This window comes from Lutra lutra, chromosome 1 (genome assembly GCF_902655055.1).
Source record: "Lutra lutra chromosome 1, mLutLut1.2, whole genome shotgun sequence".
Taxonomy (NCBI): domain Eukaryota; kingdom Metazoa; phylum Chordata; class Mammalia; order Carnivora; family Mustelidae; genus Lutra; species Lutra lutra.
In genome coordinates, this window is record NC_062278.1 from 75098509 (window position 1) to 75170597 (window position 72089).

At 33.8% G+C, this 72089-nt stretch overlaps 1 long non-coding RNA gene across 1 annotated transcript; it reads left to right on the plus strand.

The window, feature by feature from the left end:
- The first annotated feature begins 4369 nt into the window (after nt 1-4369).
- On the plus strand, nt 4370-22453 carry LOC125079128 (uncharacterized). Its single transcript, XR_007121053.1, has 3 exons — nt 4370-4473; nt 18822-19009; nt 22418-22453. It is a non-coding gene; the product is annotated as an uncharacterized LOC125079128 (long non-coding RNA).
- Nucleotides 22454-72089: the final 49636 nt, after the last annotated feature.

Here is a 72089-nt window from a genome sequence, read left to right on the forward strand (position 1 = left end):
GAGTGGCTTGATCTCATGACCCGGAAATCATCATGATCTGAGCTAAAATCAAGAGTCTGAGACTTAACCGACTGATCCACCCAGGGGTCCCTTGATACATGTATATATACATGTAGGAGATATATGTGGAGATTCATATATATAAGGAGATATGAGTTAATGTATTTCAAGCCTTTGGTATAGCAACTTGCGCATGATAGGCACTCAAATAAATGAAAGCTCTTATTATTTATTATTGATTATAGATAGTTAAAGGAATAAGTAATGGTCAAAATGAACATTTGTATGCTACCTTGAAACACAATGTTATCCCATAGACCAATATTTAGAATAACAAATTTTAAAAAGTGCTTATTTTTGTAAAAGGCCTATTTAAACCATTTTGTTTATTTAATTACCCTGAAGCCCATGAGGTTATAAAAAGAATTTTCCCAACACTTTTTGAGGTCTTTAGTCTGATATCTAGGATGCTTTAAATTCATGTGCAGATTTGTCATTAAAATACTCTCATGAGGCTTTTGATGAATTAGAAGACTTTGCCTATTTCATCATAGTTAAACTTCCCTAATAGAAGATGGAAGTTCTCTAAGGCTGATGCAGTGTCCTATTTATTTTCTATACAGCACACAAAACACCATTCCTTTCAATGAACTCAATTTTCTCAGTATACCTCTTTCTGGGAGAATCTTGTTGAATTGACACTGAATATTGGAGAGCATTAGTTTATTATGTGGGCTATCTTAGGTAGTTAAAGAAAATATATCAATATATCTCAACAAAGGTAAAAGCAAAAAAATTTCAAATAAAGGGTGCTGAAAGATCTTCTCATTCTAAAACAACACAGTTTCCAGAAGGTCTCTGTTTAAATTAAAATTTATTTTCCATTAATATATATTAATATATTATCCTAGTGAGGAGTACACAGGGCAGTTTGGTGATAATGGGGCATAAGGGGGATATAAATGCATTTAGAGCATGATATATAGTCTAAGAAGGGCTTATTTTAGTAATTCAAGCTGATAGATCCAACTGGAAACTCTCATTTCCAGTTCTATGTGTCTTATATGTCTCCTGATGGTGGTGGAAAGTTGGAGTCATACTCATCCCTGGAGCACCAGGGTCCAGGCTGGGCAGTGGGCATAGTCTCTGGAACTTCAAGCTATAGACAGATGCTGGGGAAGGAGCAACACTTATAGAAGTAGCCTCTTGTGAGAGTTTTTAATTCATAGAAAGATAAATACAATAAAGAGAGATTTCTAAAGTTGAAGAAACCAAAGAAAGACCAGCCACATAGAGATATCAAAAGCTTCAGAATCCAAGAAAGCTGGTGTAGAGGAGGATGGGAGCTATGAGCTGAAGCAATTCTCTTGAGTTGAGCTATTTGCCAAGTTGGATTTTTGTTGTTGTTCGGTTCGCTGTTTTTCTTACGTTTACTTATTTGTTTAAGGCAGAACTACACTTCCTATTGGAGATAAGGGTTGAGAGCCTACTTCTTTAACATTCAATACATGTTCACTGAAAAGATCACTACCTGCCAGGCAATTTTTTAGGTGGCAGAGACACAATGGCAGCTCTATTCAGAACTGGTTCTTGCTCTCATAAAGTTCTCCAGTGAGTAAAAGGTATAAGTCATCATATGAATATGTAGTTGCATACAAATTAGCTGCTAATCATGAAAAGAAATGTGTTCTATTTCAGTAGAGAATAGGGTAACTGGATCCACTGTGGTGGTGAAGATGGTATGGAGGTAAAAATCAGGGGAAGCTTTCCCAAGGAAGTGGTTTTTTGTTTGTCTGTTTGTTTGTTTTTGTTTTTGCGGAGATTCCATAAATGTGTGAGCAAGCAGCAGCATTCCAAACAACGGGAATTCATGAGCACAAAGACTGGATAGAGCAGTGCAGCAGGACTCAGTAAGTGGAAGATGGTCAGGAAGGCTAGATCATGGAGACTAAGGGGAGGGGAGTACCTGGAGACCATGCAGGAGGGTACTGGCCATCAAAGGGATCTGGATCCATATCCTAAGCTTATTAGATAATCATTGGAATTATTTAAGAAAGAGTGAACGATCAGTTGTGTAATTTACAAGCATCTGTTTGGCAACTCTGTGGTGACTCAAGGAAGATTCTTGGTAGGCTATCATCGTTCTTTGGCTATAAAATGATAGTGACTTGGATTAAAGTGAAAGCATTTGCAGCAGGATCCATGGTTGAATTGGGGAGATACTTAAGAGGTTTAACTGTCATGCTTCTATACTGGATAGAGTTGGGTGTGAGAGGAAGGGAGGTGTTAGAGTTGACTTGTGCATGGGATGCTGCCCTGGGAATTGAACAGATAATGATGCCCTTGTAAGTCTGATGGAGAAGATCACAGCACCATTTGATGTGTTGAAATACCAAGAGGAGGTGTCTAGGAGGCAGGTGTGGCTTTGAGATACTAATCTGTGAGTCTTCTCTCCATGGATGTCAACTGAAACCATAGGCTTGAATGAGATTTCTTAGAAAATATAGTTAGGAGAAAAGAGGCCTAAGCATAAGCTTGAAGAATCCCCATATTTAATAACTTAGCAGAAGGAGATACACTGGGAAGATACGCAGAAAAGAGAAAGACAAGCAGAGTGTGGCTCGACCAAAGACAAGAGAAAGGTATTTCTGATAAAGAGAATATTAACAGAATAAAACCATGCTAAAAAGTTAGGTGAAGACAAGGATTTATTTGGGTATTATGGCCATGATTAACCTTAGGGAACTCTTAGTGAGAGATGTTTTGGTGAAGGTAAAGGCCAGCTTTCTAACAGTGTTGGAGTCAGAGGGGGTCAGAAACAATGTCAGACACAAGTCTGGTTGCAGAATGTTAAGGTACTACTAGTAGTGGGATATAGGTCACAGGGAAATTGTTAAAAATTAAGCTGGCAGATGTTGAGCACATTCAAACCTGATCAGAGAAGATATGTGTGAGAGAAATCACTAGAATAAAAAGACGTTATAATTGAGAATGGAGAGTTGCTTACTATTATCTTGGAAAATCATTTAGAAGCAGAAGTAGATTACTGAGACACTAGTGAAGAGTTGCTTGGGCCTCTTTATTTGTGGTATATGCAGCTTTTTGAAAATTTTAAATTTATTTCTTTTCTCATTTTAAATTAATAGGCGTTAATTCCTAACTTTCTATTTAGAATTTTGTATGATTTTTCTTAAAGAGGACCTCTCCTAATTTTGTATCAGTCAGCAAGTAGCCTCCTTCCACCCCATTTTGCAACTCAATTTTGGTCAACTTTATTATGTTTTCTAACAAAATGCACTAAAGTAGAACTTTACAGTCTAAAGGGGTTTCCTCTGCTGTGGTTTCTAGAATTCATTTTCCTCATTATAATGCTCTGTTATTCTTGCTTGGGTTACCTTCCCTTTAAGTAGAACTAAGTACAGTATTTTACAAGAATCCTCCGGAGAACAATTTTCCTGGAGGTTTTCTTTAACATACAAGGACAATTCTGTGAGCTCAGCTAGAGCTTTGAAAGTTAAAGAGTTGAGGCCCCAGTTCACTAGTTTCGGAAGCAAGGCATCCATTCACTGTCATGATTTGCTAGCACCTAAGCAGCAGGAGGGATGGAAAGAGAAAGCAGACTGGATGGGTTCATCAGGCAGGGAGGAGAAACCTGTAAGCTCTATCCAAAATGTTGGCTGATATTGTCAAAGTGAAAATGGAAGGAGAGAGATCTGCTGTGTCATGTACCCTCACAATTTGACTTATAAATTTAGATTTATAGTCTTAGACTGAGGAATGAGCTCAGTGGTCTGGGAAGTCATGTCCTTTAGTCCTTTATCCTAGAGAAAACATATGCTTCTGAACATGTCAGGCACAGCAGAGGAATATTGCTACAGTAACCAGGTGACTTTCAGGATTGCGACAGTTTTTTTGTGCAAGGCAGCAGCCAGGAATGGCCCAGGAAAGCTACATCTACCGACCTCTCTAAAACTACCCTTTATCCATGCTTTGTCCATCTGGGGCCTTACCTAATCTTTACCATGTCCAGTGAAGAAGAAAGAAGAAATGAGTAGAATATTTTCATGGGAACTTCACTTTGGAATGTTACAGTACTTGAAAACGATCTAAGGCTCCACGTAAAAATGTATTTGAATTTTAAGTGATTTTTGAAATCATTTAAAGACAAAATGTATATTTTATGACAAAAATATATTTTATGATGTGTGTTTCAAATGGACAAGGCTCTATAGTTATCTAGTAATCGATCGATAAATCACTCTATCGATCATCTGTCACCTCTATCATGATGAAGATGGCTGTCAGTGTAAGCACTTGGGTGAGTTGCTTCTTGACCTTCACTTTTCTGTTTCTACCCGTCTAGGTTACATTCCCTTTCTGTGCTGCCAGAGGACTCTGTCTTCTCTTTGTGCTTCCAGTGTCTACAGTATCTGTCCCACAGGAACTGCTCACTAACATCCACCAAATAAATGGGTACATTTTGAACTCTTATTTTTATATGTAAGGAACAATACCATATGAAAAGGTCCCATTCTATTTTTCCCAGCTTTATTGAAGTACAATTGACAAAATTGTACTTATCTAAAGTATACACCATGATGATTTGATACATCATGAAATGATTGCCACAGTCAGGTTAATTAACACATCCATTGCCTCACATAGTTACTTGTTTATGTGTGTGTGGTGAGAATGGTTTAGATCAACTCTCTTGGCACATTTCAAGTATACAATACATATTATTAACTACAGCTGTGATATCCATTGGGTCCCCAGAACTATACGTATTATGGCAAAAGGCTTATACTCTTTAACCTTCATCTCCCCATTCTGCCCCACTTCCTGACCTCTGGCAACTACCATCCTATTCTCAGTTTCTGTTAGTTAAAATTTTTTGTTTGTTTTTAGATTCTGCACATAAGTAAGATCATATAGTATTTGTCTTGTCTGTTTGGCTCATTGCCTTTACCTTAATTTTCTTCACATTCAACCATGTTTTCACAAATGGTAGGATTTCCTCCTTTCTCATGACTGAATGATATTATATATATTTGTATATACAGGACATCATTTTTATCCTTTCATCTGCTGATGAACACTTTGCTTGTTTCCATGTCTTGAGTATTGTGAATAATGCTGCAGTGATGATGGGGGTGCAGAGATCTTTTTGAAATAGTGGTTTCATTTCCTTTGGTTATATACCCAGAAATAGTATAGCTGGATCACATGGTTGTTCTATTTTTAATTTTTTGAGTGACCTCCATACTGTTTACCAACAAGACTATACCAATTTACATTCCCACCAACAGTGTAGAGGGGTTCCTTTTTTCTCCACATCCTTACCAACTCTCGTTATCTTTTGTCTTGTTAATGGTAGTCTTTCTATCAAGTGTGAGTTGATATCTTATTGTGGTTTTGATTTCCATTTCCCTGATGATTAGAGCTGTTGAGCATCTTTTCATTACTTGTTGACCATTTGGATGTCTTCTTTGGAAAGATGTCTTTTTAGTTCCTTTATCCATTTTTAAATCAGATACTTACTGTTATTGTATTATATGAGTTCATCATATATTTTGGATGTTAACCCTTTTATTAAATATATGGTTTGCAAATCTTTTCTCATGTTCCACAGGTTACCTTTTCTATGACATATTTTTTATTTATCATTAAACAATGCTTTTAAATGATTTAATTCTAAAATTACTGACTATATATTTTTTTCTTTTGAAATGAAATGAGCTCTTTTTTCTCCCTGTAAGATATATCTATACCATGGAATCTTAAAACCCTCTGCAAGCATGAACATAGATGCTCTCAATTTTAAAGTTTAGTATAATTTATTTCTTTAGTTAAATACCTGTTGTGACAAATAGCAGATATATTAATAAGGAATCTTTTGAGTCTTTAACACAAATCAACTTAAAGGAAAAAAAAAGAGGGCTTTTTAATTTTTTGTAATTAAAATTCTAGGAGTAAATCAGTCTCCGGACACACTTGGATCCAGGGTCCCCTGACCTCCTTTCTCTTCCCTTTCTCCCTCTTGCTCCTCTCACCCCATCCATTGATTCTGCTGCCCTTTGTACGTTAGCTTTACTTCTCATAAAGATTGTTTCCATCAGGGATATAATAACATGCAGTATTATTTGGAATTATAATATTGCGATCATGTATTATGATATATTTAATATAATTACAATTAACATATGATATTAATTATATAATAATATATACTTTGATATGTTAATATTGATATTAATAACTAACATGCTAATTTGTATATTAATAGCATAACATAATTATAACATAATGTTATATATATTATATAATTAATGTGTAGAAATGTAATTAAGATCATTATATATTTATTCTATGAGATTTCCTACATAAGTCAACATTGTATTATGAGCATAATTTAATTAATGTAACCTTATGAGAATTTCTTCATGCCATTAAATTTCTGTGAAAAATTTTTAATTAGATCTATTTAATAAACTAGCTTACAAATGCAATGCTTTTGCAAAAATCTTCCTTTATTATTGGAGAAACATAATTTTTAAATTTAAATATGCTAACTCCTTTTTGGTTTATGCTTGATATAGGCAGGTTTTGTGGGGTTTTTGTCTTTTTTTTTTATGAGTAAATTTAAGAAGAATGTAGAGGCTGAAGAATAATAATATCCTATTCTTTGTATATGAAAATGGCAGTCCTGACCTGCCATTAGTTGGGGCACTTATGCCCATGATAGATTTTTCCGGATCCATCTGCTTTTCCTTCCAGGCACCCCAGGCTTCTCAGGACGAAAGGCATAATCGGCGGTCTCAGAACAGAGCAACGCTAATGAGGATGACCCTGACCTCATGAGAATAGTGTTCTGACCCCCTGACCCAAACAGAAATAGAAAATCTTGAGTAGTACATTTAAGAGTAACTTTGGGATTAGTTCTATGAGTATAAAGATAAATGAGAAAATAAATTCTACTCACAAGGAGAGACACTTGGATAATTGTATGGTATTTGAAACATAAAACTTAAACTGAAAACTATTACCCTAGTAAATTGAATTACATTATCATTCCTTTTAACTAACATCAGAATTACCTCTCCTTTAATATTTCCTTAGTTAATAAGAACCAAATCTTATTATAATAATTAAGGCTACTAAAAAGTCTTTAAGCCTTTTTCTTTTTAAGAGAGACATTTATTATTCATTTATTAGGTCTATTTGAAACATTTGGTGAAAGTGTGTTAGTTTTAGAAATTTCAATTGAAATATATTGATTATTGAGATATATATAGGTTGTAATTAAATATTGCCAAATATTTCTTTCCCACTAAATATTATGAAGACTCTTTAATCGATAATTAAACACCTACTATGCATCTTATCTCTATTAATAATGTCATTCTGAATTATTCTCTTGAATCTGTTTTACTAAAATCCTTGCATATGAATTCATTAATATTTTAATTACCTGATGGTAAATTTATATCAGAAACTTAAAATGTACTATCTCTAGATACAAATTATATGAAAATATACAGAATGAAATTATTGTTTATCTTTTTTTGCTTTGGTAAGAGATAGGGTTAATTTTCATATAAATTATAGTCATTTAGAGGCAATATGTTTATTAGTGATTGAAGTAAGAAACACAACTGTGAAATGGTCTGAGAAAAGCAAAATTCTTATTTTCCTCTTTTAAAAGAGTAAAACAATTGCCCCCATGAGGACTGGTTGTACCATTTCACTATTTGTCCAATTACTTTTTTTTTTTTAATGGCAGCTTCAACTCTGAATTACCCAACAATGTATGAAAGCAAGGCACTTCTTGACCGTAGGCGTCAATTTTCACATAGGACATAAAACCAGAGTCCTGTTATTTTCTGGAAGAGTGGAGTCACTAGCTCCACTGTCCTAGCCAAATTTCAATTTGGGTAATTGCATTCTGCTTCCTTCAAAGTTCCCGGGTTGGTTCCGTTAGATAAGGAACTCCACACCATGCCTGAACAGTTACAGAATGTGGCAGTGCTCTGGGAAATGGTTACCGGGTTTGCTCCTTAGATAGGTGAATGACACTGCAACACACACACACACACACACACACACACATATGCAGATGCGTTTACACACTCACAAGTACTAATACATGAGTGGTGAAGTGAAAACTCATGTGAAAGGCATGCTTTTGCACACATCCACATTTTCATAGGCCAGATTCCATTCTATCACCAAAAACATGGAACTAGGTAAGGTCTCCATCAGTACACACACAAAAATTCCAGTTATTGAAGAAGGCAATGATGGTTTAATTTTTAGGAGTCCATTATGTTATAACTAAAGCATACCACATAAAAAATAAAACAGTAACTTACTAGAGAAGAAGAAATTATATGTTGGAGGCCCCATCTTATGGCTCTAAGGATAGCCCAACTGATAAAAACATTACTGTGCCTTCCTTTAAGAAAGCTTCAACGCGTGTGTAGCAATTTTTTAAGGAGATTTCCAGTAACCTATAACTATCCCAAGTTACTATTCACAATAAGAAGAGCAGAATTTTAGAAGTCTCCCTAAAGAGAGTAATAGCAGGATTTAGTTCCTAGTGGATTACAGCCCACATTATGAAACTACTGCACATTTGGCACAATTATGCACCACTGGCAGCCTTTTCTCAAAGGAAGCCTCATGTTAAATGAACACTTAGAATCATTTTGGAACTCATGCATCTTGCAGCTAACACTGTGCTAAGTTAAGCATCTAACACCATGCCCATCTGGTAGAGAGAGAATATCAGGGCTGCAATATCATCAGTCCTTTCCCCTTAAAAGCTTTGATTTCATTAAAGGTGGCCTCTCGAAGTGCTTTAGAAAATGAGCTACTCTGTGAAATGTGCTGAATAGGACAGAGGGGCATTGAGTACATAAATTACTGTCTTACCCATTGTCGTTTTTAAGGTTTCACAGGATCATGCAGGTTGGCTGTTTTTCTGCTTTGTTTTCCTATGAAGCCTGTCTAGCAGATATTCCGTGGGAGCCGAAGGGTTGAGGAATATGCATTTGCAGCGAGATGTTCTGGCCATTACTCTCTGGTGTGTGATTGGGATCGGAGATTTCAGAAGAGAATTTGGAGACCTCAGAAACAAAATACAGGCTTCCATTCCCTTCCAGAACTAAGCATTTGGAAAACTGAGTTTCAAAGAATGAATATAAGTTTATTTCCTACTGTCTCTACTCTCACTACAAAATCGTGTTTTAAGAACTCTGACACAAATGTTTTACAAAAATACGTAATCACCCAGCCACAAACCACATATTCTAGCCCCATCCACCTTGCAATCATACCTATTTGGAACACGGTACAAAACATAAACCAAGCATTAACACGTCTTCGAAGACAACCAATCAGGCGAAATTGAAATTGACTTGTACTTACCACAAAGCCTCCAGAGCTACTGCTCAGAGATGATTTATTTAATTTATTTTATTGAAATGATTTATTTTTGCTTAATTCACAATTCCCTGAACTTAATGATCCAGCTTCAAAGTCAAAATTAAGAATAGCAACTGCAGGTGGGCTGCCATAACCTAGTCTATGAATATTAGTGGAAAATGATAGCATTCAAAATTTCAAAAGCTACAGCAGCCTTTCATTTGCATGGTTTATTTTGTCTAGAGTAGATTCCAGGGGGATAAAGTAAAATAAGCTTGGCCATCATCCTTTTTTTCTTATGTCCATGTGCTAATTTCCAAAATACAAAGTTGGAATGGTCAAACATGTCTATGTAAGTTTTACTCCACGTTTCTCTTCGTATCTCTATTTGGCTTTGGCTTGTTAGTTCATCTCTCAGTTTATTTAACCATTCAATAAAAATGGTAATCATTGTTCATAGAAACAGATCATGGAAAAAGTTGATGTTTCAACAGATTTTAAACTTATAATTATATAAGAATTTTTTATTTCTATTGAATAAAATAAAGTTAATGATCTTAACTGAGCAAGGCTGTATTTAAAATATTAGGAGACTGTATTTTAGAAATATTTCATTTGAATTAAAGTAGATTTTTAAATGTTGATAATTTCATGTTGAATTTTCATTCTTTCTGGGGATGAGCTTACCCAGATTGCACAATCCTCAAGAGTTCTAAATAGCTTATATTATACTCCACAAAATATGTCAGTTTCATTTATTTCCTATTCTTTTAGTAGAACCTGGAAGAATACAAATTAAAACAAAACAAAACTAAACAAAAAAATGGACACTACACTTGTTTGTTTTTATCTTATATTCACGTATTAATTTTCAAAATACACACTTATAAACAGATTTTAATATATATTGTATCTATACTTTATGTTGTACTTGTCATTTTTATTTCAAATCTTTTTTGTGTTTGGATTACTGATTCTATTTTTTGGGCCTCATGAATTCTTCATTTCACCTTTTTCCAAATGAAAACACATATTTATATTATTATAATTTCAAAATATAAGTGAATGCTCACTGTATACATTTTAAATATTAAGAAGCTGATTAATAAATAAATAAAAGTTCCTTTTAACCCTCTTTACCCTCATTAAATAGTCATCACTCAAGAGACCGTCAACACACAACTCCTGGACTTCAGAATTCTGTGAACCAGGGACTGGTCTGGGTCTCTTCTTTCTTCTTTCACACCTTTTGAATAAGAGTGCTTCCACTCGCTACCTTATGCTTGTCCCGCCATTGTATGTTGGGTGTTTTGGGAGCTGATAACCTATCTCCTTAGTTCACAGTTTTTTGTGGGTTTTTTTTGTTTTGTTTTTTTAAGATTTTATTTATTTATTTAACAGAGAGAGACAGCGAGAGAGGGAACACAAGCAGGGGGAGTGGGAGAGGGAGAAGCAAGCTTCTCACGGAGCAAGGAGCCCAATGCAGGACTCCATCCCAGGACCCTGGGATCATGACCTGAGGCAAAGGCAGATGCCTAATGACTGAGCCACCCATTCTCTTCAGGTTGTATAAATCTTTTGTGTTTTACAGTTTGTTTTTTTAATTAAGACCTATTCTCAAGGAGCTTATACTTAAGAATCACACACTGAGGAGCCTCCTGTGCAAGTGCGCATAACTTACATTTGAACCTGTACCTGAAACCATGATGGGATGAGATCCGGGGGACCTTAGAGAGGAGGTAAATTATTTTACATGTGGGATGAGTGTGGGTTTTGTATCCAAAGGGAAAACTGTTTCAGGATGTATTTTATAAAATCAGACACTGCAATATTTCTGGCCCTACAAATTTTTCCAGACCTTGTCATCCCTCAGTGAAGAATTACAGTCGATTTCCCATATCTTTGAAACTAGATGGAACTTTGTGGCTATTCTGATTTAATAAAATGTGGTGGAAATGATGCTACATGACTTTCGATTCTATCTCATAAAGTAATATGGCTTCCACCTGGCTCTCTGCCTTTTGGGACACTCACCCTTTGAACCCAAACACAATATCCCAGACCACATCAAAACATCATGTATAGGTGTTCTGCCTGGTAGCCTCAGCCCAAATCCCAATTGACAGACAGCAACAGTTGCCAGACATGTAAGTGAATACGCCTTAAGATGATTCCAGTTCCCAGCAACCAGGCCATTTCTGCAGATGCAAAACAGAGGAGAGAAGTATGCCACACTAAGTACTGCATAAGTTATAGACAAACTTTTTAGCAAAATAAATTTGTTTAAGTCATTGATTTGGGGTGGGGGGCTGTTGGTTTTTCCATACAGATGAAGATAGCCAGAATAGATCACAAACTATTTTAGATAGCTGATTAGAAATGTATGAAAATAAATCTGAGCTAATCTGGCATGCCTTCATCTAGAAGACTCAGAATTATTTATGTATTACCTAAGCCTTACTAAACCTAGTTTTGGGGGTATCAGACTACTGTCTTAAGACCTTTTATCAGTGCCGTAGGACCAGAGAAGACCAGACCTGGGCTTATGTGTGAATGTACTTAGGGGTAAAGTTTCCCACTCTGTATGTATATGTACAGAAGGACGTGTATATTCTCACTTTAATTACAATATAAAGAGACCAGTGCTGGGGCAGGAAATCAAAACTCAAGGAGTGACTGAATGAGTGAGTGAGTTTGTAAAGGGAAAACTTTCTTCTTCCCTTTAGTGTAAGGGCTACTCTTGCCTAAATCGAAACACAAAGATGCCTGGAGCCCTACTGTGGTGATAGTTTTGGGAGGGAACTGCCCCCACTCATGGTAAAGCTGAGTTTTGTCTTCTAGCAGTGGGGGTGAGATGCCTCTGGCTTATTGAAGTCAGAACCATTCCAGGGAGAGCACATGGACTGGTGTAGTATTGCTTTCTGTTTTGAATTTCCCTTCCGGTGTTTCTAAACATTCAACAAAGTTTCATGAGAAATTGTTTCCTGATCTTTGCTCTCCTGAGCCTATACAAACAAGGAAAAAGACCTGTTCTATACTTGCAGGAAGTAGATAAACCGATATTAGTGTTTGATACCAGAGGAAAGACAGCAATACTAGTCTCTAGGGAAAAGTGGTACATAGTAGAGCAGCCATCTGGTGAAGTTCATCAGAAGCAAAAGAAGCATTTTGGTTGCATGATGCAGAGATTGGAACTAACTAATTGCAAAGTTCCATAATCAAGTCTGATTAGGCAGCACTCCAGGAAATTCTTGTAGAAAGCTAATTTATGTCAATAAAGCTGCTGAGAAGACTTTTGATACTATTGTGGATTTTAACAGTTAAATACACCACATACTAGATGTTTGACCATCTGTAAAAACATCTCTCTCTCTGCCTCTGTTTTCTGCTAAGAATAGTGATGTCTAGCTCATGGAATTAATGAGGTAGTTAAATGAACTACTGTAGATGCACTACAGTTGAGGACTTCTCTAACCAATCATTAAAATAAATCCCACAATTAACTTAAAGTAAATGTAACAAAATCATGAAGCACTCAGAAGAAAATAAGGATCTTTTTTTCTAATCTTAGGTTTGGGGAGGATTGTCTAAACATAATACTAGCAAGAGAAAAAATTAATTCGATTTACACCAAATTAAAAAAAAAGCCTCTTGACATTAAAAATTAAAAGGGAGGGACACCTGGGTGGCTCAGCGGGTTAAAGCCTCTGCCTTCAGCTCAGGTCATGATCCCAGGGTCCTGGGATAGAGCCCCACATCGGGCTCTCTGCTCAGCAGGGAGCCTGCTTCCCCCCCCCTCTGCCTGTCTCTCTGCCTACTTGTGATCTCTGTCTGTCAAATAAATAAAAAAAAAATTAAAAGGGAAAATGAAAATAGGAAATACATCAACAAAGAGGATAAGAGCTGAAGATTGATAATTTACTTAAAATTAACATAAATATTCCAGAAAGTATAATAGTATGTTCAAACTCACTGGTAAAGAAATGAATTTCAAAATGCTCCCATGGAGATTATTCTATTATCAAATCTCAGCTGAATAGAGTAGGATCATAGTGGAGCTTTCTTATGTTGATGGAAGGTGGGATAAATTGGTGAAAACATTCCAGACTCCAGAATTGTTCTAGAATCTAGAGAATAATTTGACAACATGTAAGAAAAACTGCAAAATGGTACTGTGGTTGATCCCACATTCCACTTATAAGAAGATATTCTGAGGAAATAGAAACACATAAAAAGATCTACATATGATTCTCTTACAATGCTTAAATAAATAATACATAATACATATAACTATAGTATAATAGTTCAAATACTCTGAGTATAATAATGACGTTACTAATACTGTATGACACTGGCATTACAAACTCTCAGAGCGATAAGACAGACTGATAGTAACATGTTCTTCAGAGAAAGAATAAGTGACAAAAAGAGGAAAATATAAAACGATTCCAAAAGATGCGTGAGGAAAATATTGGAATAAAATGTAGCAAGATAAATATGATGAATTTTTAGATAATTTTTGTTTTTTCCTTTAATTTTTTTTATGTTACAATTTCTTTTCAAAGAATTTACATTACTTCAAATTAGGAAAAGTATTTGAATATTAGAGTTCATAAAAATGTTGTAATAAAACACAGAAGATAACATTTTAGAATTTTCTAAACACTTTGTTTTACAGATTAAATTGCTATTAAAGTATATTAAAACTTGTTCTGCTGGAATGACTGTAGGTCTTGTATGTTCTAAGTATCCCTAGTAAAATTACAATTGAAAAGTTTCAACTCTTGAATAAGGAGGGGAATGAGAAACCTGGGCTTCCAGTTATGGAGTAAATTACAGGGATGAAAGGTACAGTTTAGGAAACAGAGTTGATTTAGTAACAGCATTGTTTGGGCTACACTTGTTGTAAGCATGGCATAATATATAGAGTTCTCCATCACTATGTTGCACACCCAAAACTAATGTAACATTGTGTATCAACTTTTCTTCAGTTAAAAAAATATATATATATTCAGTTGATAAATTCCCATTGGTAATAAGAGAGCTGACTTTTAGTATCAAAGTGTATCTGAAAACTGCTGAACTAAAATGTTACCTGATAGAAGAGTCAGAATTAAGGACATTAATTTTGTTTCAGTTGCTTAGACAGCCATTTCCTTTCACTATATGCTCAGATGGTAACTCATTTAGAATCTGTGTCTTGGGATATCTGGACTCCCCAACCTCCCCCACCTTCCATAGCAGGGGATCAGACAGAGTAAAAGTGACTAAAATGGCAATATATATGATAGGCAAATTTAACTCTAGCTTAAAAAATTATAACCTGGCAGAATATTGACATTTACCTACAATTCAATATTAAATACCAGTAATTTGAAGGGTGACATCAGCAAGATGGCAGACTAAGAGAACCCAATGTTCATTGTTCCAACAAAAACAACAATGAGTACACAACGACATGCCAAAGAAAATAACTCTGGGAGAGCTCTGGAGTACAGCAGGAGAGCTGGAGGAACACTATGGAGCACTTCTGGGTATAAATCCTAAGGAAACAAAATTTTAGGATCTTGAAAAGATTTCTGTACTTCCATGTTCATTTCAGCATTATTCACAATAGCCAAGATATGAAACAACCTAAATGTCTGACAATGAATGAAGAAAGAAAGAAAATGTGGTGTACACATACACACACAGGAATATTACTCATTCTGAAAAAAGAAGGAAATCCTGTCATTTATAACAATGTGAATGAATGTGGAGAGCAATAATATAATGTTAATATATTATACTAGATATTAATGTATATAATATAATAATAAGTATGATAAGCCCAATTTAGAAAGGTAAATACTGCATGATCTGAGTTATATGTAGAATCTAAAATAGGTGACTCCTGTAAGGAGAGAGAAGAATGGTAGTGTCCAAGAGCTGGGAGGGAGGGGTAAATGCAGAAATGTTGGTCAAGAGGTACAAAGTTGCAGTTATGCAAAATGAGTAAGTACTGGAGATCTAATGTACAATAAGATGACTGAAGGTAACAATACTCTATCTTATACTTAGAATTTGCTAATAAAGTAAATTTTAAGTGCTCCTAGCAAACCAAAAACGTGGTAAGTATCTGAAGTGATGGATATGTTAATCAGCTTGAGTGTGGTGATTATTTCACAATATATACATATATCAAATCATCAAATTATATGCCTTAAATATATATTAATTGTCAAGGAAAAATATCAAATAGCAATATATTGAATTTTACATATATAAAATAGAATGTTTAACATTTACATATATGTACACATTTATGCATGTGGAAAATCAACTTCCAAAAATACATTTTAAATGAAATTATTTAAAATATGTATATTTTAAATGTCCAAAATGTTCTTTAAGTATGCATTTGGTTTAAAATGTTCCAAATTTTTTTACATCTCATGGTTGTCAAATAAAAACTTGAATGAAAAATTTGAAGGTTGGGGCACCTGGGTGGCTCAGGGGGTTAAAGCCTCTGCCTTCGGCTCAGGTCATGATCCCAGTGTCCTGGGATCGAGCCCCACGTCGGGTTCTCTGCTCGATGGGGAGCCTGTTTCCTCCTCTCTCTCTGCCTGCCTCTCTGCCTACTTGAGATCTCTGTCTGTCAAATAAATAAAAATAAAATCTTAAAAAAAAATTTGAAGGTTGAGAGTAAATTTAATCCTCAGATCAATTTCCTAGTTGTTCAAAATGTTTTGATGCCGATCCAGCTGTGTTTGAGGGACAAAGCAAGCCACTACTCCTCCATCTTAATTTCCTCAATGGATTTCACCTCTTGGTTGGGGATGAACTAAAAAAAAATTAAAGGGGAACATGTTAGAACCATAATGTGGACTTGAGCACCTCAAAGTACACTTTTTTTTTCTTTTCTTTTCTTTTCTTTTTTTTTTTTTTAGACTTCTTTATTTTAGAGAGGGAGAGTTGGGGGAAGGAGCAGAGGGAGTGGAAAAGGAGAGAATCTCAAGCAGACAATGTGAGGCTCCATCCCATGACCCTGAGATCATGACCTGAACTGAAACCAAGAGTCAGATGCTTAACTGACTGAGCCACATAAGTGCCCCTAAAGTACATTTTCTAATTGCAGATATATTCTTACTTATGCATCCAAGATACACATGTCTACACACAAGAATATAACTTTTAACTCCTCACTTATGAGAATTTTTGTGAGCTAGCCAAGGTATTATAGAAAATATACATAAACACATTTGTAAGTGAATATTGCAACTTTTATGTTTTAGATGTAATGAAATATTGTTATTGTAGATTACATTAACTAGAATTTTTATCCAGATAAGGTCTTAACATCACTGGCATCTTTAGAAGCCTAAAAGCCAATAACTTGTCCCTTACCCAAGTTTATCAGAAAAGGAAAGCTAAGGCCAGTTATAGACCTTTATTACTTATATAGCTAATATTGGAGAATGTGGTTTATATTGGCAGGCAAGTGAGATATTGACTATCATTTTCAGTAATAAGCATATTTACCCATCTAAAGATAGGATTAGTCTCAGGGTGACCTTGCCTGTGTAAAATTCCTGCCTTGGAAGACCAGAGCTAAATTTATGCTCACCGTGGGCAACTTCCTCAACGTGCTTGACACTGGTATATTTAAGGGCTTTAATCTATTTTACTATACCTACTGCTACTAATGAGTAATTAAAAATTCTAGATAGGCAAATTAGTGTGCTTGCAGATATTTTGTCTACTTGATGAAAGATTTTAGTAGTATGTGCTTCAAATTAACAGAATATCAATAAATGATCCATATGCATTGGTTATGGCTAATCAGAAACAAATCTGATCTCTAAGTGCACTTCATTTTGACAGTTTATATATGGAGAATAAGAGTATTTCAACAGAGGCTGGAAAATACATGCGGGGTGTTTACAAAGGAGAGTCCGTGATTGTGAGGTGTTACATTTCTGATATGGGCAATCCACTTTCTCTGTGTGTTGATTTTACTACCATAGTGATCGAAAACACTACTACAGAGAGGGAAGGAGAAAAACTGAAACGTGTGTTTAAAAAGGCAATTTTTGTGGTTAAAGAAAATAGTAGGTGAAAAGGTGATGAAAATAGAAGTATGATTGAAACTAGAGAAAATGTCGAGAGAGATTTACAAGGTTTTTTAGACAATTTTGAGGGATTCTAGATCTTGTATCTATTGCATAGTATATATTGACCTCCTAGATCCCATGACCTCTGCTTGCTAAGGGAATTTCTTTTTCATCCTCCCCATTTACTGGACCTTGAGTTCATCCACATTGATTTAACACACCATCATCTAAAGAATGTGATAAGTTGGTGTTTCTATCTGTCAAGGGACCAAGGAGATGAAAACGAAGCTTCACCAAAAGGTGTAATTTTAGGTTGTTTGATACCCCTGCATTTTTCTTAATTATTTCTGACATTTTATCTATTTCACCATGAGCTTCCTTGGAGGTTACAGATTAAAAAAAATGTTCTTCATGACCCAGAAGAAAAAATACATCTTCTCTTAATAAATCCCACCTGAAATCATATAGGGGAAGGAAAGAAGGAGTAACAGTTCACATTTATCACTTGTGCTCTTTCATTTGCTAAACTCTTTTTGGAACCTGAAAGACAGTTTCTTTTCAGCATGAAGGGGATTCCAGATAAAATGTGAGTCTCAGAGAAAAAAGCAAATATTTTTGGACAAACTATATAAGGAGCTGTCCAGGGAAATTGCAATGTGAAAACTGCAGGCTCTGTCTGTCCTTATCCTAAGTTCTCTGAGGATAAAACAGCATTTTAAATCATTGTTTCTCTAGCATTTGGCATTTATCATATAGTAGGTATTCAGTGAGTAGACTTGAAATATTTTGAGTTTTATATGGCATTTTATTTTTAGTTAAGATAGCATGAATCTTTCAGAAAAGTAATATGCTAAACCAGAACAACAAGCATAAATCAATGACAACCAGAGAGGTGTCTCTATTGCACACCACAATTAGGACCTAGAAAGTTAGTGTTTGTGGTATATGATAGAGGATGTTTTTGAATCCATGGTTTAAAACTTCGAAGCACACCAAAAATATTGAGTCAAAGGCAAAAATGCACTCTTTGTAAATGGTCTATTTTTCTTGGCTTAAGAAGTTAGGGGAGATGGCAGAACTTCAAAGATGCACCAGTGAGCTTTGCTTCCTGGTTATTTGTACCTTTGCGTTGTCCCCTTTATGTTGAATCTAGGCAAGCTCTGTATAATAGAATGCAGTGGAAATGACTGCAACTTTTTAAAATCTTAAAAAAGTTTTAAATTTTTATTTAAATTTCAAATGACTGTAACTTTTAAGGTCAAGTCCTAAGTAGCATAGTAACTTCCTTCTTCACTTTCTCAGAAGAAGCACCCTTGGGGTAGCCAGGCACCATGCAAGTAACCTGCCAATCCTGAGCCCACCATACTGTGAATGAGTCCAAGCTAGCCACATGGAAAAGTCTCTGGAGAGATAGAGATGCCAGTCTGCTTCACATCATTTTAGCCTTCTCAGCTAAGGCACCAGCCTTGTAGATGAAGTAAACCAAATAGGTAGTTACGCTTAAACTTTGAATCGATTGTGAAATCTGTTGGGAATTGGAGTGGGGGGAAGGAATATTAAAGGAATAGCTTAAAGGAAGTTCAATTGCTATGAATCAGAATACACTCATAGTATATTCTTCAGATAGAAAAATCTAAAGAGGTACACTAGATCAGAAAGTTTCCAAAGGCAGAGATATTCATAAATTTAGGTATAAATCAAGAAGCTTCTATAATTCTATTATTTTCTATTTCCACAAGGCATTTTCAGATTTCAATTTATTGTATTTTCAATAAGCTCTCCTTGTACAGGTTTCTGTTAAGAGTAGATATATGTTATTGAAGACATATATATTTTTTCTGATATATGTTCAGAAATGCAGATCAACTGACATATAAAGCTTCTCCTGCTCTGACAGATTACAGGAAGCCAGGAGACCAAAATAATATCATATGTATGAGCAAATATTTTACTAATTACTTCTTTATTTATAGGTCAAGACTAAACATGATGACAAGTAGTCTCAGCAACAGATATGATATTAAACAAGAACCAAAAGAAAGAAAATAATTTATTGGAGAATACATTTTTCCGACTGATTGTTTTTATTAATTGGTTCATTCAAACATGTATTTATTCAACTTTAATCAAGTACCCATTATCTGTTAAGGATGGTACAAAGTGTAGAAGATATAACTGGAAAGAGGACAGGGAAAAGTCCTCTGTCCCCAAGGAGACTACAACTAAGCTCTAAAGCTGGTGAATAAGGGCAAGTAAACAGACAAATGGGAAGCCAACATAAATCTTCAAGATGTCAAATACTGAGGCACATTAGAAATTCTAGGTAATCCTCACATACCTGTTGATAATAGAATCCTGGAAAAAAAATATTCCATATCATTTGAGTTGTGAAGGCAATTCATTATTAAAAATAGACACTGACGTGCATGTATGAATGGTTAGATTTTTCTCTTTCTCTTTGTGTGTGTCTGTATTTAGGCCAGTAGTCGTATTATATTTGTTCCATTTTCTTGTTCTTTGACCATGCCAGCAATTTGGTAAGGGGCAGTAATATTGGTAATCAAAGTATTAAGACTTCATTCTGCACATTTTCTTTTGATTTATTTTCTGATTTTAACTTTCTCTTCAGATATGTTTAAGCTATTAATTAACCTTCCATTGAGTTCCTAATATCATTCACTGTGTTTTTTAGTTCCAAAATGTCTGTTTGGTTATTATTTATAGTTTTCATTTCCGGACAACATTATAAATTTTCTTGTGTATCTTCTCAAACATATAAATATAGATATGCTGCTGTATGCATCGCATTACTCTGCTATCTTAACACACTCTGATTGTATTTCAACTGACTCTTGTTTCTACTGGTTCTCTTTCATTTGTTTCCTTTTAATGTACAGTTAATTTTGATTGAGGGTCAATTATTCATATGAAACGTCATTGTAATATCTGAGGTTTCTAGATAGAATTCACACCTGCTCCTGGTGAGCAGCCAGGACTTTTGCAATCCAAGCTAATCTAATTGTACTCTGGGTTTTCGATATTTTAAAGCTAGGCTTTGGTGCTTGCTAGGGATAGTCTACTTCCAGTTTCCCCTTCATCCCGAGATAATAGCCTTTCAGGGCCTGTCTTCAGAGAGTGCTCATGAAGATATTTACCAAAACATACTCTTTAGGCAGACACTGGCATCCAGAAGTGATCCTCCTGGTTTAGAGGCTGATGGAAGTTTTGTTCTGTTTTGCTCAATGGAAGCTTCTAGTACAAAAGTGATAACCTTCCCAATGCAGTGCCATCAGTCTGGGGATCCTTCTTCCACTGACTTGCGGCCTTGTGAGCCCTTGTTGCCTTTTTAGTTTTCTGATGTACTGAAGCATGTTTGAAAAAATGTTTTAATCTGGTTTTTCTGGTTGTTTTCCGTGGGAGGGTTGGCTCAAGTTGCTTATTTTGACAAGATTTAGAAGATTTCTTATTTCTTTGCATTCTTCTAAAAATTCGAAGGAAAAATAGAAAATAAGTTAATTCTTATTCAGAAAGTTCGTATGTTCTTTTTCAGGAGGAGATTAAGGTATTCCTTTGCACAAAGAAATTTTTAGTTGTTTTTACTTAATTGTTCACAGGCTTTATGCCCAGATCCTCCGGACACAGATCAAGATTGGCAGAACTTTCATGTTCAATACTCCGCTCTTTCTTACATGTGAATTATTAGTTAAGAACAGAGTAAGATCATTTGCAAAACTCTTCATTAACAGATTTTATTTTAAAATGAAAGTTCAGGGTTTTTTGGGGGGGCTTGTTTTTTTTTTGTTGTTGTTGTTGTTTGTTTATTAATACACAATAGAAACTAACTTTGGTTGGCAAAGTCTTGGGTGGTTCTGAGGATCTCAAAAAGGGTACCTCATGGATAGATTCCTCAGAGGAACAATGATCCAAACATTTTTATACATTGGGTCTCTCTCATCAAAACCCTTGTTTTGCCTTGGAGTCCTATCAACAAGGAAAAGTACTGCAATGTTTTTTATGTAACCATTTACTGTGACTTCGTTCTTTTCCTAGTGCTGTTACTGTTGCCTCACTTATGGCCTGGCTGTAACAACATTGCAGGGTCAATCACATACTTTTCATATTACACAGAATTTAAATAAGTTGTTTCCCTGGAGTCAGAAGAATATGAGTAATATTGAACTTTTTTTGGAGGGAAAAAATGGGTTTAAAAAGAGTTTGAATCATGTTCCTAAGGTCATGGGATCAGTACATGGCAGACCGGTATTTCCACTTGGACTTAAATCCTTCCCACCACATTATCTCTTTACATTTGGGGACAGCTTGTTTTCATGAAATTCAAAAGGAAAAGTTATGATAAAAAATAGGATCTCTCTGTTCACCTTAAAAGATTAAAAGAATGATATAAAATTGAAAGCAATCTTGCTGCTGTGTTCATTTTGTCACCTCATCTTCAGAACTGTGATCTGTATTGGGTTGTATCTACCTTACAGGAATGACAATAGGTTTTTAAAAATGGACACAAAAGAAAATAGTATAAAAATATGTGTATACCAGAGTACAACTATTAAATCATATTACGGGACATCAAGAGAATGAGATTTACTACTGGTGGGGCATAATGTTAACCATTCATTAGTTAAAGCAAGTCATTAAAGCTCATTAATAAAGACATACTTTTTTCAAATGTGTACAGATCTCTTTAGGGAAGCTTCTAGATTAAAAATAAATTTTACTATTTTAGCTGAGAGCAGGCCTTTCTAAAGTCATAGAAATTATATCGCTAATTAGTAGTGTTAGTTACCAGTAATGCTAGCAATCCCTTAAGGACAAGCTAATGTTTTTTAGCCAAGCTTCTAAGAATTTGAATATCCTTGACTGGTTACTTTCTTTGTGCTTAGCTCCTGAACATTCTTCAAAGTCACCAAATCTCATAGGTAAGTATTCTTTTTACTTCATACGGCTTTTTTCCTCTATAATGATATAAATTTGGTAACCAATAATTGAGCCAATAATTTCACAATTTATGCGTCACCTTATTTGGCAGCTCATTTATGAACTGATGCTTGAAATTCTCTACCTAATCTAGATCACAAGCATAGTAACTGGTCTTTTTAAAACGTTCTCCATGAAATGCTGCATACAGTAATTTTCTAAACAGTTCCAAAGTCAGATGTTCTTATTTGTCATATAGTATCATAAATGATAATTAATCTTACCATTTTTATTCATATTTTAAAGTGTCTCATCCTAATAAACTATTATAGTATATAAAAATTATTCTTTTAACATTATAGCATAACAAGAATCTATTGGATAGTTTTGCACATTAAATCTGTTTTCAAAAATCTGCAAGTACAAATTATACAATGTCAGCATACAATTAGATGTAAGTGCTTTTTCCACTAATAAAAATTTTAAAAATACTTAGACTGTTAAGAATGTAAAGCTAAACTATTAACTGTAGAGTTATTTGATAATAATATGTTGATTTGCAAATTACTAATAAGGCTTTTGTGAAATAAAATAACTACTGGGACTGGGGGCTAAGTGTTCTGAAAAGATGACATGGTTCTAGAATGTTCTCCTGGCAGCCTTGGTGCATTTTGTGAGTCAGGTAAGGGATGGAAGGCAGTACAGGCTGTGGATCACAGAGAAGGAGGGAAGCAAAAGTATACCACAATCTTTGACACCAGTCAGGAAGGAATACAACCTGCAGGTATGAGGGTAAAGGTCAGGGACTTCACATGCTGAAGTAGCCCTAGAAGTCTCAGTTTCTAAATGTTATCTAAACACTTATATTTGATTATTATGTTGTAAAGTACGTTACTTCCAATAAATTCTTTATTATATCTTTAGCATGTCTTGCTAGGAGTGCTCTTTTTCTGTATTTAGAAGATAGTGATTTTGCTGTCTGGCAATATTACATGAGACTAATTACGTGGAAATTACATTTTAGTGTTTCATTTTCCTGAGATAGTTATTATATTGTGTTATTACACTTGTGTTATTTCTTAATCCTCACAGCTACTCCTCAAGGAATGGATTATTATTCTCCTTATAAAGGCTCATATATGGGGAGGGGCAGCTCCCTGGGACAATGTGTTAGTAGAGACATTTTATAGACCCAGATTTGTTTTGACTAAAATCTTTTTTGCAGTTCATCATGATGCAAAAAATACTTTATTTCCCCAAAGCTGAGAATACTTTCAAGCAATGGGCTTTTTTCTACACCTAAAGATTGTATAACCAGTCATCACTATAAAGTGAATATACCCTCAGTTTTGTTTGTTTTCCTCCAGAGGTGATTATTTGCTTCCTCTATTTTATTTTTAATCTCTTATTTATGATGCATTTGCAAAATGTCTGAGGGGGTGAGCAGTTGCACGTGAGTGGAGTTGAATATCTTATAGGAGATCAAATCTTTAAGTTTAATCTCAATAACATTCTGTTCTGATCTTAGTGCTGCTATTTTGCACCCAAAATTATTACACATATTTTTGACTATCATCATGGGATGGTTGAGTTTGGACAGCCCTAGGAAGAAAAAACGGGCTGCCACATTTCTTTTTTTCAGTATTTTTTATGGTGCTTCATGCTTCTCTTTCTCCTCCCAGTCTAATTCATCCATGGCACATTTTTCCCCCCAGCTTCGTTATCATTTTTTAAAATGTGTTATCATTTTTTTAATGTGTTAACTATGAAGTAGTCATACTTCAAAAATATGTTTTGTTTAAGATTCTCAAGTCTGAAACTATAACACCAAAATATCAAGGGATAGATTTTAGATGACTTTCTTGGTGATCCCCTTAAACACATCATATAAATGGTTGTCTAATCTACTAAACTACAAATATTTCAAGCAAAAGAGTTTAAGTGTATTTGTTTTTGTATAAATCAGTGTGTGTGTGTATGTGTTTGCTCATATGCACATGTACACACAGAAAACTACTTTCATGCATTACTATGTTTACACATATGCTTGCAGGTGCTTATAAATGTCTCAAATAAAAATATTAACTGTCTTGTCTATTACAAGACAAGTGCTAATTTGAAACAAATTAGGAAGACTTTGAGAAAACATTTAGGTATTTTACCCTTTCATGACACAAAGCAAATAATAGATTAAGGCAGATACATATCAAATTTATAGGAAAATATCAGAAGTTGAATAACCATAGATCTTTCAGCAAGTTGCACACTAATTTAAGATTAAGAATTCAAAAAGCAAACCCAGGTTTTACTCAGGCATCATTGTCACCCTATTATACCCAGTGTTAGTCTCACCAACTAAATTAAAGATAATTAAATTTTTTAGTGTAGCAATCTGTTAATAGCACTCATGAGTAAAAAATTACACAAACTGACAAAAGTCAATGCTTTCTTTTGTTATTTCAAAGTTATTCACCAACAGGAGGTTAAAAAAAAAAAACATGCAAATGGGAAAGCTATACCAACTAACTAATATATTTAAGCGAAATCTATTTACCTTTTATCCAGTTTGAATAGATGCTTTTTAATTATTGCTAATTGTTCAAGATGCCTTTGCATGCCCCAGAAGATTTAGTCTGAATAAATTTAATTCCTTTAAAATCCCCTTCACTTACAGGCAAATACAGTAAGAAGCCCCATAGGTATGGCAGTAACATAGTCATAAAGGCAGAAGCATTTAAATGAGCAGAGTAAGGAAGTCTTCCCCAAAAGAGGCAGAAAAGCTATATGGCCGGAGATTCAAGAACCAAACATGAAACACACAGCTGAAACATTTAAGATGACTGTGAAACAGGTCTATGTTTGCTCGTGAAAGAATGCGCTAGGGCAGACTAAAGCATATGAATGGTTCTTTCACAGGTCACAGCGTCCATTCAGCCCATGGACATTGTTAGGACCCGACAGAAATAGATGGGCCTAATTAATATTCTGAACATACCTGGGAGAACATTCTTAAGGAAATCATCCTCTGGTGGTTTGGAAATTTTTAAAAAAGAAAGAAAGAAAACTTAACAGTAAGCATTAAAAATTGGATCTAGATAACAGTCAATTGCTCTCAAAGTTTAATGCCGCCTACAAATAGGAGCCTTGTTTGTGTACATTTCTCAGTGGAAATGGCTGTGCCTTGTGAAATAAAGTTGAAGAGCCGGTTTGAATTTGTTAGTTATTATATTCTTGCCATTTTAATCAAACAATGTAAAAATCAGCTGTGGAAAACTTGTCATAGTGGACTTGCAAATTCACATCACAAAGGAATAGTCTAGCAATTCATAAAGTTGGTATTTTTTCATGTAAAATGCATAGAGTGAAAATGAAATATCAGGAAAAAAAAACTATTTTAATGAAAAAGTGTGTACTTATTCACTGGGGAAACAACCACCTGCAAAGAATGTTTAAAGTATTTCAAAATGTTTTCTACATAAATTATTAATTTAAATATTATTTTTCATATATGATTAAATCTAAATTTATCATATACACCTATGATATAATAAGCTATAAGCTTTTCATTATGTAAATTGTGAGCATTTTACATTTTGAATATCATTTATGCAAAATTAACTGTAATTGTACTTTTAAAATTTGCTGCTGCAAATAGGACTCTAAAACCATAATTAGTTTAGAAATATCATAACAATATGGTAGAGGACAAATTTTATGAGCTACTCCTGCATTTTCTGAGTATATATAAAACATATATCATATGTATATTTATATATAAGTGCATAGATGCATACATAACACACACATACATATATCTATATACACATTTTAAAGAAAGAACAGAGAATCACGTTATAAAATATTTGATAAAACAAGTTTGGAGAATTGAGTAAAGTACCTATCCTGTTCAAATACATGCATTTAACAAAGTAATTCACTCTAAAATGAGAGTCAAGTGTTTAGTGCCCAAACCCAATACAGTACATATAAAACAAAATCCCTATTGAAATGAATGGAGCCATTCATTTCCGAGACACAAAAAGCTGTACTTTCTTTGTCTTGCTACTTTAAAGCCCCTTGATAGCATTTTTCCTTTTTATGGTGCTTTAGGTATAGATGTTTGTCTGCTTAAAAAATCATGAAAAAACCACAAGTAGCAAACACCTAAATATGTAGCAGATGTATAAGTGCTCCTTGGGATAAATGGATTATGGACAATTAACTGTCATCACATCCCTGTCTCCGTTTCCACTCGCTCCTATAGTATACACCTGTGGCTTATTAGGAATATAACCAAAGTGGTAGCACAAATTCCAGGTTCAAAGGTAACCTAGGAAATCAGCTTCCTTACCTTCTTGAGTGTTTCTTATGAATAGAACAATAAGCAATGTAGAAACAAAAAAACTCAAACAAATTAAACCAACTATAAAAAAAACGGATTATGAAGAAAATCAAAGAAATCTGAACACTGATGTGATTTGATGACATTAAAAATTATGTTTTTCAGTTGTGAAAATCACATTGTGGTTTTGGGGAGGTTTTTTGAAGTATTTGTAGGTAAGATGATGTGTTGTCTAAAACTCCTTCAAAATCATTGGAATGATGAACAGAAACTGGCTGATATGTGATTTTAAACTATGTTCAAGAATTCTTTGATACTCCTCCTTTCAAGCTGTGGAGCTTGATTCCTCTCTCCTCCAGTGTTGGTTGTATACAGTGACCTACTTCTAACAAGTAGAATAATGCAGAGTAGCAGTGTGTGATTTCCAAAACTAAATCGTACAAGTCATTATGGCTTCCTCTTTGTAGTTCCTCATGTATCTCTTGGGGCGTGGGGAAATCAGTGGCCATGTCACAAGAACAATCCAGCAGTCCTACATGGTGAGGAAATGAGTCTTCTTACCAAAAACCACTGAGGCCCCCTGCCAATAGCCATGTGAGATGTTCACCCTGGAAGTGGACCCTCTGGTCCTTGTCATACTTTAGGTGACCACAGCCTAAGACAACATCTTGACTGCAACTTCTAGAGTGACTCTCAGAATGACCCAGCTAAATTGTTCCTAAATTTCTGATTCAGATAATAAGATAAGACATGTTTATTGTTCTAAGCTACTAGGATGCTCTTGTTTTGTGGGTTTTTTTTTTTTTTTCTTTTCTGGCAGCAGTAGATAATTAAAACAGTGTCTACAAAACTAAATTATCAGCTGAGGTTTTGATGCTGGATAATGAAAACGTGAGATGTTATCATAATATTTTATCACATCATGTATATTTCAATAAGTATATAACTTTTAAAATTGATTTTCATTTTTCTTTATGTTGCAAGGATGTAATTTAAATGAAAACTATTGATATTTTAGTTAATATTAGAAATTTGTGGTTTTCTTTAAAAAGAATTCTTTAAGTCCCTCTGCTGATTTTTTCTCTAATAATATTTAAATGTATTTGGATTATCCTCACCCATTTTCAGCAACTTTCCAAAAAATAAATCTTAATGGAAAAGCTATAACAACAAAAAGATGTAGGACTATAAAGTAGAGACAGCCTCAAGAAGAAACTTGGAGAAGTAATTTAGGTATCCCCCCACAACATAGTATTTATCACTCTTCCACAAATAAGCATACTCTGTGAGTAAAACAGTATGCTTTCTTGACAAGCACAGCTTCCAGGTGAGACCCCTTGAGCCCAGGGGGGGCTATAGCAAAATAAGACTATAAATATGAAAAGATATTATCTTTAAAGATTGCTGTGATATGATTACCCAAAATCTATCTAAAATGAATATAATCAGCAAATAACATATTTAATAGCCTGAACTAAGTACAAAATGAAATTGAAATACAGTTAAACTTAGGGAAAATAAAGTTGTTATCTTTTGTATACAGTGACTTCTAAAGGGGTCAATTTCTGAAGTTTTGAGTTTTGGCTTTTAAATATGTAAGTTCCACTTACCATATTAAGTAGAAAGCATATGTATGTAATCAAGCATTTATGAAGGAAAATAAAGCATATCAGACACATAGCATATCTGATACATTTTTTATGTGCCAGGTTTTTTTATTAATTATTTTTATTAACATATAATGTATTATTTGCTCCCGGAGTCTAGGTCTGATAATCGGCAGGCTTACACACTTCACAGCACTCACCATATCACTTACCCTCCCCAGTGTCCATAACCCAACCACCCTCTCCACAAACCCCATCCCCTCCAGCAACCCTCAGTTTGTTTTGTGAGATTTAGAGTCTCTTATGGTTTGTCTCCTTCCTGATCCCATCTTGTTTCATTTTTTCCGTCCCTATACCCCAAACCACCCACTCTGCCTCTTAAATTTTATTATATTGATTCCTCATATTTTTCCCATGAGCGATATTTTTTTCACATTGATAGAAGAGGAAACAAACATGAAAGGCCAATTTTCTTGCTTGGACTATGCAAGTAAAATTAGTGGTTTGTAATTTCAGATTTGAACTTCTCTGAATCAAAATCCCAAATCACATGGAACACCATTATGTGCTCAGCAAGGTGTTGGTTCTGTGTGAACAGAAAAGAGGACAACATAGCCTCAGCCCTCAGTGCACACTTACATTTTTAGAAAACAAAACATTAAATGGAAACTGGTAGGGCATGGAAATATTAGTGGTATACTGCATGGGACTGCGATAAATGAAATGGAAAGCCTCAAGAATTAGGGATATGTGGTCAGCAGCAGCTGAACAAATTTTTATGGAGGAATTGAGATTTTAGGTAGGCTTTGGGGGGAAAAAGTATAATTTGGATTGAAGGAAGCATATGGATATTATTGGTAAATTTAATCCCCAGTGGTAGACACATTTCAGTTGGAGGAAGTTCATATGAGAGTCCTGAATGATGACCCTTACAAGGAAGCCAGCTGCACAATCCTGGGTAGCCCGCTGTTTTCCTCAGACCCCTTTTCTTGCTTCTTGCTGGAATGCAGATGTACCAATGGAGCCGCCAAAATTTAAAAAAAAAAAAAAAAATAGTGTCCTCATCACTTCATTAAGCTGCTCAACCAGCACCAGCTGCTGCTCATCTGAGGCTTGTTACATAACAAAAACAAAAATGCCCTTGTTTAAGCCTCTATAGTTGGGTTTTCTATTTCCTTACTAACATTCCTAATAGATACGGCATAATCTACAATATTCCAGGCAAGAGACATACCACTGAAAATGCACTCATCTTGGGCATAAAAAGTTTAAATTTCCGTAACTGACAGTGTTTGATTATAACTTAGCCTGATTCCAGGCATAATCTTTGACTAATAAATTTTGGTGAGCTACTGAATTGGGGTCACTGTTTCTTTTAAGGTGCCATCTTCAAATCTTCTCCAGGAAGTAGTATCTGAGATTGTCCACCAAAAAATAGGGTAAAATGAAGATTTGAGATTGTGTGGAGAGAAGGCATGAGTATCTTTATTGGAACATTAATGGAGCTCTCATGAAATGAAATAAAATTCTGGGTAAGCAACTGTAGAGGTTAAAGGGAAGTTAGTAAACTAGTGTTTATTATTTTCGAGACTTAAGTTCTGTGATCAATTGTGGAGATTTGGTTTAAATTGGTTTGTGTGATTTTATTTCTGATACATTTGGAAGGAATTAATGACAATATTAAAATAGTTTTATATAAGATACGAAGGGAAAGTATTATCTAGGCTTTCCAGTTTAAGAGATTGTTAATGTTGATACCTCTGATGGAAATGAAACTTTTTGAAAAGAGTGCTGGTGTTGGAGGAAGAAATAACCTCCCTGTTGGTTGTATTGCATTTGAGCACCCCTGATACAGACTTGGGTAAGCTGCGAACCATCTCAGAGACAAAGGCAGTGAGTTATGAATGGAGTTCCACAGTTAGAAGTAATCAGGATAAATATATATATATATACATATATATATATGTATATATATATGTGTGTATATATATGTATATATATGTATATATATGTATATATATATGTAGATATATATATATATAAAAGCTAAGTAATGAAGGTAATTAATTTAATAAAACTGCTATGTTCAAATTGTATGTTATCAAAAACAGAAATTTGAGTTCCCTTATGAGGAAAACAACAGTGCAGAAATAGCAACAGAGAGGAGCAGTGAGAAAGGAGAAGGGTCCAGGGAGCCAAGGAGACTGGTTTGGGACACAGGAAAGCAACACAGTCAAGTGTAGTGTTGGGATCCATGGAAGATCCTTGTGTAAGAAGGCAATGGGAGCCTGTAGGGGAACAGTTCTGATAGAGCCAGGAGTGAGGAAGTGCCTACATTCCAGGCATGGGCTAAGAAATGAGACAGAGAATAGAGAATATTTAGCAAAAGAGTGAAAACTTCTAGTTCCAGCCAATAAAGAGTCAATTCCAAAAAGCACATGTGAGGGACTGACGTGAAGTTTTGGCGCGGGGAGAGGTTTATTCTAATTATGGTAGTTGTTGGAGGACGCAGATTTTGGAAGCATAATCTCCTTTTGACTTAACAATTTGAAATAATATCTCTAAATATATAAATGATATCTTTAAATATCTTTTTGTTTTGTTGTATTATAGTAATTGCTTTTGAACTTTAAAAAAATTGTGCAAACACTTTTGAGTCGTACAAAGATTATAAAAAATTATCTTCTCCACTTTATACTAATTGACCTGAATATGTAGACACAGAAAATTGCAAGTGTTCAACTCAATGAAAAAGTTTCTTTCTACTTTTAAAGATCAAACAAAAGTTTGTACCACCTGTTTAGACAGAAAAACACCTTTTGTTCCATAGAATAACTTTAAGTGTACATAAAATACATAAGTATTTTACACAAAATACATAAAATACATAAAAATACATAAGTATTTTTACACTTATGCTTTTATGTCTAAGTTTGTAAAATATAATAATTATTCTTTCCTATCTACATTCTAATCATTATTGTATGGGATCAGAGAGCTGCAAACTCACCTGTTACTAGCATGGCTTTGCACAAAATTACCTCTATAGGATTATACAATAATTATTCGATTTTAAATTATGTCACACCTTTAATCTAGGAGCTAAGTAGGAAAGTCATGAACAAACATATGCATTAGATATTAAAATAAAAACAAACAATAAAATGACTAAGGAAAAAAGTCCTATGTCTTATGCTATTCATTATCTTTTACTTAAAATTCACATGATTAATTCTTCTTAGGAGGCTCATGATAAGAAAACAGACAAAAGAAAGAAGTAGAATCACTAAAATAGTGATACATCATGTGCACTTTAGATCTGAGTTTCCTGAGATAAAATGAAAGGGAAGACGATCTTTTTTTGTCATATGAGAGTTCTATAAACTATTGTGTTCCTCCTTTCTCCTTGATTCTCAGGAAACTCAAATTGAAATTTTGTTGGGAAAGCCTAGAATACATTAGTTTTTCTGGCATAATCACATCTCTCTTCTGTCTTTACTACTTGGTTCTCCATTCTTTCTTATGCTTTATTGATTCACCATTCTATGATACCTGCTTTGATGTCATCTGTTTCTTGTATCCTTTTTGGAATTTGTTAGAACATAAGTATTAATATACAAATATTAAATAATAAATTTGATCACTGTGAAATCCTACTAAAGAGCAATACATAAGTGCATTTTATGGAAAGTAGTAATATAAATTTAAAAAGAATTAACTAACCTTAAGTTAAAAGTGTAGATTTAAAACACCATGAATGTTGATATCAGCTTCATTAATGGAACTCACTCACATTACCAGTAAAATAATCTATAGGAAAAAAGGGAACGATAGAATAAAATACTAACTAGAAATACTCTAAATTGTATAAGCCATGAAATAAAAATCAGTAATATCAATTAAGGGTAGTAGATATTGCCTTGATTTGGGTGACCGGAAATTCATGACTTACCCTGAGACTGTAGTGTTCTTACCTATAAAATGAATAAATTTGACTTAGTAAGGTTCCTTCCTACTTTAAAACTTCTTTCCTGGAATGTTTTTTAAAGTTTCTCTCTCAATTTTTTAAAAAAGATTTATTTATTTGTTTTAGAGAGAGAGAGAATAGAGTGAGTGGCAGAAAGAGAGAGGGAAATAGAGAATCCCAGGCAGACTCCCTGTTGAGCACAGAGCCAGACAAGGGAGTCGATCCCAACACCCAGTGATCATGACCTGAGCCAAATTCAAGAGTTGGACACTTAACTAACTGAACCACCCACACACTCATCAATGTCTCTATATTTTAAGTGTACTATTTATTTTGTTGTTTTATCTTGTTTTACTAGGTATAATGATGGGTTCCGGGAGGCCAAAATTGCATAGAAATGACACAGGAAGAAAAGAACATAGATATCTCTGGTGTTCTGGCATTTATTTTGAAATAACATGCTTATTACAATTTAGTAATAAATTGTATTTATTTTAGAAATACAGTATTTAAATTAGAAGTATTTAAATTAGAAATATTTAACTTCAAAAAGTTTGTGAAATTGTAAACAATGAACAGTACTTAAAACCAGTTGCACTTTGCCATAAAAGACAGAGTCTGGGAGTAATTTAACAGAACTTACGATTTTGGCATCTTACAAAGTTGTATTTGGTTTGCTGAGTTTTGTGGATAACGTGTCACATGACTGCGTTCTTTCAGGATTTCAACACTTCTATTCCAGTGGGACTCAGGAAAACAGAGTTTGATGGAAATGAAAAATATATATTTTAACATCATTCTTCCCTTTTTCTCTGAGATTCCAAAAAGTTTTGATTCTAATTTGATTTGTGTTTATGGTGATTTGGGAGGGAGTTTCCTGGATTGCAAATCTCCATTTCAGAGTGATGACTGGAGGGCATTCAACAACCACAGACCGAAAACAGCAAAATAGAACTAGAATTTAAAAGAAAATTAAGGAATCTGCATTAGTAAAATTTCCATTTTACTTTACCAGCTGGCTTGGTGTCTTGTTTATGTCCTTTTTCAAGTATTTTAGTGTGTTCTTTTTCCTTGTGTTTCGTAAGTTTTGTTTTTATTTAGAATCATTTTATCTATTTCTGGCAAAGTTGTAGAATCCAAAAGAACAATATCATTTTGGCTGACTCACTAAAGAGAGGTGGTAAAATCCACAGTTTTTATATTTCCCTGACACTATAAGACCATAAGGCCTTTACAATGTATGTTACAATATCTGTTTCGTTAACATTTTTTACTATCTTCTAAACTATTGATATTTTTGTAGAGAAGTTGATGAGTACTTCAATAGAATAAGAAAGTCGCTACTTCAAACACTAACATAGATGTTAGACCATTTGCAAAATTGATAGTCTCCAAATGTTAAATTAATTTATATAGCAACTGTCCAAAACTACTCCTGAGTTTATTTATTTATTTATTTATTTTGAAAAATATAGAATGTTACTACCAACATCCCAAAGGTGGTGATTAATATAGAGAATCAACAAAACCAAAAGTTAGTTCTTTGAAAACGTCAAAAAAAATTACAATCCTTTACCTAGACTTTAAAAAAAATAGAAAAGAGATGCAATTAATTAAAATCAGAAATGCAACTGAAGCTTTTAGTACTAATCTTATAGAAATTAAAAGGGTATTAGGAGAATAATGAACAATTATACACCAACAAATTTAATAATCTAGATGAGTGGACAAATTCCTGGAAACATGCAAATTACCAAACTGACTCAAGATGAAATAGAAAAATCTCAACAGACATAAAGTAGGTACAGAGATTGATGCAGTAATCAAAAACCTCCCAACAAAGAAAAGTTCAAGACCAGATCAAGTGACTTCACTGGTGAATTCTACCAAACATTTAAAGAATTAACATCAGTTCTCCTCAAATTCTTCTAAAGAAGAAGAAGAAAAAAAGAGGAAGATGAAGGAGAGAATACTTCCTAATACATTCAATGTGGACAGCATTACCCTGATACAAAAGACAAAGTCACCACCAGAGAAGAAAACCACAGAGCAACATCTCTTATGAATATTGATGCAAAAATCCTCAACAGAATACTTGCAAACCAAATCCAACAGCAAATTAAAAGGATTATACACTGTGACCAAGTGGGATTTATCCTTTGAATGGCTCAACATAAGAAAACAAATTAATTTAGTAGACCATATACTTAGAACAAAAGAAAACAAAACCCACATAAATATCCCAATTGCAGCAGAAAATATTTGAAAAATTTTAATACTCTTTCATAATAAAAAAAATCATGTACAAGGAATTTCCTAATGTAAAACATTAATGAAAACCTTATAGTTTATATATATATATATATATATATATATATATATTCAATGGTGAAAGACTGAAAACTTACTCCTCAGATCAGAGACAAGACAAGGATGCCCACTTTTGCCACTGATATTCAACATTGTTGAATAGGAAGACCTAGCCAGAGCACATAGGCAAGAAAAAGAAATAAGGCATCCAAATTGGAAAGGAGAAACTAAAGCTATCTCTATTTGTAGATGACATGATTCTATACATAGAATATCCCAAGAATCACAGAAATACTATTAGAGCTAATCAAAGTTGCAGGGCTCAAGGTCAATATGTAAAATCAGGCATGTTTTTATATACTGTCAATTAATAATCTAAAATCAAGAAAACAACTCCACCTACAAAATAATAAAAAATAATCAAATATCTAGGGGATGCCTGGGTATCTCAGTTAGTTAAGCAGCTGCTTTTAGCTCAGGTCGTGATCTCAGGGTCCTGGGATCGAGCCAAGTGTCACTGCATTCTCTGCTCAGTGGGGATCATGCTTTTCCCTCTCCCTCGGTCTGTTGCTCCTCCTGCTTGTGCTCTTTCTGTCAAATAAATAAATAAAATCTTTTAAAAAATAAAAGTGAAATAAAAGTATCTAGGAAATCTTTCACCAAGAAGTGAAAGATTTGTACACTGAAAATTATAAAAAAGGAAAATGCTGAAATTAAGGAGGACCTAATTAAGTAGGAAGACATCACAGGTTGATAGATTAAAATTGTTAAAACGGCAATACTTGTCAAAATATTCTACTGGATTCAATGCAATCTCAATAAAAACTGTAATTGCCTTTTCTGCAGAAGTGGAAAAACCTATCCTTAAAACCATACCAAATCTGAAGGGGCTGTAAATCACTAAAAACAATATTGAGAAAGAAAAACAAAGTTGAAGAACATAAATTTTTATTTTAAAACTTATTACAAGGCTACAATAATTGAAGGGGGTAATACTGGAATAAGGACAAACATATAAATAAATGGAATAGAATTGAGGGTCCAGAAATAAACCCAATACCTATGGTCAATAAATTTCGACAAAATGTCAAGAACATTCTACTTGGAAAGTGAGATCCCTTCAAAAAAAATAGTGCTAGAACAACTGGATAAGCACCTGGCAAAGAATGATTTTGGACTTCTTCCTCAATCTGTATATAAAAATTAACCCAAAATAGATCAATTACCTACATGTGAATTAAAATTATAAAGCTATTAGAGTAAAACATTGAGGTTATACTATCATGACCTCAGGTTTGACAATAGATTCTTAGGTTGGACACCAAAAATACAAACAAAAGAAAAAAAATAGAGAAATTGACTTCATGAAAATTAGAAACTTTTGAGCATCAAATGACATTATCAAGAAAATTAAAAGATAACTCAAAGAATGGGAGAGAATATTTGCAAATCCCATATCTGATAAAGATTTAATTTCTAGAATACATTAAAAAATACAACACAAAAACAAAGACAGCTCAATCAAAAATGGGCAATGGATTTAACTAGACATTTCTCCAAAGATGTGGCCAAAAGCACATGAAAATATATTCAACTTCATTAGTCATTAATAAAATGCAAATCAAAGCCACATTGAGAAACCACTTCACACTTAATAGGATGGCTATAATCAGAAACAGAAAAAATAAGTCTCTTCATCACCTAGCCACCTTAGAACTTTTCAGGGTGTTTGCTTTTATTGTTGACTTTATTTTATGATTCTCTAAGTTGAACAGAGTCTATAGGATATCTCACCCTATTTCATTTATTAGTTATTTCCTAGTATTGTAAGGATTAGTGTTTATTTTTTTCATTCACGTTTATAAAGGCTCTGTAATCACTTGGAGAAAAGCATTCCAGAAAGCAGTATCTTGTATCATCTTTCTACAGGTCATATGAGCTACACTATCAAAAGAGACATGGTAAAATGCTACAAAGTCTAAAAGCTCTATCACAAAGCTCAGAGGACCGAGATCTTTCTCCTGAGCATCAAATACCTGCCATGTGCAAAGTTGGCAATAATATGGACGTGGGCAGAGCACCCAGTGGAACACAGTTATCAGAGCCTGTGGGTAAAAGGGTATTGAGTTCTGTGGGGAGGGTGTGTCTAGAGACAGGGTGTCATTTTCTTCCTGAGAAGCAGTTATACCAGCCGTCTGCAATCTAGACTCATTGCTGGAGAATCATTAAGGAATTTGTGTTACAAAGTCTCCCTTCCTATTTTCACGATCACATTTTCTTTAAATTCTTTTATACTGTTTTAATAGAACAGGTTTGAAATTCCTACTTTCTTCCATTCTTTCCCATACAGGACTTTCATTCTCTACTCTGAACAAGTCATGACTGGTCTTTATCTCTTACTTGCTGGGTAGAGTCTTTATGACTAACAATCTTCACATCCTGGCATGTGCTATGATGACTAGGACTTAGTAATACATATTAATGGATTGTTATTAATATTAGATTGTTAATTTGAGTACATCTTCTTTTTCTTTTCAAAATCTATTTCCCAAAGATAGCCAGTCAACAAATCACTGACTGCAAATATTTAATAAGGTGTTCAGCTGATGCTTTAAGGATTTCAAAGATGGACTTCCACTTTAGGGGATTCCATTTAGGGGATCGTTTAAAAAGCTAAATTATTAGATAAATTATTATTAGATAAATTTTAATTTTGTCAAAAAGAAAAATAATGGCCATAGAATGCTTTAAACCACAAACTGTGTCAATAACAAAAAAACATTAGAAGAGGCTATTATAGCATATAAACAAGTAAAATTCAAAGTGAAGGGGTTCTATTATAACTGTTATGTAATGTGACTTAAAAGCTAATAGTTACTATTGGAAATGTTAGAGAAAGACTAGAGTTCACTTCAAAAAGAACACCTGAGCCTTAAAGGATTGGTGGGTATAAGATAAAAATACAGAATGGGAAACATTCTAGGCGAGGGAATGAGCAAAAATTCTAAACAGGTAAGCTATATATAGTCAGAATATATATATATATACACATATTTGTATATATATATATACACACATACATATTTTATATATATATATATATATATATAAAATGTATGGTTGGAAAATAAGATATAATAGAGCAAATAAAGGATTCCTCAAAAGTCTGTATCTTAGAAAAACCCCTTTTCTAATTATTATGGCCAAAATTAGTATCTTAAGAGGATTTGCTGATGAAGAATCTCTTCCAGGGAACCATCCTTGCTGGCAAATGAGCTGAGGGACCAAAACGATTAGCTAATTTGGGCCAATGGGAAAATGACAGAATTGGCAAATTCCTTAATTCCCTTCCTTGCAGGACAAAAACTCAAGTGGTTAGATGAAAAATACAGAGTGTCTTCCTGATGAAAATCCTTAACCAGTGAATTTGTCAGAAAGTTGGGGATGAATGATGGCTCCAATGATGGTCACTCCTTCCCCAGTGACCCAAAGAATCACCAGTCCTAAGCTCCTTCCCTGGATTGGGGTGCAGTAAGGAGAAAAGGTGTCCTGAGGGGAAGGCATAAAATATCTAAACAACCAGGCTAAGAAGGGAAGCAGGTGTTACGGGCTGAATTGTGTCCCCTGAACCCCACAAATTAATACCTTGAAGTCTTAACTTCCAGTACCTCAGTCACCAAAATGTGATTATATTAGGAGAGTTGGTCTTTAAAGAGGTAAATTAAGTTAAAATGAGGTCATTAGGGTGAGCTTTAATCCAATTTGACTGATGCCTTTATAAGAAAAGGAGATTAAAAAAAAAAAAAAGACACACACAAGAAAGACCATGTGAAAACACAAGGAGAAGGCAGCTATCTACAAACTGAAAAGAGAGACCTGGAAGACATCAACGCCATTGACACTCTGATCTTGGACTTCTAGCTTCCAGAACTGTAAGAAAATAAATTTCTGTAGTGTGAGCCACCCAGCCTGTGGTACCTTGCTATGGTACCCCACCCAGACTAATACAGCAGGACCCCCAAAAAGGGCCTTAATATACAATCTGATCACACCCACTAGAAGAACTAGAAGTAGATTGATTCAAGACACCAATAAAGTCAAGAGCCTCCAAAAAATTTCATTTGCATCTCTACATTTATTTACTCAAGTCTTTTATAGCAGAGTGTCAAACCTTTTCTGAGAGCAAAGCAGGGCAAATACCAACCTCTAAAAAGTATCTGTTACACTGAGCACATGGTAAATGGAAGATACATACAGTTGAAGGTAGAAAATTGGAAATGAGCTAAATTGCTCTACATAAGAAAGGAATGAGCTGTGAGAAGCCTGAAGACAAGTTTCCAGGTAAAGAGTCAGAAATCTGGGAGGCCTAGGCCAAAAAGAGGAGGGTGAGAAAGAGGAGACCAAGAGGTGAGACGAGGAGAGAGCTGGAGAGGCAATCTGTGGCAATCCTGCAGCTGAACCTACCTACCTACACCAGATTTCCTAAGAAATTTCTCTACAGGCTTTGATAAGTGGATTTGTCTTTGAGACCAAGGAGAAGTGTTGCACCAGTTGGCAAATTTGATGCTGGCAAAAACACAGACTGGGGGATGATTCAAAACGTGACCTCCCCAGTGAAGATTACCAGGGAAAGAAAAAGGGATTATAAGGCACTGGTGTTGAACAGGTGGAATTGTGCAACATTGTGGATCTGGACGAATATGTGGATTTTTTCTGTAGTGCGGATCCAGATTCAAGTCAGACATGGACATTGGGTGTTGGCATGGAAACCTGAGCTGCTTTCTCAGAGAATTCCATTTGTTTTGTGATCGTGATCCTCAGGAGAGCCTTAGCTGTCACACCTTAGCTAACAGCACAGGAAGGCCCCATGGGTGCCACTTCCAGAGCAAATGTCACAGAACTCATTGGGCAATATCTTGAGAAACAGCACTTTCATTGATAGAATTCAGAACTTTTTTCCTCTCTTACCCCCCTTGCCTATATTAAATAACTAAATAAACTGAAAAAGAAAGAAAACTTTGCACAGCACTGGAGAGGAGGCAATATTGTTAATAGCCCATCCAGGACTGTAGCAGGTGCCACCCTTCACCATAGACCCCAGCACAGCCTCCGGCTGCCGGCAGCTACAGGGCTTTGGAGGTGGTGCCCAGAAAAGGCCAATGCCCAACAGAATAATGGTGGCATGCAGACATCAACGGTGCCTGCTTGCATTGCAGAAATGCCCATGCCCTTCGGAGCAACAGTGACCCCAGCAGGAGAAAAAAGAGATAGGGAAGAGATGATGGAGCAGAGCTACTTTGAGAATGGCAATGTGGTTGCAGTCACAGCATCTGGCTTCTGGTGGTGCCCAAAGGAACCGGAAGCTTACCCTGCCTGCAGGCTTGAGGAATAAGAGCAGCGGAAAGGAAGAACTATACATGCAAGCAGGGTGCCAACCGTTCCCAGTGGGAGTGACTTGTTTAGGGCAAGACTGAAACACCCTCTGGGGACTCCCAGAAATACTTGGGTGGGGTAAGTGCTTTGTAAGGGGCTGGGGTCCTGTGTAATTCATGTGAGGGCAGGAGGCAGTGAGATTCTAGTTATTAATGTTAATGTGATCTCATTTGCTTCCATAGGCTGGTGTGGCCTGGGGAAATTTCAGTTCTGTTGTGTGTAATGGGGAGTTTCTGACTTTTAAAAGAAAAAGAGTGGTATAATAAAAGTAATGTTTTAGAAAGATTAAATTCCAATTTATGAGGAAAGAGAAATGACTTTACCAGTAGGAAAACATTAGTTACATTGCTTTAAAAATTGAGGGAAAAAAAATCACTGTAGGTTTTAAACAAAGCTATCCCATTTAACATGCTAATTTACATACATACCTCAAAAAAAAGAAAAATACCCAAAACTCTGGAATAACACAACAGAGTCTACAAAGCTACTGCTAATTAAGGTTCTTAGAAGCCCTTTAGCCTGAAACAAAGGTAGCATGGCTTGACTTCTAGTTTGTGCTAACACTTTTGAATAATTGCTGACATCTTGCCCTCAAGTATATCGCCAGGTTCATGCTCCTTGATCTGGTTTCTGAATCTTGTAGTTTGTACACAACATACAAAGCTTCTCTACAAGCTGTATACGTGGAGGGAAATGACTCTCATTTGGATAGAATGGGCCAAACAAGACAATTGATGACTAAATCATTTAGCCAGGCTCAAACACTTCTGTTTCACCATCTTAGATCAGTTACTGATGCTCTTTCTGTCTCATCTTTTTTATGTGTGAAATAAAAAGGTCTAGATGATCATTAGTCTTTCCCTCCTTAAAATTATATAATTCTAGAAAAAATTGCCATATAATTTTTTTGAGAATCACTTCTTTTTCCCATATTGACTAAATGCTCATGTACTTTTCTCTCAGGCCAGATTGAAAAGATTCAGAATTTCTCTTTAATCTAAGCAAAATTGCTCTATCTTTCAAAAAAGGCAGACGACAGCTTTTGCTTTTAGAAAAGGGAGCAGAATGGAAGCAAGGAGTAACTCCAGCCTAAATGAAAGCTTCATTAGGAAAAATGAACTAATCAGCGTCCTCTGAGGAAAATTCATCTGTTCAGAAGGGCATAGCCTCTGCTGCTACAGATCCTTAACATAATTTATATTATTATTAAGATTGCTACATAAATATATATACATAGATATTTATATTTATATATTTGGAACACAGCTAATGGACCATATTTTACTACTTAGTATCATTTCTATCAGGAATTACTAGCTATTGTGATATTACATTTGAATATGGATGAGATAACATATTCAAGCAAATATTATGTGCACTGTGGTGCCAGGAATATGAAATAAACTCATGAAACAGAACCTTCTGCAGAGTTCCACATTCTGTGGTGAGTCAATCAGTAGGACACAATAGCAGCATTGAAAGATCAGTTCAAGTTTCATCCAATAGCAGTTTTTTTGCGTTAAAAAAATCAGAAAGACTTCCATTAATCCAACTTAAGACATAACTGAAGAAAAATTCAGTATACAGAAGAAGGAAATAAAAATATTTATGAATTATTATTTGGCTTGTCAAATCCTTGAAATCAAACCTTAAACAGCACAGGATTTCACAGAATCTCAGAGAGTATGCTTAAGAAAGAGGAAGGAAGGAAGGAAGGAAGGAAGGAAGGAAGGAAGGAAGGAAGGAAGGAAAAGAGGCAGGAACAATTATGAAAAATGTGGCCATCAAGAGACATTATACAGGGGTGCCTGGGTAGCTCAGTTCATTAAGTATCAGACTTTTGATTTCTGCTCAGCCCTGCACCAGGCTCTGTGCTGAGTGCGAAGTCTGCCTGAGATTCTCTCTCCCGGTCGTCTACCCAGCCCCTTCCCCACATGTGCTCTCTCTCTCTCTCTCAAATAAATACATAAATCTTTTTAAAAAATTAACATCATACAGTAGTAGTATAAAAGTAAATTTTTTCTGTTTCATGCATAATTTATTTTGATTAACAGTTTTATATAGATACATATTGATATAAAATAAATTACAAGAGTTTAAAATATACAATGTGATATTTTGACATGTGTATATACTCACAAATCAATCACTGTAACAAGACAGTGAATATTCCCATTACACTCAAAAGCTTCCTTGTGGCCCTTTATAATCCCTCCACCTGCCCTCTTTTCCATCTCCACAGGCAGGCAACCAGCAATGAGCTTCCTATCACTATAGATTAGTTTGCATTTTCTAGGCCTTATTGTTGTGTAAATAGTATTCCTTTGTGTGGCCACACTATAATTTGTTTATGCATTCACCTGTTTATGGACTTTGGGTTATATCCAATTTGGGGCTATTAGAAATAAAGATGTTACCAACATTTGTGTACAAATCCCTTTTTTAATGTATACAAACTTTATCTTGGATAAATATCTAAGAGTTGAGTATGGCTTATAGAGTAGGTGGCTGTTAACATTTTAAGAAACTAATTTTTCCAAAATGGTTGTAACATTTAAAATTTCTACCAGCTGAAAATGAGAGCTCCCAATGCTACATGTACTTGTCAATATTTGGTACATTAGTCTTTTTAATTTTACACATTCTAATCAGTGTGCAATGGTATTTTTTTATTATTATGTTCAGTTAGCCATTGTATAGTACATAATTAGTCCTTGATGCAGTGTTCAAATAATTTAATCATGGTTTAAATAGATGATAAACTTTATTGAATGCAGGAAATAATTTTCTAAGTAATTTCCTAGAATTTTACAGGAGAAATGGAAGCAAAAAAAGAAACAATATTTATTGAAGTCCACTATAGCTTTGACTATTTATCAACCTTTGCAACTACCCAGTGATCTCAATATTACAAATCCTTTTAAAATGAAACATTTTAACAGAGAACAGTATGAGAAAAATTATAGGAAACCACACCTTAGGACCAAAGGGTCACATGAGTGAATGCAGATATAGGTAAAGACAACAAATTTCTGATAGATGGAAAGAAAAAAATCAAAATCTTAGGTAACTTTTTTTTTCATTAAAATTAAGAAGTATTATAGACAATTAAAAGCAAGCAGAAGAGGCCAGTGTTAAAAAAAAATCTTTTGAAACAACATTAAGCTGTTACTAAAGAAAAAAATAATAAAGTAGTTGGCACAGATCAGACAAATATTCAATGAAAAGAGGAGGGATTAATTTCCTCCGCCTTCATTACTTTCTCTTTCTTTATTGAAGATGATCTTTTGTCCTCTGGGTAATTAAAGAAAGATCAATGGCAACATGGAAGGCAATAGACCAGATGCAGAGAGTGTAACAAATTAAAAAAAAAAAACAAAAAACAAAATAGCAGTCAAAAGAATCACTTTTAAAAAGTCTTCACAAAGTATTCATGAAGCAAACATTTAGAGTTAATTATATCAGCAATAGTGGAATCAAAAACATGTAGTCAGACCAAAAGTTTGTATGGAAAGTAGAACTTATGATACACACACACACACACACAAAGGAGGAAAGAAGCAAAGCACATAGAGGAGAAAATAAGGATGATTTAATATAACTAAAAAGTGTTCTCTTAATCATGTCATTTATTTTATTATACTATTTTAGAGTAATAATCTAGTTTATTCCTAATACCTCTTTAATGATAACAAAATTATTATTTCCTTTTTTATATTGCAAAACATATTTTTGTTGAACAAACAGCTTATCTGTAAAACAGATAAGCCAAAACAGCTATATATTTATCAGGCTTGGCTAGGTTGTGCCATGGTAAAAAAAAAAAAAAGAAAAATTCCCAAATTCCAGGGGTTTAAAATAAATAAACAGAAAGGTCTTATTTTTCCTCACTTATGCAATATTGCCTGTTGTGAGTTGTTATATAAGGCTTCTTAAGCTGCCATAACAAAATCTCATGGTCTGGGTCATGTAAACAACAGAAATTTGTTTTCTCACAAGTCTGGAGATTCTTCTGAGGCCCTCTTACTAGCTTGTAGATGGCTACCATCTCACTGTGCCTTCACCACCATATATGGCAACACCATATATGAACCATAGTTCATATATTCCATATATATATATGGAATTGATATTTAATCAGCATTTGTGTGAGCAAGGGAAGAGAGAGAAAGTCTGGTTCTCTTCCTCTTCTTATAAGGACACCATTTCTATCAAATAAGAGCCCCACCCTTATGATCTCACTTAATTTTAACTACCTCCCTGGAGGCACTGTCTCTAAATATAGTCACATTGTGGGTTAGAGCTTCAACATAAGAATTTGGGGGTGGGGGACACAATTCAGCCCATAACAGTTGCCTGGAAAGTCACATGACAATGCCTAACTTCAATAGGGAGGGAGAGAGGCAGTCCCATCATGTTCCTAGAAAGGAGAAAACTGGAATGCTGAAAAAATATCACAAATGACTATTAAACTGTGCATAATTTTCTATTGTATCATTATTTTTATAATTAATCTAATTGATAATACTAAGATAAAGATCATTATATGAAATTTTCCAAAATATATTCTTCTAGTATGAGTTCTTCAAGAAAAATTCTTAGAAGTGGTGTAGATGTGTTAAACAGGTTCGAACATTGGGACACCTGGGTGGCTCAGTCAGTTAAGCCACTGCCTTCGGCTCAGGTCATGATCCCAGGGTCCTGGGATTGAGTCCCACATGGGGCTCCTTGCTCTGCGGGGAGTCTGCTTCTCTCACTATCTCTGCCTGCCACTCTGCCTGCTTGTGCTTTCTCTTTCTCTCTCTCTCCCTGACAATTAATTAATTAATTAATTAGTTAATTATTTAAAAAAAAACAGGTTGGAACATTTTGAGCATTTTATTGTGTCCTGGCAAATTTTCTTCCTGAAAAATATTATACAATCATTCCAATTCCTTAAATCCTTGCAAATAATAGATTATTATTAAAGAATAAAAAATGGAGGATAAGGAGAAAAAAGAATTAAAACTTTTGCCAGGCATACTGTCCCAAAACACCATTACATTGGTTTAATTTGACTTAATTTTTTTAACAACAAGGCATATTATTCTTTTTTTGTATTATTATCTTTTTCTTGCATATATTTTTGATGACATGGGAAATGGAGTCACTATTTTGGTTATTTTCTTTTTTCTCAGAGATGCTTTTGCCATTCAGTTACAGACATCTTAAGTTATTCATTACTTTGAGGAAGAGCTCTAACTTCTAATATGTACAAAAGACTGTACATGCATGTTGGTCGAAGAGTTCATATATGAAATTGATATTTAATCAGCACTTTATCCTGACAAAGTTCTAAAGATCAAAGTTTAAAAGTAGATGCAAAATTGTCTTTCTCTGAGCCTGTTTTTAACATAAATCAAAAACTCATGTAACACCATCTGAAAGAGCATATCTGTCATATGAGAAAGAACACAAACTTTTTCCAAAAATAATATTAGAATCTGACAGATGAATAAACTTCTCTGATCTTCACCATTGCTTCTTTATCTCTTTATCTCACCAGAGATCTGAGGTAGAGGCAGAAAGCCCCCAAGAAGGTACAAGTCCATGAACCAAGCAAGTGCTGAACTTCCTCCTGGCTCTCCTGTGCTCCCAACGTCTTCAGCTGGATGTGAGCTCTTGCCTCAAGCTATTTACACCATGATCAGGCTAGTAATTAGCAAAATGTTTAATATAATATAGAAGCAATTAGGAGGTGATAACATGCAATTAAGATGTGTTTTCAGATTAAAGATTTTATAGTGCTCTTTTTCTTGAAAAGATAAAGTGCCTATCTCAAAATGTCAAACTGCAGTGATTTAATCTGAATTATTTTCAATTAATATGCATGTATTCTTGCGATGTGTTCACCGTTGTTATTGACATTGATAAATTAAGCTCATCCCAGCTGAATTTATCCTTGAGTCGCTCTATATTTCCTGAATGTCAGCTCTTCATTCGTATTTTTTTCTTTGCCTACAAGCTGTGCGTGATCTAACTCTAAGTCCCTTGATTCATCCCTGGGATTACAGTGATGTGTCAGTCTGGAGGAACAATAATCTGAAAGGGCATTGTTATAAATAGAGTGTTAGAATATAATTGTTTGTCATGTCATTTCTCCTCTTTAAATTCCCTTGAGTCCTGTTGAAGTAATTTAGACAGCTAAGATGACAAGAGTCTTGAGACTGTACTTATAGAGTTGTCCAACACATCTTTAGCCTATTCTGCCTTTTGAGACCATCTTGCCTGCAAAGTAGGAAATGCAAACATCAAATGAGTTTTGACTACAGTGTGGATTTAATTTGGGAGTTTACATAGGCCACTCTCTATACAATACAAGCATTATGTCTCCTAATTCTTCTGTACTTGTTGGGACAATGGCTATTAAATGCCATTTAAAATTAATTAGAAATTGTCATGAGTGAGCGCAGCAGCTATTGAAGATAACTTAGAGGAATTAAATATTTAATGTGTAGGAGGGTTTTTTGTTTTTTGTTTTTTGTTCTGTAAAGACAATGTACAGATAAATGACTTGGGAGTAAGAGATTTAATTTTTTAGCTAAAAGAACTGACCACAGCTATTATTTTCTATCAACTTTTCCATTTGTAAATTAAGAATTATATTAATGATTATGGCAGTAATCTATATTCCTTATAATATAAAATTGATTATTCAGAAACAAATTTAATATTTCTTTCTAAACAAAATGTAGAGAAATCCCTCAAATTTGAGAATTATTATTTTATTAAGAAACACTTCAATCTACAGTTGGGTTAGCACTTAAAATTAAAGTTTTATAAATTATGAAAAGTGTGATTTAAGAGGCAATAGTTCATAGAGTAATGAGTATGCCTTATACCAGGGTAGATTTACAAATGTATTTATTGGCCCTAGTAAACAAACACTTGTTTTAGATTTGACTAATTTGTTTTTACATATTCAAGTTCACTAAAATGAAGAAAAACAATATTTGATTAATTTTATTAAAAGTAACAAAACTTGTTTATATTTATAAAGAAAGAATTTAACATTTATTTACTTGGTAGGCTCTGTGAGTTTGACATTATCAATGATTGTGGTCCATGCTCTTTAAAGAAGGATGCATCCACCTGGAGAAGCTAGACCATCTCTTTAGGTGTGAAAACAAAATATTTAAACTTTAAGTTATATTTACATTTCATCTATAAATAAGACATATATTGAACTTTACTAATATCTAATATGCCAATGACATCCTGTCCTCACACCATCCCATGTCAAGAGCCCACACAGAGACCATATGCAAGTACAATGTGTCCTAGAGCAAGAGAGGGATTCATAGCATGGAAGTATTAACAGAGGAATCAAGGCTTTTGTTTGTTTTTGTTGTATTTCCACACAGTGCATAGTTAAGTGGATTTGTGGACTTCATTATTTAGCTTTAATTAGCTAGCCCTCAAAACTGACAGTGACTTTATAAGATTCCTGCAAAGAAAATGCAGCTGAACATACTCACCCTGCAAGTGTGAGTGAATTTCAGCAAAAACCTTTGTATAATTGGAGATAGGATTGAAAAATTAACAGTCTAATTTAGGAAGAGAGACCAATAATGCACTTCTTGCATTTGGGACTACTTGTCTTTGAGAAGTATCTCTTTCAGTGGTGACAATCATTAAACAGGTATCAAAATAAATTGAACTTAAAACTTGTGCTTTAATGAGTAATAATAATTGGGATTGCTTCTATCAAATACTATTTCAGTGATAGAGATAGGAGGTGTAACATTAATAAATAAAGTAAATATTTTCAATTTTTGTTTATCTAGATGAATTTCATTTTAACTTTGAGCTTACTGTATGTATTCACAGAATAAATATCATATACAACCATAAAATAGATTAGCTCAAAGATAAGGATTCATATTAAAACTAAATAATCATTTGGCAAGCATTTGGCCAGTCAAGCAAAGTAATGTTTGATAAAAAGTTTAGAGACCATTGCTATAGACAGTGAGTCCTTTGCCCATTCAATATACTCAAGGTTATAAAGTGCGTTTAAGCATATATATAAGCTAAACACACACATGTGTGTAACTATATACTTCTGAACCTATATATGAGACTGTGTAAAACTGTGCTTTCATTAAGTACACTTTTATTAAATATCAAGATACTGTTCTAAGTGCAGGAAAGAAAATATGTGAAGAGTTTTGCCTTCAAAGGAGCCACAGTATGAAATGCTTATATGTTTGTTGCAAAATTACTTGAAGGAAGTGTGTGATGGAGAGGTCAATAGGTAATGAAAATCACATAGAGAAAAATACCTAATAATTATCCTATGGTAGGAAGTAAACATTTTTCTGTATAAATTATAATAATAAATCATTTTGTATACCTAGAAAATACCTTTATTATTATAAAAATATATGTATGAACAAAAACAATAGTTTAACTCTATGCAATTGATATCTTTGCAGATCCAAAATTATTGTTGGTGATTTATGGACATTAAATATCACAGAATAAAATTTCTTTATTTTAGATAGACTCCATTTCTTTCTAAAACTATGAATGCCTAGAACAATGCCTTGTTTGTGGTGGGTGCACAATAAATATTTGTTGAATAAACAGTATTAACACATCTCTTCTCACACATCATTATCACCCAGCCACGCCAATCACCTTCTCCCCTCTCTCAACCTCTTCCTTAGAGTACCTATTCCTTGCTGGCCACAGCTGGTGAACAGCTGATAAGCTTCGCAGTTTAATTCCTCCCTGAAATGAGAAACTGGCAATCCAGAGCAGACAGGCACAAAGCATCAACTCAAGCTTGCTGACATTTTTGGGGACCCAGACCCAGGTTGAGGTTGTGAAGCTCTTGGTAAATTCAGAGCATTAGGATGACTACACACACTTTTGTAACTGTGCTTTGTGAATTCTGATAAATAATATCTTGGGTAAGCCAACTTACCTAGATATTAGGTCCATGCTTTGCTTCGGACTAAATGAGACTGGAAGTCCAAAGACAGAGAATAGCCATTCAGGCTCTAGTTATTTGATTTTTAACCTTCAAAGAATGATGTCCTAGTGTAAGCACATTTCTCCATGGCTGATCAAATTAGACATTACTGCAAAATTTGATTGAGCTGGTTTTCTATTTTCAGAAAATTTCTCATATGGTTTTTACTGCCCAAGGGGAATGTGAATAAATACTGTATCTGATGTATATGTCAACTTTTTCCATTTTTTCTCATTCTGCAATGTACCTAGAGGTAGCCTTTAGAAAGATATACCAATCAATAAATTGTGTTGGCAAAATGGTAAAGAATATTGATCCATTTAAATGAAAACACTTAAATAGATTTACTTATATAAAAAGTTTCAGTATTTAAAAAATTTTAATATTAAAATTTTGTGGATTTGGTAAAATAATCTCTTGAATTCAATCAGATCAATAAAGCATTGCTAAAAATTCCAATATTAATTTATTAATTTTTTTCAGAATTGGCAAAATATATTCTTTTAAGTTTCTTTATATCAATAAATAAGAATGTTTTATCTACATGAATGCTTTATCTACAAATGATTTCATGTATTTAAAAGGTTTATATTTCATATAAATGCCTCAAGAGAATAAAATTTCCCCCATTAATTATTATAAAATAAGAAAGCATGTTTAGAGCCTAATATTTAAGAAACACCCTACAAAGCTCATTTTATTTTTTGTATTTCATTTTAAGCAATCTAACCATGTGATGGCATAGGAAAATTGCCATTACTTTTATCAGAGAAACAGCACCCATCAAATGCTAAAACCACAGTTTCTACTATTTGTATAATTTGAAGATAATTTCTCAGCTACTGCCATATATGAACCTGATCATAAAATAGTACCCATCCCTTAGTTAGTATTCTGAATGTTATCCAAATTGTAAGTAAGCCACTGGCATTCAGGATAGACTAACAGTTTTAATTTTATGTTTGTTTATTTTTAGCCAGTCAGTAAAGAGTTAAGTTGCTTTCTACACTAGTCAGTGTTTGTAGCTCTCTGTGGTTAAACAAAACAGCTAGACAATAATACTGATCTTTCCAAAATAAACTTATTCATATATATTATATATATATATATATATATATATATATATATATATATATATATTCATAATGTTTGGGAACACGCAGTTCTTTAAAACCATGAAATGTTTCAATTCATCAGTAACTAAGCTAAGAATCTGCAATGAAGCCTTTTAAAATCCTCCTGATCAAATTTAATTCTAATGGGTGATATAAAGGACCCATTTACATTTCCAAACCTTTAAGGAAAATTGAAAGAAGAGTTTTAACAACTGTGCAGTTTGGTTACAATTGTTTGCTAATAAAAGACTGATTTTATTTCAGAGCAAGTAAAAATTACTGATACCAGCAATGCCCCAACTAACACACAGACTTCATTATGTTCTACCTAGACGTATGCATGTGTTTATAAAATGTGGGCTCTCTGCTTTACAATACATAGAATAACTAACTAATTTTGAAAATCCAATCTTAAAACCTAATTCAAGGGGAAAACCTCTCAACCTGACAAAAGGAATTATTGCCGGAGATTAAACTGCTTGATGTTCTTCATTGTTCTAGTTGAGTCAGGAGGGAATATTAATTGAGATGTGCCATGGATTCCGGTGTGTGTTCCATAGTGTTTCACAGGTTTCCTGGTGGTCCTTCCAACAGGAATAGCATAAATGAGTGGAATAAGACGGATCATTCTGAACCACAGTAGTTAAGCCATTGTTCTGTTTGGCACAAAAGGTAATGGTTGGTTGATTTGCTTTATTTCTGTGCTGTTCTGATTTTTCCCCCATACACCCTAATCTCTACCACTTCCTCTGTGAGTCATCAGCAGCTGGACCCAGTGAGACCACGGGAATTGGCTCCTGGAAAAGAGCTCTAATGGAGCTATTACTCAAGTTCAATTCTCTTTAAGTCGGGTAAGAACTGTGAGTTACAAGGAGATAGAAAAAAAGAATTATTTTGCATTTTTTTTTTTTTTTGCTTTGAAGAGCCTCCAAATCATACTGACCTAGTTATATTTCTGTGAAGATACATGATAGATATATTTATCCCAGTAGTTCTTAAGAACAAATACAAAAAAAAAAAAAAAGTAAGAATATTTTACATTATTACCCACAGAAATTTAATGATTTTTGCTGGAGATTTTTGTTTATTGGTTTTGTTTTGTAGTAGTTTGTTTTCTTTTGCAAATTCCAAAAGCAGAATTTAGTACTTTTCTTCCCACATAGAATCCATCCAAAAGTTTTTGCCTGTCTACATCTGATACAGTTACTATTATAACCTCCGTTAAACATAAACATCCTTGTTTTCTCACCACACAAGGGGATCATGAATCAGATTCACAAAGAACAGCTTGATTTGTAGTTGTTTTTTCTCCATTCTATTTGAAAAAATGTAGCATGGCGTCAGGGCTTTGATATGAGAGAGTTCCCACAGACTGCAGGCAAAATCTCTCTGGCTGTGTACCTAAATCAGAAATTAGGCCAGAGGTTTTACTAAAGAGGAAGTAGTTGGGTGCACCTGTAACTGTGGCCATGGTGTTGAGCTATTAATATTTAGCAAGACACTGAATACGAAAGCCCAGATCTTAGGCTTTATTGTTCTTTAACTCCTCGTGTGGAATCTCAGATTCCTTCAAGTAAAACAAGATATTTTTGAAATGCTAAGAATTATTAAAGAAAGCTTATTATTTAATACATTTTTTTCTAGAGGTGATATAAAGGAAATTTGCAGGAAATACAACAACCACAGATGATAGTGTACCTTCACTGACTGGAAGCATGAGGAAATAAGATGAGATCTTTGAAGGCAATTATACAAGTAGAGAGAGTATGCATTGCTGGAGAACCTCTCCCCACCATGAACTCTCGAGCCATACAGACTTACCTTCTTTCATTAATTCTCACTTAAGGCACCCAGTATCTTTTTGCTGCCAGTCTTCATATTACTATGTGTTGACCAGAAGGCTCCATCTATTGAACCCAACCCACCATTCATCTCTCAAAGGTCATGTTTCCTGAAACTCTTTTAGTCATTCTTCCCCTACCTTACATACTTCAATGCTAAAATTGTTGAAAAATATTTAATAATTTGCCCTACTTAGAATTTTTTTCAGCCAACAAAAGACTCCAGGAGTTTTTAAAAGGGCAGTATAAATTCTCTCATACATCTGCATTTAAAATCTATTTCCCCTGAAGAGGATTAAGCCTAAATTACTTTGTCGGTAAGAAAATTACTTTTTTAGCCTTAGTTATATCAGGAATTGGGAAGTTTTAAATATCATATATGTTAGTATTAATCCATTCAAAAAGTGTATTTTTAGTACCACAGAAATGCCTGCCAAAACGTAATGTTACTTTTCCAGAGAATTTTAATTATCTCTATTTAAATTTAAAGAAATCTTTGGGGAGTTGAGAAATATTAAGGGATTTAAAGACTCAATGTTTATAAATCCCACATCAGTCTTCAGCAATAGGTAGCTTTAAAAGTAACCATCCAAAGTCTTGAAAATAACTGGTTTTTTAATATGTGTGTTTTAAATTTTATGACATTGTCAGATAATTTTAAGAGTCATGATTACATACTGGAAAACATCACCATATCTATTCAACTGGTTAACCTTTCTCAAAATGAGTAATGTGGTACACAAGCAAAGTTTCAAAAGATCAAAGGTAAATTAATTTTTGGTTAGAAAAAAAGTAATTAAGATTTACTCATGTGTTTTGGAGAAATTCACTAAGTTTTATAGCATTACACTGCAAATTAATCCCTGATTAATGCTTATTTGTTTTCATGCATGATCTCTGATACTAGGAACACAATACTTTTCCCCATATGTTTTAGCTTTTATTCATACAGAATGTATTAGTTTTACATAATAAGGCATCTGACAATTTTCCAATCATTAGATGCATAAGAAGTTGGAATTACCCTGAAAGCCTGCCAGATATACCCAGTTTAATCACACTTATTTGCTCTAATTGGAAATGGCTTTCTTCTTTAAATCTTTGAACTATTTAAAATTCTTAGTTTTCTTTTGCTGTCATTAAAATTTACATTAACATTGGAAATACTCTAGAAATGTATAGTGGCTTTAATGATGTTTATTGTATGTGAAACATTAAACAGATCTCAATAAGAAATTCCAAAAAACATGTGTATTTTGTGACCAGATGAATACCCATATTGATTATTAATTTCTCCTTTTTCATTACTTCCTCATTTCTCCACAAAGGTTTATTAAGCATCTTTTATATATAAGGCATTGATCGAGGTAGTTTTTACTTAAATCCTAAGTGGCTTACCCTTCAGATTTATAAAAATGTATTAATGATAGTAATCACGTTGATATTTGCTGTATAATTCTTTTTTCAATGCCCGTTTACCTCCTGAACAAGTTTGCAAATATTTCATTTCATGGAACTTCTGTACTCCAAGAAAACAGAAAAGTTTCTGGTATCTTCTCCAAGCTTTCCTGCCTCAAAACTTTTAACCACACAGTTTTCTTAAATGAAAATGTCTTATCTCTTTACCCATTTCTTTATATCCTTGCAACAGAGAGTGTAGGAGTAGGAGGTCTCACCATCTCTCATCATTCATAAACAAAACCATAATAAACTAAAAGTAGAAAATAGAAGGGGCCCTAAAAGTCATCTCTTCCTCCAATGCTGTTTTGAATCTATCTCAACAAAGTGAGAGTGAAGACCGGTGAGTGATTCTTTGGAATTCATGCTCTTCAGCATCCATTCCACAGAGAACCAGGTATTGGCTCAAGGCAAGTGGTTTGATAATGGGTTCAGTGATGATTCTGGGGGAAGTGTAGAAAATTGGAGCTACAAATTTGGAAGATGGAAGGAAAAGTGCTAGTGTTTCATTGTGTACATTTTTTTTTACCATCCTATTCTTTTAAGATTTCTGTTTTCACTATTTAAGGGTGTTTATTGTAAGGAGTATGTAAATGAGTTTTGTTTTTATTGTATCTCACTTTATAATTTTTTAAAATGGAGTATTACCTATTTAATGTAATAATATTTTAACATTACTTCTACCCTTTTAGTAATTGTTTTGTATTTGTCCCATCTAATTTTATTGAAGTTTATGATTTTTTAAAATTAAACTCTTTATTTTGAGGTAATTGTAAATTCACATGCATTCTAAAAAGTAATACAGAGAGATCACATGTATCTTACCCAGTTTGCTTCAATGGCAATATCTTGCAAAACTCTAGTACAATATCACAACAAGGATATTGACATTGATACAGTCAAGACAGAAAACATTTCTTCACTGCAAGGATCCCTCATATTGCCCTTTTATAGTCACATCAGCTTCCCTCATACTCCCACACCTTCCTTACACCTGACAACCATGATATGTTCTCCATTTCCATAATTTTGTCATATCAAAATGTTACGTAAAAGGGATCATACAATCTAATCATGTAATCATTAAAGATTGATTTTGCTCTGGCTATTCACCCAAACTGTTGTGTATGTGTATCAGCAGTTTATTCCTTCTATTACTGAGTAATATTCCATGATACAAATATACTGCAATTTGTTTAACCATTCACCCATTGAAGGATATCTGTGCTACTTCCACATTGAAGCTATGAACAATATATTCAAGTGTTTATGTAAATATGTTTTTTGTTTTTTTTTATGTCTCTGGGATAAATGTCCAGAAGTGTAATTTCTGGGTCATATTGTAGTATATATTAAGTTTTTTGTTTTTTTTTAAGAAAATGCTAAGCTGTTTACCAAAATAATTGTACCACTTTACATTCTCTCCAGCAACCCGGTGATCAAGTTTTTCTGCATCCTTACCAGCATTTGGTGTCATATAAATATATATATATATATATATATATATATATATATATATAATTTATTATATATAATATAATTTTATATATTATATATTTATATAGTATTTTATGTTTTATATATATAAAATATATTATTTTATATATATATTTTTTCTATATATATAGAGAGAGAAAGAGAAAGAGAGAAAATTTTAGCCATTTTTGGTAGGTGTATAGTGATATATTCTGTATATCACTTGGAGTATAGTGATATAGTGATATCTCATTGTGGTTTTAATTTGTATTTGTCTTATGCCTAATATTGATCATCTTTTCATGTGCTTTTTGCCATCAGTATATTTTCTTTAGGGAAATGTGCCTTCATGTATTTTCCTCATTTTTAATTGGATTGCTTCTTTTTTTTACAGTTGAACTTTGAAGGTTCTTTATGTATTGGTGATATAGTCTTTTTCCGGCTATAAGGTTTGGAAACATTTTCACCCATTCTGGTACATGACTTTTTTTATTCTCTTCAGAGACTGCTACAGAGCAAAGTTTTTAATTTTGATAATGTCCAATTTATAATTTGTTTTTCTTTTATGGATCATGCTCATGGTGTTGTCTAAGAATTCTCTGCTTAACTTTAGATCCCAAATATTTTTTCCTATATTTTTCTAGAAGTTTCATACTTTACCTTTTATATTTAAATCTTTAACTCATTCTGAGTTAATTTTTGTATGAGGTATGATGCTTGGTTAGATTGTTTTGACTCTGGGTGTCTAGTTGCTTCAGAATGAATTGTTGAAATGTTCTACTTCTTCCACTGAATTGTTTTACACTTCTGTTTAAAAATCATTTGGGCATATTTGTGTGAGTCTATTTCTGGATTCTCTATTCTGTTCCACTGATCAATGTGTCTATCCCTCCACCAATATCACACTTTCAATATCTTGAAATTGGGTAGAATAGTTCCTCCCATTATATATCTTTTCAGAATTATTTTAGCTATTCTACTTCTTTGCCTTTCTATGAATGTTTTACAATAATCTTGTGTATACCTACAAAATACCTTGCTAGAATTTTAATAGAACTTGTGTTAAACCTTTGTATCTGGGGAAAACTAATATCTTAGTACATTGAGTATCCCATTGCAATTCAATATGTGTAAACACATTATGTCTCTTCATTTATTTAGATGTATTTAGATTTTTTAAAATTCACTTATCAGCATTGTGTAATTTTCAGTATAAAGGTTCTGTACATGTTCTTGATAGATTAATACCTAACTAGTTAACTTATTTTTGAGTTACTATAGATAGTATTACATTTCTAATTGACCTCTATGTATTGATTGCTATGGTATAGCAATGTATGTAATTTTTGCATGTTTATTTTGTTACCTAAGAACTTGCTGAATTCACATATAGGTTTAAGAATTTTTTGGTAGACTCCTTAGGATTTTCTGCATAATCATATCATCTACAGATAGGGGTCATTTTATTTCTTCCTTTTTCATCTGTATATGTTATTTCTTCTTCTTGCTTTTTCACACTAGCTGGAACTCTACAATTGTCTTGAATAAGAGTGGTGAGAGTGGACATCTTTGCCTGATCCCTGAACACTGTGGGGAAGTTTTCAGTCTTTCACCATTAGATATAATTTTAGCTGTAGGGGGTTTTGTTTTGTTTTATTTTGTTTTCTTTTAGTAGATGTTCTTTATCAAGTTGAAGTTTCCCTTTATTTTTGTTTTTCTGAGAGTTTAATCATGAATGGGTTTTGAATTTTATCAAGTTCTTTTTCTGTATCAACTGGCATGATCATGTGAAATTTCTTCTTTATTCCTTTTAAAATGATAGATTACACTAATTTTTTAAATATGTTGAGTCAGCCTGCATCCCTGGAATAATCCCCACTTGGTCATGGTGCATAATTTTTATATATACTGTTGAATCCTATTTGCTAATATCCTGTTAAAAATTTTATTGTGTCTCCATTTATGAGATATATTGGTCTTTAGTTTTACAAATCTTTGTACTGATTTGATATTAGAGCAGTATTTGTTTCATAAAATTAATTGGGAAGTGCTCCCTCCTCTTCTGTCTTCTGGAAGAGATTCTGTAGAATCAGTTCTTCAACATTTGATAGATCTCCTGTGGAACAATCTGGCCTTGGAGATTTCTTTTTTTGGAAAATTTTTAAATTTATGAGTTCAATTTTCTTAAAAGTCATAATGATATTCACATTATCTATTTCATTCTGAGTGTATTGTAATAGTCTGTATTTTCTTAGGAAGTGGCCCATTTAGCCTAGAGTATCCAATTTATGTGTTTTGCATTCTTTATTATTCTTTTGGTGTCTGCCTAGTCTATACAGTTTTCCCTTATTCCATACCTGATATTAGTAACTTATGCCTTTCCTTTTTTCTTTTTCAGTCTTGCTGGAAGTTTGTCATGTTATTGAGCTTTTCATAAAACAGTTTTTTGCTCATTGATATTCTTTGTTGTCTTTCTGGGGTTTTTTTATTTCATTGATTATTTCTGTTTGCTTCCTTTGAGTATATTTTGTTCTGTTTGAAGGTTCTTGAGGTGGAAACTTAGATTATTAAAATGAATGCTTTCCTCTTTTACAAATGTATACATTCAGTGCTATAATTTTTCTCTTAGCAATGCTTTAGCTGTGTTCCACAAACTTTGATTTGTTTTATTTTCATTTTCATTCAGTTCAATGTATTTTTTACATTTTTCTTGAGATTTTTTTTCTTTAATCCATGGATTATTTAGAATTGTGTTTAGTTTCCAAATGTTTAGGATTTTTTTCTATCTTTGTATTAATTGTTTTTTGTTTAATCCCATTATGGTCAGAGATTGCACCCTGTATGATTTCAATTCCTTTAAACTTTTTGAAGGTTGTTTTATTGCCCAATGTAAGGCCTATCTTGGGACACTTTTTGTGAGAACTTGGAAAGAATCTGTGATCATCTGTTCTTGGACAAAGTGTTATAAATGTAAGCTGTTGAATCCTTTATCTTTACTAATTTTCTACCAAGTTATTCTATCAATTGTTGAGAAAGATGGGTATTTCTGTTTGCTTGTTAAAGATTTATTTATTTATTTATTTATTTATTTATTTATTTATTTAAAAGAGAGAGAGTGGGGGAGAGGGGGAGAGGAAGAGGGAGAGAGAAACCCAAGCAGACTCTGTGCTTAGCTCAGAGCTCCATGCAGGACTTGATCTTATGACCCTAAGATCATGACCTGAGCTGAAAGTCGGATGCTTAACCAACTGCACCACTCAGGAGACACCTATATTTGTCTATTTCTCCTTTTGGTTCTATGGTTTTGCTTCAAATATTTTGCTGCTGTGTTTTTTAGTGCAAATACATTTATGTTCACTATTTATTGTTGATAAATTAACACTTTTATCATTATATAATGTCACTTTCTGTCTCTGATCATTTTCTTTGCTCTAAAGTCTATCCTATATGATATGCATATAGGTATTATTGCTTTCCTTTGAGTAATATTTGCATGATATATCTTTTCCTACCTTTTAATTTTCAACCTTTTACCTTTAACCCACTGTCTGTAGTGAGTTTCTTGTAGACAACACATAGTTGGGTCATGTATGTAATCCAGTTGCCAATCTTCTTATTTTAATTGTATATTTTGTCCATTTACATTTAATGTAAGTATTTAAAATTTACAGTTTGAATCAGTCATTTTATTTTGTTTGTTTTGCTATTTATTATGCTTTTGTTCTCTGAGTTTTTTTGATTTGTGGTCTGCTCTCCATCATCAATTTTGAAAAATACTCAGCTATCATTACTTCAAATATTTTTCTGTTCTTTCCTTCCTTCCTTCCTCTCTCTCTCTCTTTTTTTCTTCTTGTGGTATTCCTATAAAATGTATGTTACATCTTCTGTAATTGCAGTACAATTTTGCATAGTCTGTTTTGTTTTTCTTTTTTCTCTTTTTAGTTTAGCTTTAGAAATCTCTATCAACATTTCTTTAGGTTCACTGATTCTTATCTTCCTTATGTCCAATTGTTGGTGAGCCCAACAAAACATTCTTCATTTCTCGTCTAGTGTTTTTGAATTTATGCAGTTCCTTCTTATTCTTTCTTGGAGTTTTCATCTCTCTGTTTACATATTCCATCTGTTCTTGCATATAATGGACCATTGCATATAATTGGTTATTATATGGAATAGTTGATATCCTTCTTTTCTGCTAGAGCCTTAGCATGGTAACCATAGTTGCTTTAAATTCCCAGACTGATAATTACAACATCTCTGTCATATCTGAGTCTAGTTCTGATACTTTTTCTGTCTCTTCAAACTGTGATTGCTCTTTTAGAGTATGCATTATCAATTTTTGCTGGAAGCTAAACATGACGTACTACATAAAATGAACTGTATTGAATAAGTCATTAGCATAAAGTTTCATGTCTACCTGGATAGGAATTAGGCTGTGTTTAGGGTTTACTATAGCCATAGGTGTTAGGGACAAAAATTCGGCGGGTCATTTTGTTTTTCTCTCCCATGTTATCTTTGGTTTTCTTAGACATATTTCTAAACATGTTTCCAATGACTTACACTACCCTGTGGCGAGCCATTTCATTACCTTAGAGTTATATGACCAATAAGAGTTGTGTTTTTTTTTCTCAAATGTAGTTCACTTACCAATGTTTTTCCTTATAGTTAATGCTTTTTGTGTCTTGTTTAAATATTCCTACTCTCAGTTCATGATGGGATACTACTATATTCTCTTTTGAGTGCTTTACTATTTTTTTCACTTATATTTAGCTCCATGATCTGCCCAGAATTATTTTCTATATATGGTGTGAGATAATAATCAAATTTTATATTAATTTTATGTGGATAAACTATCTCTGTAGTTTATGTTCCAAAACAGGACATTCTGAGAATGAAAAGGGACACAATAAATAATTACATCAGTTCCAAATCATCCCCATACCAATATTGAATGTATCTTCTTTCCTATTGCTTAGCAGCACCACATTTGTCATAAATCAAGTGTTCATGTATGCATGATTCACCATATTTGTCATAAGTCAAGTGTTCATGTATGTGTAAGGATATATTTGTCTATCCTCATATTAATACAATCCTGTATACTATATTACATATTTATAATAAGACTTGTTATACTGTAAAGGAAGCTCTTTAATCTTCTTCAAGGGTGTCCTGGCGATTCTTGACTCTTTGCAAATTTTACAGTTAGTTTATTAACTTCCACACACAAAAAAATCCTTTTATAACACTATGAGATGCATTGATTTTATATATACATTTACAAAAAATTGATACCTGTACAATGGTGAGCCTTCTGATTCATGAGTGTGGTATATCTCTTCATTTGTTTAGAGTTTCTTTAATGTCACTTAATAATGTTTCATAATCCTTTACAATTTTTTTGTATCTTTGTTAAATTTATTTTTAAGCACTTATATGACTAAAAATATTTTTGAAACTATTTTCTACTTGTTTTTATTATATGGAAATTGATTTATATATATTTGTTTGTTTCTAGAAATATTGCAAGTCTCTTATTAATTTAAATTATGTGAAAATTATTTTGGATTTTTTAAATGTAAGCAATATTTAATCTGAAAATTATTTCTAGTCCTTTAATTTTTTCTTCTTGATATTCTGCAGTAGATAGGTATTCTGTAATTTCTAAGCAAAGGTAGTTATTTCCACTGCCATACAAATAAATAAATAAAATTTGAGAGTTTTTGCCCAAGATTACTAAGTCATGAATGTATTTTTCCAGTGTTTTCTATTATACTACATTAGTCTCATCAGCTATGAATGCATTATCAACAAGATTAGAAAGACATGAAAATGAGCATTTAACATACTAAATTGTACCTAAATTGTACCCTGCTACTTTCACCACCATAACACCAACCTTATAGGAGAAATTGGGGATAAATTAATGTCATCTTCAATAATTATGTTTTGCTTTATTTTTCCCATCCTGAACTTTCTGAACATAACTAGATTCAGCAAAATTGGAAGCTCAAAAGAACCAACACTAAAAGACATTCCATTTGAATTATTTTGGCATTAGAATTTATCTCAGTACAAATATTCTGGGTTTTTTAAAACTAGTTTTAGCAGTTCAAAATTATCACTTCTATTGAATCAAATTTTACTTGTATTTTTTTCTGAGAGAATGTCATGATGTGGAGAAAAGATAGATATTAATCTATGAAATTAGAAATCATGTAGTTCACAGGTTCACTGTTGGTTGGTCTGTTACTAGGGGCTCAGGCATATGTGAATATTGTCTGGTTTTTGGGTGTTTGAAACTTTGTTCATAAGTGCTGGTTTAGGGACAAGAGTATGTTTTAGGGTCTGCAGTTGGGTCCACAAACAGTGGGCCAGTTACTAGATGTGTGAATGGTGTGGCTCTGTCAAGTCCCTAGAAGGACTCCTACGGGGTCACTGTGTGGGTCCCTGGATAGGCAGAACTGTCCTTGAAGTGGCTGAGAGGGGCTGGAATTGAGTCCCAGGGCTGCTTCAGGATTAACAGTCAAGACAAAAGTCTACAGACCTGGCTTTAGAGGCACAAAGGGGCATGTCTCTTGCCAGATTCCTAGCTAAGCAAGACTGCCCCTGATCACAGCAAGGAGGTCCTGAAGCTAAGTTATAACACTGTTCCAGGATCTACAGTCAGACCAATTTGTGAGCTTAACTCTGAGTGCACAGCTGGGGTTTTTTCCTGCTGGGTCTCTTGGGGAGCAAAACTACACAACTGAGAGGGGCTGGAGTTGAGTCACTGGCCATCAGCTGTCAGATGGTTATCTATCAGTTGGTTACCTATTACCCAGGGGCACTGTCGTAAGTCTCCTAGTGGGTGTCCAGCCTGGCAGGACTGCGTATGGACTATGGCTGGGAGGACTGGAGTCCAGTTACAAGGGCCATTTCAGAACCAAAAGTCGGACAGAGTTTGGTGGCCTTGCTTTCAGATCATAGCTGAGTGGGCCCAGAGCTGGGTCACAGAGTCACTTCATGATCCATACCATAGGCCAAAAGCTGCGGGTCTACTGCTTAAGGCATGAACACACTTGACTCCTCTTGGGTCCCTCCAGCATATAGCAGGATCAAAGTCAAATCAGGTTGTAGCCAGTCCACAAAGGGATGGAACTATTTTTCCAGTTTATAACTGGGACAACAGTCATCAAGTCAGCGACTTGGGCACTGGCCTGCTTTCTCAAAAAAGTCCTCCTTGGTCTTGGACTCCACTAGGTTTCACAATCTCCTACCCAGATCCCAATGCTCCCACAAAGGCTTTTGAAAGACTTTTCTTTTTTCTTGTGTGTGGCTAACAAATTATCATTGTATAGGGGGATATGAATGAGGGACATCCTATTCCATTATCTTGCTGACATCACTCCCTCTGGAGAAATTTTAATGCATTTTAGCAAACAAAAGAGGCCAACCTGAAAAGCTATATACTATGTGATTCCAACTATATAACATTCCAAAAATAGAAAAACTATGGAAAGAGTAAAAAATATCAAAGGTTAAAAATTGCCAGGGGTTAGGGGGGAGGGAGAGATGAATAGGAGAAACTACCCTGCGTGATACTATAGTACTGGATGCATTTCATTCCAAATTTCTCCAAACCTATAGAATATATGACATAAGGAGTTAACCTTGATGCAAACTACAGACTCTAGATGATAATGATGTGTCGGTGTAGGTTCATCAAGTGTAATCAATGTAGGCTCATCATCTGATAGGGGATTATAGTTGGAAAAGCTATGCGTTTGTGCAAGCAGGGGGTAATAAGGAAAGTCTGTGCCTTCATTTTTGTTGCAAACCTAAAACTTCCTTAAAAAATAAAGTTTATTAAAAATAACCTGGTCAGAGCCCCTGGGTGGCTCAGTGGGTTAAAGCCTCCCACTTCAGCTCAGGTCAGGATCTCAGGGTCCTGGGATTGAGCCCTGCAATGGGCTCCCTGCTCACTGGGAAGCCTGCTTCCCTTCCTCTCTCTCTGCCTACTTGTGATCTATGTCAAATAAATAAATAAAATCTTTTAAAAAAACCTAGTCCAAAAGTTCATATAAAATGTTTCTTGTACATTTATCAAGATGCTAATATATTGAAAAAATTATGAAATTATAGATTTCTTAATATTGAATCATCCTTGCATTTCTTTTTTAGAAAGCCCAACTAGATGAAGTTGAAATAATGATATTATAATACATTCATTAATGAATTCAAATTATTTCTGTAGCTCTTGGACATTTTACTGAACAAAGATTAACTTTGTTTTCTGGGCAGAGAATCAAACTATTGATCAATAAAACGTTTTATTTTTTTATGTTTATTTGAATGTAAATTGTCCACTATAGTGTTTTTGAACTATGCTCTTTATAATTTATTACTTTGGCTTTGAAAACAAATGGTGAGGACTTAACTTGTGAAAGCACCTCTCAGAGAGTTTAAATATATAAAAACTTGTGGTCTTGAATGTTTGAAAGAATTTAGCAGTGAAATTCGGTGTCTGGTGCCTTATGGGAGGTTTTTTAAATTTGTTTTTGTTTTGTTTTGTTTTTGTCAATTCCGTCTATTAAGGTTTTTTTTTAAAATCTCATTAAAGATTTAGGATATCTATATTTTTGCTACAAATATGGTTCATCTGCTTAACTACAGTGCTCACATTTACTTAAGATGTACATGGTATTTCACCAGAGAGATGCTGACTGTACTGGAATAAATAGGTGCCCTGGATCTCAGAGAGGAAGTCCAGTCCCATATGCTACTTTTCCTGGAGTAGTGGGCGGGGGAGGGGATGGGGAGGTGGTTTCAGTACTGTGTCAAAAGCTGAAATCAACAAAAAAGACAGTAACATAGCACCAAATACAAAGGTTCAGTAGGATACCAACCTGGCCTTATATCCAAAATGAGGAACAGTGATAAAAGGAAGCATTGCAGGCCTTTTTAGATTTTTTTTTTTTTTTAAGAAACTGATTGATTGCAAGAAAACTTGCATTGTAACTGACATATTTCTTACTTTGAGCTATGTTTGCCTTTCATTTACTCTCACACTCCATAATCCTATTTGGGGCACTGAAAAAGTGTTTGCCTTCACTAGCCTTGCTGCAGGCAATCATATTTCAGAAGCTATAATGTGACAAGCAGTACTTTTGAGTAAGCTTCATTATGACTCTTATTTTATTGTGTAATAAAGTGGTGACTTAATCGTGTTTGCAATTCTTATAAGGCCAATAATAACAATAAAAATACCTTTTGTTTCTATTTCCCTCTTCTCTTTGTTGAAGCATATTTTTTGATAACTGATGAAAGAAACCTACAAACTTGGGTCAGAAAGCTCTTCAAACCTGCCACGTGGAAATATTGAGTCCTTGAGTGGTCATCAGTGGCTCCTATAACAGGGTCTTCCCCAGCTCTGGAAAATTTGAACATGACTGGGTGTTGAATGGAAAGAAACTCTGTGAATCAAGTCCAAAGAGCTAAGGACATTGTGGCTGAGGATTCCTCCCACCCTTAGGGAATCACCTCAGCTTCCGTGACTACTGTGGATTACCTCAACACCCAAAACTCATCTTCAACAATTGAATGCAGCTAATGAACCAGAGGAACCCATATCTGGGTGCCACCCATACCCAGCTGAAGAGCAGTAAGGATGATTATCATCTCAAGTTAGTTGACATTTGCCTGAACACACACCAGAGTTTATTAACTCCTATGCTACTCTATTTACTTCCTTCAACTTTAACCCATTCTGTAATAAAATGAACTGCTAGTATGATTTCTGACAGATGGCAAACATAGCCTAGGAAGTAGAAGGCCAGAATGCGATTTTGAATAATGGAAACTTATCCCGTGGTCAAAAGTTCCAGGAAGTAACGGGGACAAGTGAGGGTTCTTATTTTCCTAACTAGGAAATGACTAATTATAAGGATAAACATGTCCTTATAATAAACAAAGATTCTTACCAAACTGATAAATCAAGGAACTAAAACTGTATCCTTCTCATGCCATTAGGACATATCTGTTTTATTTTATTTTAGTTAACATGTTGATATGATAATTGTAGCTAGATGATAACAGGCCAGGCGGGAAAATCATTTTAGGGAAGTGGTTATTTTCTTAAGTAGCAAAATATTTCTGGAATCTTTGCTGGTTATATCCAGAGCAAATTTAACAAAGATCATGTTTATTAAAAGTCCCTTTGGTTTATCCCAGATTACTTTTCAAGATCTAGTACTTTCTTCCTCTTATTATTTCCTCTTCACCATGTTTTCCCTCATTTTAAATTCTCCGTTGAGACTGCTTACCAAGTCGATTATCCCCAAACTCTCACTTTATAAGTTAAAAAAAATAGTATATTCAATAACCCTAGAACAAATATAATTTATAAAAATAATAATTTGCAGTGCCAGCACTTTGGAAGGATTTTTTTTCCCTCCTCTGTGAATGTGTCTAATGAGAGAATGTGTATCAGGAGGGGAATATACCATTTGGGTTCCCAGATTGCTTGCCCTATTTAGCTTTATTATTTTTTTTAAGTTGCAATTAGTATTAGCCTTAAGAAATGAATGAAAATTGGTGATGAATGAAAAAGTTAATAGATGTTGGTATTGTAATTAGCAAGGGTCTGATCTTGCAAGAGCGGTTTTACAACTGCAGTCTTTGGAGGACATGCAAGTCTCCAGCCTGTCTGCCTGGAGCTTTGCACCACATGTGAGGGAAGGGTTTCAGTGGAGAGAGAATGAATTGCCCTCCTCTGTCACCCATGATGATGAGGATGTAAGCAAATGATATGGAGTCTGAGCCTCACTCAGTTTCATAGACATAGTCCATCTTTTCCCCAGACAAGTGAGAACAGAATACAATAGAAGTTTAAATGGGCTGTGGAAGGAAACATAATGCAATTGAGAAGATGTTTTTATTTCAATACAAAACATGGGGCTGTTAGACTGAAGGAAAGAAGCATCTAAATATGTTCTAGAAAAGAGTGATCCTCTTACTTGGAAAAGCAGCAACCTGAATTTTTCTTTGTGCAATTTCTCTCTCATTTGCCCAGGGGGCATCTTTATCCTTGGAGTCAATCTTTTGTCTGAGTGGCAAAGAAAACAAACTAAGTTTAGAATAAAAAGTACTAGAACAGAAGTCTAAAGAAAAAGACAAAGGACTGGGGATGAATAATGCAATTTTTTGTTCTGAGATAAGTTTGACCGTAAAACTTACAATTGGAAAATGTATTTAAAACTAATAATACTCAGCTTTGGTAATGGTATCAAAAAATGACATTTCACATATATTGCTGTGGGCATGTAAATCGTTATAATGTTCATGGAGGGCCATTTGGCAGGCTACAAATGTAAAATATTAAACGTAAGAATGCTATTTGACAGTAATTATAGTATAATTATAATTATGATCTATAATTAGGAAAGTCATAACTATAATAATATATATAAAACATATGGATATTCTTCTCAATATTGCCCAGAATTCCAAAAAAAAAAAAAAAAAAGAAACAAAATAACCAAATAACCAGTAACAAGGGATAGGCTAAAAAATTATGATTCATCAATACCATGGGATACTATGCAGTATTTTTAATAAAGAAGTTTAAATGCAGAGGAAATTATGAAAAGTAAAAATTGAATTATAGAGGAAGAAAGCCTTTATAATTAAGTCACAAAGTACTTTTCACTAATTACAGTTAAAAAGTTTTACCTATAGGGGCGCCTGGGTAGCTCAGTGGGTTAAAGCCTCCGCCTTTGGCACAGGTCATGATCCCAGGGTCCTGGGATCCGGCTCCACATCGGGCCTGCTTCCCCCTCTCTCTGCCTGCCTCTCTGACTACTTGTGATCTCTGTCTGTCAAATAAATAAATAAAAAAGTTTTACCTATAGAAGTAGAAATGAACAGCATCTGTAAAGAAACTGCAATCTGACAAAGACTAATTGTAACATATATGACATGCAGAAATATTGATTTATTTAATATGTAAAGAGCTCTTGTAAATCAATATGAAAATAATAATCACCCAATAGTAAAAGGAGAAATGTTCATCAACAGTCAATTTTCATATAAAAAAATGCAAGTTGACAGTAAGCATGCTCAACCTTATGATTTTAAAATTTTAGTTAAATAGCAAGGAAGTACTACTGCTTCACTTATCATATTGGTGGAGATTTTTTAAAAATGGTATGTACAGTGTGGTGAGGGTGAAAGAACATAAATGGCTTCACTTTATTTTTCCGAATATGGAAAATGGCAACAAACTTGGGGATTCATATGATAATAGTTGTAAAAAAAATTTATTTTGAAGATTTTATTTATTTACTTGACAGAGGTCACAAGGAGGCAGAGAGGCAGGCAGAGAGAGGAGGAAACAGGCTCCCTGCTGAGCAGAGAGCCTGATGTGGGGCTCGATCCCAGGACCCTGGGATCATGACCTGAGCCAAAGGCAGAGGCTTTAACCCACTGAGCCACCCAGGCACCCATTAGTTGTAAAAAATTTAAATGTGCCTATATTTTTACCTGACAATTGCATTTCTGGGTATTTATCTTACAGAAATACATATCTTATATTTATATGCAAGATATCCATGGCAACATTGTTGGAAAAGCTTAAGATCAAAAATAAGTTAATGGTATACTTAAGCAAATTATAGTACCTTCTTTTAATGTGATATCATATGGCCATCAAAAAGAGTAGAGTAGACTTACATTGTTGATGTTTGACCCTTTGAGAGTATGTAAATAAACGCATTATTAATGGAAAAAATGTCCAGATTTTGCTTATAGTATGTTTCCATTTGTGTAAATACCTGGAAAGATAAGAGAATAAAAGCCTAAGATGGGAAAATGATTAGCTTTTCACTTAATGCAATTTTGTTCTGTGTAATTTTTTTTACCATAAGCACGAGACTGTTTTTCAACATAATTTTAGATTAGAATTAAAAATGGGTTTAAATATACCTAACATATTTATTTAATGTAAAAAATATGTTTAAGTATAATTTTATGTATTATATTACATATATTATTGTATACTATATTTTTTCATATATAATATTAAATTATATGTTATATATTATATTGTATGCAGAGTTAAGTGCAGGAAAATTGAAACAGATATAAAAAAATTAATGATTAGCATCTCTGGTGGAGTTATGAGTAAATTATTTTTTGTGGGCTTTTCCTTATAGTCTAATTATTTTCATAATCAAATAAACACTTGTAGAAAGATTATTGGTAGATGTTCACATGACTATTTTGACATTTTAAGTATGCTAATTCAAATCTTTAATTCACATAAGTTTTCTTAAATTATATATACCTAAATATTTATTCTGTTCTACTGTTTTGGATTATTTTCAATATTTATTTATGTGTATGTTAATCCCTTCAGCCTCTCTTCTATAACAATTGCTTTTTCTAAGACTTTTTAGCTCCTCTAAAATTTCTATTTAATTTTAGTTACTTTTAAAATTCTTCTCTTCGTTTTGAGGCATTTTACTTTGTTCTCATTTTCCTTTGTTTTTCTCTATTTAAAAAAATTATTTTATATTCTTTTACATCATTTTCCTCTTCATCTTTTCGGACTTTAGGCAGATCATGTTTCATTTTATTTTATTATCTTTCCATTTCCTTCCTGAATTTTTGTATTTCCACTTTGAGGTCTTCCTCCAAAGAAACAAGTGTTTCATTATTATTTTAAAATGGGTAATTATTGTTTATATTTTAAAATAAGCTGATCAGCAACATTTTTCTGGTGAGTAGATTCATCTATTGGAAAGTTACACTACTTCTTTCTTTTCTTTTGTAATAATGGTGACTTCTTTAATCCAAGCTCTGCTTGTCTTTTTTTAAGTTCACTGTTAAATTAGTAGGGTTTTTCTGGATCAGCTATTTACAAGAGTTTCCTTTGGGAGAGACATATCTCATTAGTAACCCAGATAGTTGATTTTCCATAATGCAAATCTAAGTTCTCTGTTGCACCACATTCTGTGTCTCTGAGATGCTTCACAGAACTCCACTTTCTCTGTTTTTTATAAACCAAACCCAGTCTAGATAGAGCTCAGCAGTTCACCTCTGCTCCTGCTCTTGCTGTTTTAAAAAAGATACAGATATTTCAACTTTAGGTTATGCCCCTCATCTTCAGAAAGTATGCATTTGCTACTACTTCTGAAATCTGTAGTGACAGCCTTCTCACAGTCTTCTCTGCTACTTTTTCTCTCTGCCTCCTTCCATGAGGCTCTTTCATCACATTTTCAGACATCTCAAAACTGACTTGAGCTCATGATAGGGATTGAAATAAATAAATAGATCAATGCATTGACCTAAAAATTATTGAGTAAGCTTCAATGCCCACCACTCATCCTTGTATTGCATAGGTTTGCAATTTATCTAAGGCAGTTGGATCACAGTCCAATTAATAAAAATAACTTCAGGAAGAATATATGGATATTTGTTTAAATCCTGCCTATTTAGGAATGTGTATAATGAATGGGTTTTATTTCCCCTCAAAATGTAAAGGCAATCTTTGTTGAATTCTTGCATTTAAAATGCAAGAGAATGGGGCGCCTGGGTGGCTCAGTGGGTTAAAACCTCTGCCTTCAGCTCAGGTCATGATCTCAGGGTCCTGGGATTGAGCCCCGCATCAGGCTCTCTGCTCCGTGGGGAGTCTGCTTCCTCTCTGCCTGCCTCTCTGCCTACTTGTGATTTCTATCTGTCAAATAAATAAATAAATTTTAAAAAATAAATTAAAAAAATAAAATAAAATGCGAGAGAAAGATGTCTAAAAAAAGGAAGAAAGAGAGAAAGAAAGAAAGGTCTTAAACTCAAGTTTTCTTTATTTATAAGCAGCCTAATGTATTTTCTGGTCATATTGTTTTTAAAGATGGACAGATTAAAGTAATTGTATTTAATATGGTTCTATTTCTGCTATATCTACAGAATTTATCAAAATTTCTTTCCCAGACTCTGGGACTTTTGCTGATTTTTACTGAGTTTATTGATTGTATTGGTGGTGATGTGGTCAGGGATCAGTAAATGTCTATACACCTAACATATAAAAATTTATTCAGATGAGGATGCTAAACCTCAAAATATATATGTAACTTCTATTTTAGGGTATTCTTTTACATGGCAAATAGTTGACACCTGTAAATGATTTATTTCTTTTTCCAAACCACAGTACATTTTCCAACTTTAGTAAGAAAACAAAAAAGTTGGTGAAGAACCCAGGAAATCAAATTTTATTCCAAAGAAATTTATGACAAAAATGTTCAGGGAATTTCATGTTTGACCAATAATCTTACTTTGAAATTAATTCCAAAAGATGATTCTCAAATTTTCTTAATTGCTGGAATCATTATTGAAGTAAACATGCACTATCTCAAGATTAGTCTCTTTATAAATAGCAGTTATGAGGGTTTTTATGTTCAAATATGCACCTAAAAATCAATCCCATACTTGACAGTCACATCTCAGGTAAAATTATACAGAAACAAATTATTTAATACTTATTAAATCATATTCTTCTTCTAGTTCATACACTATTCACTGTTTCAGTGAAATAAATAGACCTTTAGTTGCCTGACTTAATTCAGCTTCCAAAGTGCTTGGCTTCATCCCAGAAAGTAGTTTACACAGTGACACTTTACAAGTGTTAAAGAGATATGAAGAGGTACTTGTATACTCACAAGAGCATACATCTGCTAATAACTAGAATTGCCCTCAGAGCCTGCAGCTCTTTATTGACCATTTTCAATAGTGCAAATTTTCACCTTTTTAGGATAGGACTGGTGTTTTATGTAGTCAACCAAGAATTGATAGCATTGCATGATTTCCAAAATTCACAAAAAATCTTCTAGTAAACTAAAAATAAATAATCTTATACTAAATTGCAACTTTATGCTTCATTGAAAATTAAATTAAGAAACCATAGACATTTAAGAATATAGAGCAAATAATTCTTTGTGTTTAAATGCATTTCTAGAACATGATACAATATTTTAAATTGAAGCCCAGTAATAAATATTTACTCACATCTTATCTTGTAATGAATTTTAATGTCTATGCCCAAATAAACTATAATCAGTCATAGTTAATATATAATTTAATTGAAAACAATTATGAAAGTACATATTCATATTTAAATTTAACATTTGCCCTTTTTTATTCACTAGTAAGTTTACATGGTAAACTATCTCTATTTACTCCTACTACTAAGATCTTGATTCTTCTATTACTACCTTTCCACCTTGAGTCTACCTATTACTACCTTTTAGATTTTAATCTATTTCTCTCTATCCTCTCTCTTCTATTACTACATTACTACCTTGCTTCTACCTATTACTACTTTTTAGATTTTAATACATTTCTCTCTAATGGGTATTGTCTTCCCAAGTTCAAGAATGTAGACTTATCCTTTATCCTGAAATAACCTTTTACTTGACTCAACTTTGAACAGTTATTGCTTTTATCTCCTTTGGGCTTATAGACAGATAGGAAAAAGACAAATCATTCTGAGTTTTGTATGTTCTAATACATATTTCAGTCGTTATTCTAAAATTAGTTAAATCACTTAAAACAGGAGTGATAAGGTCCTGAAAATGGAAGACATTATCTAATGTGTTTTGAATATTGAACAAATCACCCTTTCCATGTACAGAGAATGAATTTGGTGGTAAGGAGAATAGATGGTTGGAGACACTTAGAAACAGAAACTGATGGGACTTAGTGATGGACTGGATATAGGATGATTCAAGTTTCTAGCTTAGGAAACTGGATAGATGGTGGATCTATTTTCTGCAATTGAGAATTTAAGTTTTTGAAGGTAGGATTCTATAAAATGCCATGAGTTAGAAGTATTTTGGAAACACTTCGGTGGAATACTTGAGTAAGTAGCTGGGTATAGGCCTGAAGCTCAAAAGTAAAGTCTTGGATAGAGATAAATCATTTGGGTATAATTGATCAATTAAACTATAGACAAAAATAAGGTTGCATGGGAAGAGATTATAAAGTAATATGAGAATAGGGCCTAAGACCAAAAGAATAATTACACAGTGGATGGTCAGTATA